The sequence below is a fragment of the Arabidopsis lyrata genome, assembly GCF_000004255.2.
Source record: "Arabidopsis lyrata subsp. lyrata unplaced genomic scaffold ARALYscaffold_1, whole genome shotgun sequence".
NCBI lineage: Eukaryota > Viridiplantae > Streptophyta > Magnoliopsida > Brassicales > Brassicaceae > Arabidopsis > Arabidopsis lyrata.
In genome coordinates this window covers 31,112,271-31,182,551 of record NW_003302555.1, presented here as the reverse complement: position 1 = coordinate 31,182,551, position 70,281 = coordinate 31,112,271, and the positions used below count along the sequence as shown (strand labels likewise).

At 37.0% G+C, this 70,281-nt stretch overlaps 8 protein-coding genes, 3 long non-coding RNA genes and 1 pseudogene across 12 annotated transcripts; 5 read left to right on the top strand and 7 right to left on the bottom strand.

Annotated features, from left to right (window-relative positions):
* Positions 1–15,454: 15,454 nt before the first annotated feature.
* LOC110224488 lies at positions 15,455–17,017 on the bottom strand. Its single transcript, XM_021010584.1, has 3 exons — positions 16,402–17,017; positions 15,622–16,323; positions 15,455–15,531 (listed from the first exon to the last, which is right to left on the bottom strand). Exons 1-3 carry the CDS (start codon positions 17,015–17,017, stop codon positions 15,455–15,457), a joined length of 1,395 nt encoding a protein of 464 aa, XP_020866243.1.
* Positions 17,018–28,986: 11,969 nt separating this feature from the next.
* LOC110224539 lies at positions 28,987–30,455 on the bottom strand. Its single transcript, XM_021010703.1, has 2 exons — positions 30,184–30,455; positions 28,987–29,902 (listed from the first exon to the last, which is right to left on the bottom strand). The coding sequence occupies exons 1-2, from the start codon at positions 30,422–30,424 to the stop codon at positions 29,103–29,105; spliced, it is 1,041 nt and encodes a 346-aa protein (XP_020866362.1). The 5' UTR covers positions 30,425–30,455; the 3' UTR covers positions 28,987–29,102.
* A 4,586-nt stretch (positions 30,456–35,041) lies between these two features.
* LOC110225140 lies at positions 35,042–37,145 on the bottom strand (annotated as a pseudogene).
* A 2,213-nt stretch (positions 37,146–39,358) lies between these two features.
* Positions 39,359–39,948, top strand: LOC9327978. Its single transcript, XR_002329026.1, has 2 exons — positions 39,359–39,590; positions 39,719–39,948. It is a non-coding gene; the product is annotated as an uncharacterized LOC9327978 (long non-coding RNA).
* Positions 39,949–40,181: 233 nt separating this feature from the next.
* Positions 40,182–41,815, bottom strand: LOC9330670 (NADPH-dependent aldehyde reductase 1, chloroplastic). Its single transcript, XM_021010720.1, is given in 5 exon segments — positions 40,182–40,433; positions 40,534–40,892; positions 40,971–41,347; positions 41,547–41,617; positions 41,620–41,815. Coding segments are annotated over 5 exon segments (1,011 nt in total). The 5' UTR covers positions 41,801–41,815; the 3' UTR covers positions 40,182–40,410.
* Positions 41,816–42,130: 315 nt separating this feature from the next.
* Positions 42,131–43,326, top strand: LOC9327977 (uncharacterized GPI-anchored protein At5g19250). Its single transcript, XM_002894562.2, has 2 exons — positions 42,131–42,408; positions 42,693–43,326. Exons 1-2 carry the CDS (start codon positions 42,321–42,323, stop codon positions 43,205–43,207), a joined length of 603 nt encoding a protein of 200 aa, XP_002894608.1. The 5' UTR covers positions 42,131–42,320; the 3' UTR covers positions 43,208–43,326.
* Positions 43,327–43,840: 514 nt separating this feature from the next.
* Positions 43,841–45,661, bottom strand: LOC9330669 (alpha-crystallin domain-containing protein 22.3). The gene is made up of 3 exons (XM_002891868.2): positions 45,572–45,661; positions 44,527–44,894; positions 43,841–44,242 (listed from the first exon to the last, which is right to left on the bottom strand). Exons 1-3 carry the CDS (start codon positions 45,574–45,576, stop codon positions 43,995–43,997), a joined length of 621 nt encoding a protein of 206 aa, XP_002891914.1. The 5' UTR covers positions 45,577–45,661; the 3' UTR covers positions 43,841–43,994.
* Positions 45,662–45,773: 112 nt separating this feature from the next.
* Positions 45,774–47,447, top strand: LOC9327976 (increased DNA methylation 2). Its single transcript, XM_021013826.1, has 3 exons — positions 45,774–45,863; positions 46,132–46,924; positions 47,007–47,447. The coding sequence occupies exons 2-3, from the start codon at positions 46,135–46,137 to the stop codon at positions 47,258–47,260; spliced, it is 1,044 nt and encodes a 347-aa protein (XP_020869485.1). The 5' UTR covers positions 45,774–45,863; positions 46,132–46,134; the 3' UTR covers positions 47,261–47,447.
* Positions 47,448–47,456: 9 nt separating this feature from the next.
* LOC9327975 (nuclear transcription factor Y subunit C-3) lies at positions 47,457–48,857 on the bottom strand. Of its 2 annotated transcripts, none has more exons than XM_021013828.1 (3): positions 48,713–48,857; positions 47,727–48,425; positions 47,457–47,644 (listed from the first exon to the last, which is right to left on the bottom strand). In XM_021013828.1, the coding sequence occupies exon 2, from the start codon at positions 48,394–48,396 to the stop codon at positions 47,743–47,745; it is 654 nt and encodes a 217-aa protein (XP_020869487.1). In that variant the 5' UTR covers positions 48,397–48,425; positions 48,713–48,857; the 3' UTR covers positions 47,457–47,644; positions 47,727–47,742. The 2 variants fall into 2 exon arrangements, with proteins under 2 accessions (XP_020869487.1, XP_020869486.1); XM_021013827.1 differs by having other exon boundaries at positions 47,727–48,400; positions 48,713–48,855.
* A 3,279-nt stretch (positions 48,858–52,136) lies between these two features.
* LOC9330668 (probable serine/threonine-protein kinase PBL7) lies at positions 52,137–58,998 on the bottom strand. The gene is made up of 6 exons (XM_002891866.2): positions 58,581–58,998; positions 58,168–58,463; positions 53,471–53,871; positions 53,105–53,237; positions 52,852–52,941; positions 52,137–52,436 (listed from the first exon to the last, which is right to left on the bottom strand). The coding sequence occupies exons 1-6, from the start codon at positions 58,870–58,872 to the stop codon at positions 52,266–52,268; spliced, it is 1,383 nt and encodes a 460-aa protein (XP_002891912.1). The 5' UTR covers positions 58,873–58,998; the 3' UTR covers positions 52,137–52,265.
* Positions 55,798–57,002, top strand: LOC110225135. Its single transcript, XR_002329547.1, has 2 exons — positions 55,798–56,586; positions 56,680–57,002. It is a non-coding gene; the product is annotated as an uncharacterized LOC110225135 (long non-coding RNA).
* A 5,156-nt stretch (positions 58,999–64,154) lies between the features above and the next one.
* Positions 64,155–65,365, top strand: LOC110225367. The gene is made up of 3 exons (XR_002329729.1): positions 64,155–65,006; positions 65,119–65,211; positions 65,307–65,365. It is a non-coding gene; the product is annotated as an uncharacterized LOC110225367 (long non-coding RNA).
* Positions 65,366–70,281: the final 4,916 nt, after the last annotated feature.

Sequence of the window (70,281 nt, the reverse complement as noted above, 5' to 3'; positions counted from 1 at the left end):
GCTCCATCACATCTTGGGACGATTGCAAGAAGGCCTTCTTAACAAAGTTCTTCTCAAATTCAAGAACTGCAAGGCTTAGGAATGAAATCTCCAGTTTTACCCAAAAGCAGTCTGAATCCATTTGTGAAGCCTGGGAGAGATTCAAAGGCTACACTATACAATGTCCACACCATGGTTTCAAGAAGGCTTATCTACTAAGCACACTCTACAGGGGAGTTTTGCCCAAGATCAGAATGTTGCTGGACACTGCTTCTAATGGGAATTTCTTGAATAAGGATGTTGAAGAAGGCTGGGAATTAATTGAGAACTTAGCTCAATCCGATGGTAATTATAACGAGGATTTTGATCGCTCCAACAGAGGTATTGGAGAATCGGATGCAAAGCATAGTAAAGAGATGAAAGCTCTTAATGAGAAACTGGATAGGCTTATCCTTGGCCAGCAGAAGAATGTGCACTTTCTACTTGATGACGAGCAGTATCAAGTCCAAGATGGGGAGGGGAACCAGTTAGAAGAGGTCAGCTACATCAACAATCAAGGCGGCTACAAAGGGTATAACAACTTCAAGACTAACAACCCCAACCTTTCTTACCGCAGCACCAACGTTGCTAATCCACAGGATCAAGTGTATCCTCCACAACAACAGCAGGGTCAGAATAAACCTTTTGTTCCCTACAACCAAGGTTTTGCTCCCAAGCAACAATTTTAGGGGAACTACCAGCAGCAACCACCACCTGGGTTTGCACCTCAGCAACACCAAGGTCCTGCTGCTCCTGATTCTGACATGAAGCAAATACTACAACAGCTTCTCCAAGGACAAGCATCTGGCTCCATGGAGATTGCTAAGAAGATATCTGAATTACACAATAAGCTGGACTGTAGCTACAATGACTTAAATGTCAAAGTGGAGGCACTGAATTCCAAAGTCCGATACTTGGAAGGACAATCTGCATCCACTTCTGCTCCAAAACCTATAGGTCAACTTCCAGGCAAAGCAATTCAGAATCCAAAAGACTATGCTCAAGCTCATGCTATCACCTTGCGCAGTGGTAAAGAACTTCCAACCAGAGAGGGACCTAAGCCAGCCACTGAGGACAGTGCAGACCAAGCTGGGGAGGATTTCAATCTCAATGAAGATCAAGCTGACAAGCCAACAGAAGTACTCGACCCTCCACTCGACCATGTTACTCGATCACCAATTCCAGTAACATCACCTGCTGTTCTAAAACCAGTTGCTGCTAAGAACAAGGAGAAGGTTTTTGTTCCTCCTCCTTACAAACCCCCACTTCCATTTCCTGGTCGTCACAAGAAAGTGTTGGCAGATAAGTACAGAGCTATGTTTGCCAAGAACATCAGAGAAGTTGAATTGAGGATACCTCTTGTTGATGCTCTCGCGCTTATTCCGGATTTCCACAAGTTTCTGAAAGACCTGATCATGGAAAGAATTCAAGAAGTGCAAGGAATGGTAGTATTGAGTCATGAATGCAGTGCTATTATACAGAAGAAGATCATTCCAAAGAAGCTTGGTGATCCTGGCTCATTCACTCTACCGTGTTCATTAGGTCCTTTATCATTCAACAGATGCCTCTGCGATCTAGGCGCATCAGTGAGCCTCATGCCTCTCTCAGTTGCGAAAAGACTTGGTTTCAGCAAATACAAAGCTTGCAATATCTCTCTGATTCTAGCAGACAGATCCATCAGAATACTTCATGGCCTGCGTGAAGACTTACCAATCAAGATCGGAGTCGTAGAGATACCTACTGATTTTGTAGTGCTTGAAATGGATGAAGAACCAAAGGACCCTCTGATTCTGGGAAGACCTTTCTTGGCGACTGCTGGAGCTATCATTGATGTCAAGAAGGGGAAGATCGATCTGAACCTTGGTAAAGACCTTAAAATGACCTTTGATATAAAGGATGCAATGAAGAAGCCAACTATAGAAGGGCAACTCTTTTGGATTTAAGAAATGGATCAGTTAGCTAATGAGTTACTAGAGGAACTAGCAGAAGAAGATCACCTTAAGAGTGCTTTGACCAAGAATGGTGAAGAAGGGTTTCTGCATTTAGAAACTTTGGGTTACCAGAAGCTGTTGGACTCACACAAAGCAGTAGAAGAGTCAGAATCCTTTGAGGAATTGAATGGGTCAGCAACAGAGGTAATGGCAGTGAATGACGAGGACTCAACTCAGGCTCAACCTACCCACTCGAGGACTTACTCGACTGAACACTCGACCACTACAGTTGACATCCCTGCGGAGCTGATCATTCCAACATCAGACGACTGGTCTGAACTCAAGGCACCAAAAGTTGAACTTAAGCCGCTTCCCAAAGGACTCAGGTATGCATTTCTAGGTAACAACTCTACATATCCTGTCATTGTGAATGATGCATTAACTGATGAACAAGTGCATCTTCTGTTAACTGAACTGAAAAAGTATAGAAGAGCCATTGGTTATTCACTTGATGATATAAAGGGCATTTCACCTAGTTTATGCACACATCGCATTCATCTTGAAAATGAATCTTATTCGAGCATTGAACCCCAAAGAAGGTTGAATCCTAATTTAAAAGAAGTTATAAAGAAGGAGATACTTAAACTATTGGAAGCAGGTGTAATTTACCCTATTTCCGATAGCACTTGGGTATCTCCAGTTCATTGTGTTCCAAAGAAAGGAGGTATGACTGTAGTAAAAAATGATAAAGATGAGCTCATACCCACTAGAACTATAACTGGACATAGAATGTGCATTGACTATAGGAAGTTGAATTCTGCATCTAGGAAAGATCATTTTCCACTTCCATTCATTGATCAAATGCTAGAAAGGTTAGCTAATCACCCATACTACTGCTTTCTTGATGGTTATAGTGGTTTCTTTCAATACCAATTCACCCTAATGATCAAGAGAAAACTACATTCACATGTCCATATGGAACCTTTGCATATAAAAGAATGCCTTTTGGTCTCTGTAATGCACCAGCTACATTTCAGCGGTGCATGACTTCTATCTTCTCGGATTTAATTGAGGAGATGGTTGAGGTATTCATGGATGACTTTTCCGTGTATGGCTCCTCCTTCTCCTCTTGTTTGTCAAACTTGTGCAGGGTACTTTCTAGGTGTGAAGAGACGAACTTGGTACTCAACTGGGAAAAATGCCATTTCATGGTCAAAGAAGGCATTGTATTGGGGCACAATATTTCAGAGAAGGGTATAGAGGTTGACAGAGCAAAGATTGAGGTTATGGTGCAACTGCAACCACCAAGGAGTGTCAAAGATGTGAGAAGTTTTCTGGGACATGCTGGGTTTTATAGAAGGTTTATCAAGGATTTCTCCAAGCTGGCAAGACCAATGACAAGGCTGCTGTGTAAGAAAACAGAGTTTGATTTTGATGAGGAATGCCTGAAAGCTTTTCAACTCATCAAGGAAGCTCTGATTTCAGCTCCAATAGTCCAAGCTCCAAACTGGGACTATCCATTCGAAATCATGTGTGACGCTTCAGATTACGCTGTAGGAGCAGTCTTGGGACAAAAGATTGACAAGAAGCTCCATGTCATCTATTACGCAAGTAGAACAATGGATGATGCTCAGGTGAAGTATGCCACGACAGAGAAGGAGTTATTGGCAGTTGTTTTTGCGTTTGAAAAGTTCAGAAGCTACTTGGTGGGTTCTAAAGTCATAGTCTACACAGATCATGCAGCCTTGAGACACATTTATGCAAAGAAGGACACCAAGCCAAGACTATTGAGATGGATACTACTTCTGCAAGAGTTTGACATGGAAATAGTAGACAAGAAGGGTATAGAGAACGGTGTAGCTGATCACTTATCAAGGATGAGGATCGATGATGAAGTCCCTATTGATGATTCGATGCCAGAGGAGCAACTCATGGTTACAGAATTCTTTGGAAAGAATTACAGTGGGAATGAGTTTCACCAACTGAATGCTGTTGAAGGAAAATCTCCATGGTATGCTGATCATGTCAATTACTTGGCCTGCGGAGTAGAGCCTCCCAACCTGACCAGTTATGAAAAGAAGAAGTTTTTCAGAGATATCAACCACTACTACTGGGATGAGCCATATCTTTACACTCTCTGTAAAGACAAAATTTACAGAAGATGTATCTCAGAGGAGGAAGTGGAAGACATCTTGCTTCACTGTCATGGTTCAACATATGGTGGTCACTTTGCGACTTTTAAGACAGTATCTAAGGTACTGCAAGCAGGCTTCTGGTGGCCAACCATGTTCAAAGACGCCCAGCAGTTCATATCAAGATGTGACTCATGCCAAAGGAAGGGAAACATCAGCAGAAGAAATGAAATGCCACAAAATCCTATACTAGAGGTAGAAATCTTTGACGTCTGGGGAATCGACTTTATGGGGCCGTTCCCTTCTTCCTATGGGAACAAATACATCTTGGTAGCAGTAGACTACGTGTCCAAGTGGGTTGAGGCCATTGCAAGTCCGACAAATGACTCAAGGGTGGTTCTGAAGATGTTTAAAACCATAATTTTCCCTAGATTTGGTATACCAAGGGTCGTCATCAGTGATGGAGGTACACACTTCATCAACAAAGTCTTTGAGAACTTATTGAAGAAACACGGAGTGAAGCATAAGGTAGCCACTCCTTACTGTGGGGACTACAAGGAAAGACTGGTCTGCAAAGCTAGATGATGCACTATGGGCTTACAGGACAGCATTCAAAACCCCTATTCTGCAAAGCTAGATGATGCACTATGGGCTTACAGGACAGCATTCAAAACCCCTATTGGTACAACTCCCTTCAACCTTCTCTATCCTGAACTTTGACATCAAAACCGCTGAGGAGAAGCGGTTGATCCAACTAAATGATCTCAATGAGATTCGCTTAGAAGCTTATGAGAGCTCTAAAATCTACAAAGAAAGGACTAAGCTTTTCCATGATAAGAAGATCATCACCAAGGACTTCCAAGTTGGTGATCAGGTGCTGCTATTCAATTCTCGCCTGAAACTCTTTCCAGGAAAGCTCAAGTCTAGATGGTCTGGTCCCTTCTGTGTTACTGAAGTTCGCCCTTATGGAGCAGTCACTCTAGCTGGTAAGAGTGGAGATTTCACAGTGAATGGCCAAAGACTCAAGAAATACTTAGCAGATCAAATCCTTCCAGAGGTGACCTCAGTTCATCTCCAGGAACCTCTTGATGCTTAAGGGAGTAAGGAAGTCAAGCTAATGACTTAAAACAAGCTCACTTGGGAGGAAGTCCCATGTCTATCCATGTATATATTTTTACTTTCCTTGTTATTTTTAATGCATTTTGGTAGTGCTTTCAGGAGTAAGTATCAACAGCTGAGTGAAGTGGATTCTGGCTCAGTGTGCAACAGAACACTCGACCACATCCTGCAAAGAGCAAGTGTAGCTGTGCGATCGAGTATGAAATGGGTCTCAGTTTCAAGATTTTTGAAGTTTCAACATGTCACTCTATCACGCGAGGCCACATGCTGATGAAGAGTTGCAGTCGAGTATGATGTGATTTTTGATCCAAATTTTTCAAAATCAAGATCATACTCGACCAACAGAAGCCATATGGTAATGAGATGACATGGTCGAGTCTCAAGAAGGAGAAGGAGCAGAAGCCCAACAATAAGACTCATCAATGGCCTAGCTGTACACACAAGCAAGCATTGATGAGAACATCAACTCCTTCTTCAGTTGAGGTAACAACTCCACTTCCCCATTGTTTATACCATCTCATGTTTTCTTTCTTTATTTGTTTGTCCTGGGTACTCTCTTCCAAATTTGGTCACACAGAGGACTGTGTAATTTAAGTTTGGGGGAGGGCTCAGGAAGTATCTGATGTGTTTGCTTTGTTCTTGTTTTCAAATTTTTCTTGCATTGTGCATATTGTCTGCATTCATTTATGTCATTGAAAAAAAAAACCCTAAAAATTTGAAAAATTTCTGAAAATGATTTCACAAAAATAGAGTGTTCATGTAGTTGCATTTTCATTTTAAGATTGAGTCTAGAAGGTTTCATATAGGATTGTTGCATTTGCATAGGGGATGATGATGAGATAACCTTGTAAGCATGCTCATTTACTGAATGAATTCAATGCCCTCGTTATTAGTTGTTTAATGCTTGTGATAGAACTTGAATTAAGACTGCACCATATTTGGAATTCACAACTTGACTCTCTTGTTTTAATTGAAGCATGCTTGATGTGATTCTTTTCCCTATCTATTAGAACCTGAACTTGACTTATAATTATCATGTCTTTGCGTTGTTGTTGAACTTGTGGCTACCAATACACATACTTGGATTTTCTTTCACCTTCTACCACTCTTGCTAATCCAAGTAGCTGATTCCCATCATTGGAACAGTTTCCCCCATCCTGAACCTAACTTTTCTTTCAAGCCCTGAATAAATTTGTGTGTGTGTGAGGCCTATTTCCGGATTGAGCTTGGTAGAAAGTGTTAGGTATGAACCGACAAGAATGGTATCCCATGTAGTTCTAGTCCACGCTTTTTGGGCTAGATAGGACTAGGTGGGAGTTTTACTTTGGGTTTGGGAATGTGTTTGGAATAAAAATGAGAAAGAAAGACAAGTGTTATTATTCTTAGGAGATGGAAGTGAAACAGAAAAGAATATCATGTTAGTCTAGTAAAGGAATTGGGAAGCTTGAAAATAAAAGAAGTTAGGCTCTGTGCAAAGTAAAAAGAAAGGCAAAAGCCTAGAGTTGTCTTAAGTCATGAGATGAGAAGAAGAGCCTTAGTTGTTAAAGAAAGTCTCAATCCGCTAGAAAGTCTAAAAGAAAACCTCTCCTTAGAACAAAAACCAAAAACAAAGAATGGGTTGATCCAAGAGATTATTGAAACATGCCTTGAGTGCAAAAGGGTAGAATTAGGATCATTTCTGGGGTTTAGAGATAGGACCATCTATGGAGTTTGATATACTTATGGTTATTTGGGTAGATGGGGTCTGTTCTTGTATGCGTAGGTTGGTTCTAACCTTTAGTATTCTACTAAAGCTCTGTCCATTCATGAGAGTTCCCTGTTACTGTGAAAAAGTCCGAAACCATTTACAGAGGAACCATCTTTGTTTCTCAGCCTTGTCCTTTAAACCAAATGAGTTCTTCAACAATGTTTTGCTTGATTCATGGTTTGAGCTTAATCAATGTTAAAGGGAATTGATGATCTGAAGGTGTGTGTAGATTGGAACAAATGTTAGGTTGTCTTGTGATGAATATGGCTAAAGTTTTTAAGTAGAGTTTGGTCTCTAAGCATTCCACAATTACTAACTTGGACATTGAGTTCATTTGCTTTGTTTGCATGCTTTGGTTCTGAGTCCCCGCTTTCAAACCTCTCCTCCAGCTTGTTCTTAATTGTTTGCTTGAGGGCAAGCAAAGACTAAGTTTGGGGGAGTTGATATGTCTATATTTTACTTGTTTTGAGCATCCATTTAGCATCACTTTATCATCATTTCGTCATTGTTTCATACCATTCTTCATCATTTGTCATCACTTTGCATGATTAGGATAGTTTTGCATGCATGTTGCATATTTGAGTTGTTTTCAGGTGATTTGGAGCTGTTGGTGAGCAAATTGGAAGAAGTGGACCAGAACCCATCAGTATGCTCGACCACGAGGTCGAGCACCATCATCATGACCTTCCAAATGCACTCGACCACGACCAAGTCGAGCACCAAGTCGAGCACCAAGTCGATCACCAACTCGAGCACCAAGTCGATCACCAAGTCGAGTACCCTCTCCTTCACCAAGTAGACCACGACTCCAGATCACGACTCGAGCACGTAGTCGAGTATCCTCCACCAACTTACTCGACCAAGCACTCGACTGCACGCTTCAGAGGCTTCTCAGATCCCAACTCAACCAGACACTGAGCATAAGGAAGAGAAGAAGATGAAGCGGGACTCGAGTGCATACTCGACCTAGTCACTCGATCGCATCACGACCAGATCAAGAAACCGCAAAGGAGCCAGCTTTGCTCGACCTCTTCACTCGATTGCACGAAGCCGAATGTCTCCGTAAACCGCCTTAATACTTTGTCGTCTTGTGATTTAGGGTTTCCTAGTATTTGCTATAAATAGGTTGTTTCTCATAATTTTCAGACTAAGTTTTATTCTGTCTAAGTTTTATTTTGGAGAACAATTAGTGCTTTCTTCATATTTGTAATCCAGATTTCTCTTAATCTGTTGAGTATTTGCTTTTAATTTCTTCTACAAAGTTGGTCATCTTGTTGAGATCTTGCTAATATGAAGTTTTTATGTATTTCTGGGTTTGTGTTCTTGGTTATGAATTTTGAGTAGTGATTAGGGTTCTTGAGGATGGGTTAGAGTAGTTTAGAATCCTTGATCTGCTAGGTGGTTGAATTTGATTGGTAGATCCCTTCTGGATTAGTTGTTCTTAATGCTGATTGCTTTCTGATCAACTGGAATCTGAGCCCAGACATTTCCGCACCCAAAAGGTGTTCGATGAAATGTCTGAACCACTAATTCCAGAGATTCGTGGCTCTGTACCAAGGTATTGGTTACAGGGAGCGTTTTGGCTTAGACTTGATGTTTCGTAATGCCTGTTAGGTTAGCTCTTGTCAATGGTGATTGAGTCTGGGACTAGCTTTGCTTGAGGATCTCTGTTGCGGTAGCACTTTGATTTGGCTATTGAACTTGTTGTCTAGGGATAGTTTGTTGAGCATGTTAACCACCTGTTAGATTAAGGAGACTTCACTACTCAATCACCCCATCCTCGGGAATTTCTCTTCCAATTGATTTTTTTGCTTACATCGCTTTTGAGTGCTTGATCTTGTCACTTGTTGCTTAGTTTTATCATTTCTAGCCTGTTTCATTTGAAGTACTCGACCACACCCAGTAGTTTGGTAACAAACTGTGTAGTCGAGTACCCAGTTTACAGTTTCTGTTAAGTTACTCGACCTGATACTCGACCACACCCAGTGCTTCGCATCAAGCTGTGTTGGTCGAGTATATTGCCTGTTATTGTTAGAATTTCTGTTATCTGAATGAACACTAGAGCTGTTGACAACATCAAAACCTGTTATTGCTTGGCTTGACTCTGTGATATCTGATTACATCTTGATTGCTAGCATCACACCCATTTGGATTGACACCTTAAATACTGCAATGACATGATAGTGATTTAAGGATAATTGATCTTAGTTAAAATCTTACTACCAATATGCCTGGCATCGACAAAAGTATCATTACCCATGACTTAAATGACGATCTCAGTTTTAAACCAATAAAGCAAAAAAGAAGAAAACTGGATCCTGACCGAGCTCAAGCGGTCAATGACGAAGTTGATAAGCTTTTGAAAATTGGTTCGATTAGAGAAGTAAAATACTCGGACTGGTTAGCAAACCCCGTGGTAGTCAAAAAGAAAAATGGAAAGTGGAGCTTATGTGTCGATTTCACTGACATTAACAAAGCGTGTCCAAAAGACAGTTTTTCTCTCCCTCATATCGATCGGCTCGTAGAATCAACAGCCGGAAACGAACTATTGACATTCATGGATTCATTTTCTAGGTATAATCAGATCATGATGAATCCCGAAGATGAAGAGAAAACATCTTTCATAACAGATAGAGGAATCTACTGTTATAAAGTTATGACATTCGGTCTAAAAAATGCCAGGGCAACATACCAACGTCTAGTTAACAAAATATTTTCAAAACATTTGGGCAAAACGATGGAAGTTTATATCGATGATATGCTCGTAAAATCTCTTAAGAAATCTGAGCACATCACACATCTTGAGCAATGTTTCAAAATTCTGAATGAATTCGGAATGAAATTAAATCCAGCTAAATGTTCTTTTGGTGTACCTTCTGGAGAATTCCTAGGTTACATAGTTACAGAAAGAGGAATAGAAGCAAATCCTAGTCAGATTAACGCTTTCCTCACAATGCCTTCACCAAAAAACATTAAAGAGGTCCAGCGATTGACGGGCAGAATTGCTGCGTTGAATCGTTTCATATCGAAGTCTACCGATAAATGTCTCTCTTTTTATCAGATTTTACAAGGGAACAAAAAATTTCGGTGGGATGATCAATGCGAAGCAGCTTTCGATCAACTAAAAACTTATTTGACACCGCCGGTTCTCTCAAAACCTGAGTCAGATGAGAAACTTTATCTTTACATCTCGGTTTCTAATCATTCTGTAAGTGGGGTTTTAGTTCGAGAGGATCCAGGTGATCAGAAGCCGATTTTCTACTTAAGTAAATCTCTTACCAGTCCAGAAACAAGATATACCATGATAGAAAAATTAGCTTTAGCAGTAGTCATATCTGCTAGAAAGCTCAGACCTTATTTCCAATCTCATCCGATTGAAGTTCTGACTTCCCATCCGCTTCGCTCAATTCTTCATGGACCAAGTCAGTCCGGTAGATTAGCGAAATGGGCAATCGAACTCAGTGAGTACGATATGAACTCAGTGAGTACGATATAGAATACAAAAGTCGAACTAGCGCAAAGGCACAAGTTCTGGCTGATTTTCTGACCGAACTGCCACCGGATGACGAAATCCTTATTGAAACAAACTCTACATGGAAATTACATGTAGATGGGTCTTCTTCTAAACAAGGGTCCAGAATCGGTATTAGGCTCGAAACTCCGACAAAGAAAATAATCGAACAATCATTTCGATTAATGTTTCCAGCTTCGAACAATGAAGCAGAATACGAAGCTCTCTTAGCAGGACTTCAGCTTGCTCTTGCAATTGGAGCAGAAAAAATAATAACTTATTGTGATTCTCAGCTAGTTGTAAACCAGTTCGCTGGAGAATACGAAGCTAAGGCTCCTAGAATGGAAGCCTATCTTTCGGCTGTCAAAAATTAGCCGGAAAATTCAAAGAGTTCGAATTAGTTCGAATACCTCAAGGAGAAAATACTTCGGCAGATGCTTTAGCTGCCCTAGCCTCTACCTCGGATCCTGAGCTCAAACGAGTTATCCCTGTTGAATGTCTTTCTTCACGAAGTATTTCGGTTGAAGAAACAGAAAACGATAACATTTTGGAGGCCGAGCATATAGAAACTCCAAAATTAAGTTTCGGAAATGAAAATAGTTCGTTTGTCGTCACCAGATCACGAGTAAAATCTCAGGATGATGAACTTACTTCACCACTGGAACTTCCTAAAAGAAAGCCAAGAAGAATGTTGAAGGATCAAGAGGTTCCCGCTAAAGAACTGTCTCGAACTGAACAGACACCTCCTGGTGATGAAGAAGTTCGGGAAACAATCGAAGATCCTGATATTCCTTCCGAACCCGAACCAAGGAAGTTTATACTCAAGGATAATACTTCCGCTAATGATTGGGGGGCTGACTGGAGGGTACCCATCAAAATTTTCATTCTTAGTGGAGAACTACCATCGAACAAATGGCAAGCTCGCAAATTAGAAATTATCAGCGCTAAGTATTGTATAATTAAAGAGTCGTTGTACAAGCGAGGCGTCAGTGATCCTTATCTTTTATGTATTTTCGGACCCGAGGTGGAAATAGTAACAAGCGAGGCCCACAAAGGGCTTTGTGGTAGTCATTCTTCGGGACGAGCAATGGCTTTCAAAATCAAACGGTTAGGATATTTCTGGCCAACTATGATTTCTGATTGCATCGAGTACGCCAAACGGTGTAAAAAGTGTCAGATGCACGCTCCTCTTATTCACCAGCCATCTGAAATTTTATCATCCATATCCGCTCCATACCCTTTCATGAGGTGGTCAATGGATATAGTTGGTCCGATGCATCGCTCAACGCGAGGCGTCCAATACTTATTAGTTCTAACGGACTATTTTTCCAAATGGATCGAAGCAGAAGCCTACGTAAATATACAAGATTCTGTGGTAAAAACATTCTTGTGGAAACACATTATTTGTCGCCATGGAGTTCCTTACGAAATAGTAACGGACAACGGTCCTCAATTCATTTCAAATGAATTTGAAGATTTTTGTTCTGCTTGGGGAATAAAACTTAGCTATTCAACGCCAAGGTATCCTCAAGGAAATGGGCAAGCGGAAGCTTCCAATAAAACCATTCCCAGCAATCTTAAAAAGCGTTTGAATGCTCGGAAAGGTGGTTGGTATGACGAGCTGCAACCTGTGTTGTGGGCATATCGAACAACCCCGAGACGAGCAACGGGAGAAATTCCATTCTCATTAGTATATGGGATGGAAGCTGTAGTCCCAGCCGAACTGAATGTTCCTGGTTTACGCCGGAGCGAAGCTCCTCTTAACGAAGAACTAAATTCTAAATTATTAGAAGACGTTCTTGATACAATCGATGAAAAGCGAGATCAATCCCTTATTCGACTTCAAAAATATCAGCAATTGACCGCTCGGTACTATAACTCAAAGTTGAAAAACAGACCTTTAAATGTAGGAAACTTTGTTTTAAGACGAGTGTTCGATAACACAAAAGAAGAAGGAGCTGGAAAACTCGGTATTAACTGGGAAGGTCCTTATCAAATCACAGAAAAAATCCGAAATGGTGTTTACCGTTTACAAGACCTTGATGGAAACCCCGTTCAAAGGCCTTGGAACATCATCAACTTGAAAAAGTTCTATTACTAAAGCAAACACAATCGAACTACGATTTGGCTTGATCCTATTTTGGCTACGTAGGCAGCTCGCTAAACACGAGTCCAGCTATAACATAAAAATAAAAATATTATTCCAATCATGGAGTCTTGTTTTTATAAATTTAATATTCGAGCATAAATATAAAAATACATTGCGAACGATGTATAAATAAATATTTCTAGATAAGCTAGAACCAAATCTAAAAGGGTCTTGAGTTACGGAATAACTTTACTCCTTGACCTGCGAGGTCAACGATGCTCATAACACAACCTGGCATGTTTCCGTACTCCAATCAGAAGGATGGGCTTCGAGGCGATGAAGCTCTCGAGCAATATCGAGGCGACGCTTCTCTAGTTCCATGATCCTTTGCCTAATCTATTTTTTTCTCATTTTCGAGCTCGTCGTGCCGTATGATAAGCTGAAGAAAATGAAACGCTTCGTTTAGCAATAATAAAAAGAGTTAAATAACACATTTGGAACCTGAATACTGGTTCCCCACCCCAATGGGCGTGACTCTTCTGGTTCGCCGTTGGCTTTCGTTTTACAAGATCGATGTCTGACGTTTCCGGAAGATCATCGTTTATCTTTTTAATAGAGTCGAAGGGATTCTCTGAGAATTTACCTTCCTCAAACATTTTGATAGAATTATTGTTGATTAAATTCAATAATGATTTACATCTGCTTTATATTCGAAATATACTCAATCACATATAAGAGGGTTAATTGACGATTTTCCAAATCTAAAATTACTACTTTCGTGGAAAATGTAATCGAGTTAATTACTAATTATATTCCCTAGATAAACGCATTAAATAAGATTTGAGTAAATCGGCAAATTTAAGGCGAAAAGGGAAATATAATTAATGTTACAGGGCCTCTAGCCCAATAGTATGTTACATAGTAATAATAAAAAAAAAAATCAAGGGACTTGTTCGATCAGAAGTCTTCGCCCGATAACGATTCTAGCGAGGTGGACGATCCCGAACAGCTTTATGAAGAAAGTCCCTCGTCGGAAGATAAATCTAGGGGACCGGAAGGATGATCAATAGTTTTCTCCTCTGGTCCTTCGTTTTCTTCAGTTCTTAACATCGGAAATCTCCAAAATTCTGAAGAACATGAAGCAAAAGAGGATCTGTCGCCGGTTGCCAACGATAGATAAAAAAATTTATCCAGCATACGAAGGAATCTTCGGAGGCAAGTAGGAATAATGGCCACAATGTCTAAACCGTTCCTCTCCCATTCATGCGGTTCAGATTCTAGGCGAAGGAGCTCTCTTTCTATCCTCTTTATTCGCTCATCAAGAGCACGACGCCTTCTTCCGATTCATTTTCTCGTATCACATAAAGCTTTGTGTCTCCCGACGACCTGTTTGAACAAACATTTTGTTAACTGGTCGTAGAAGAGTTTACAGTTTCTCGAAAAAACTAAAAATCAGAAAGGGAACCTTTTCCAGGAAGTCATAACATTGGACCCTTTCTTTCTCCGTTCGGAAATGGAAAAACGTGGGGTGAATAACTCCCTTGGGAGAAAATCCGTCCTCGGATTCAAATAGTGGATCCCTGCTTGAGGTTGTTACTCTTGAGCTGGATCTGAAAGAGTATAGCGGCATAGTCTCGTTTTTCTTACAAAAAACTACGAGTTTCTAAGAATTCTTTTAAAGAAAAGTGTTCGGACTCTTTAAAGGAATAATAAATAATGGACCTACTAAAGCAGATTTCGGGTCCAATTAAAACATGGCCCAACACTTTCGGAGCCATTTTTTAGGCCATGATCGAAACCATTGCCTGGTCATTCTTATGACAAAATTCTCATGAATTGTAAAAACCTTATCCCTCGATAAAAAGCCTAAGCTGAGCTCTATCCTCGCACCCGAGAGACCGAGTAAAAATACTTGTTAAAATTTTTTCTTTAAAAAAGGCAAGTGAGCCTGATCAGCTCATCTCTCACAATTCATAAAACCTCTTTGGTGTTCAATCACACTAATCAAAAACAAAACATTTCCGTCAAACGGATTAATCCCCATGGATACAACAAAACAATTCTTTAAGAGCGTTCCTCTGCCTCAAGAGAACCCTCGTGTGGCCGAGAACCTTCGCCTACCTCGAATTGAGAGGGGGAATCTCCAAATACCAAAGAAATTGTTTCAAATCGAGAGTATGACGGGAAGCCGAGGATAGCTCGGATTCAACCACAGCGAGTTCGGCAGCAACTTCGCTCCTCTCGCTCTCGAACGAAACTCTTCTAGTCTCTAGTTCCTTAATCAGGTCTAGATTGCTCTTTAGTTCGGCTCGATCGGTTAGAAGTTTAGTCCAGACCTCTTCGTCCTTGATGAACTTCGTAACAGATTGAATAAGTTGCCTACCGAATCCCCTCATCTCTTCTCGAGCGTTATGTTTGGCTTCAGCGATATCGCGAGCCCTGTTCCTAGTTAAAAGCTTGATCTCTTGATTCGCCTCTTCGAACAAAGCCGTAGTCTCTTCTAGCTCAGCCTCCAAACGAAGAGCATTAGACCTCGCAGAATCTCTTTTAGCATTCGAAATTCTGATGCGTTGCTCGTTAGCTACTAGAGTTTTCTTCATGTTCTCAAAAGATGACTCGAGTGCTTTTGCCCGCTAAAGTTGCTCAGACTAGGTGACTAATCTAAGTTCATCAACCTCCTTCTTAGCCTTTGCGGTCTCTCTCTTCGCTTGGTGAAGAAGGTTCTCATAATGGAAGATCATTCCATTAGTCTCCATAAACGCTTTCGGATTAAAAAAAAAAAACAACAACGTGTCATTAAGACAAAAAGTTTTTTACCTAAGAAAGAGGGATTGCCATAATCTAAAAGATCCGAACCAAGGATAGGTAGCAGACTCGATTAGCGAACATCTGACGGATTTCCGGCCTCTAAACCGAAAAAGGAGGAAGGGACACCCCTTCCCTGGTTTGGAAACTTCGGAAGATGTCGCCAATCTCTTCTCCACCTATGAAGCAGAGGAGAATAGCAGATTGATAAAATAAGCTACAATCCGTAACAAGTCTTGCTAATGCTCGCTTTCTAAGTAAAAACTTACCTGAAATCGAAGCGGGTAAAGGATTTTGAGTCCTAACACTCAGTCCTTGAGATAGGGGAGCCTCCGGTCTCGGCTCATCGATTTCCTCTGGAATTACTCTGTCTCCCGGAAGAGGGAGCTCAGAGTCTAAAGGTTCTGAAGAGGGAAAAACAGAATGCAGAGGGCTAGGGACTCGTGGCGGAGAACTTAATCTCACGGTTTTGAGTCTCTCGTTTGATAGAGTATCAGAATCTGAAGCCTTCCTCTTTGTACAAGGAGAGGAAGTTACTTCTCCCTCTTGCTCTTGTTCGGAAGGGCAAATTGCGGTGGCGACTGGAGGGTCATTAAGAATCTCGGCTCCATGAACATCCACCGCAATTGACAGGGCCGCTTCTAATGATCCATCATCAACCAAGAGGGTCTTCCTGTGGAAGTTACTAACCTTGGAGATTGCGGCTATCCGCTTCTTTCTCCCTATTTCGGATAACTGATCCTTAAGAGCCTTGGTTTCGGCTTGCATTTTTCTTTTATCTCGAGCATTCAGGCTCGAGACGTCTTTCTCTTCGGGAGGAGGATCGAGGGGGTGAGTCTGACCGTCTTTGATGGCGAGCCCCGTTTTATGAATGCGTTGAAGGGTGAAAGATTTCCAATTTGTTTCACCCTCAGAAACAATTCGAAAGAAAGACAAGAAGTCAACAGTTGGGAGGGGGATCGTCTGGTTCCCTGAAACAAAGTGCTGAGTTAAGAATTCTATCTCTTTTACACAATACAGTGGAAAGTAATAAAGGTTGGATTTCTAACCAAGTTTAGCCGACCAATTGGCGAGAAGAAGACCGGAAAGGCCTTGAACGGAATGGGGATTGACTCGGAAAAAGAACCAGTATTTCCTCCAAGACCCGTCATTCGAGGGCATTTCGTCGATCAGGTTACGGTCAAGAATAGGGTTCATAGAAAAAATACCCGCTGCTGCGGATTCACGGGCTCGAAATAGCCCTAAGAGTTCGCTAGTGGTGAGGAAAAACCCTGCTTCTGCCCAAACAGTCAGGGTGCTCAGAACGTATCGAAGAAAGTTGGGAGCCATTTGGGGAAAGGCAATCCCTAGGTGGAGGAGGTACAATAGAAGAACTTCCGGTATGGGAAAAAACAAACCGCAACCTTTGAAATAGACTTCGTACGCACAACAGTAACCCTCTCGCACCACTTCCGGAGACTCGTTGGGTCTAGGAAGAGAGAATTCAATTTCCTGAGGGATGTTACAAAGGCGGCGAAGAGCGCCAAGGGAAGCAGGGGTCGACTGAGACCTGAAATGCGGACCAAATTTGTCTCCTCTTTGGGTGAAGACTTCGTCCCCTCTGGGAACAGGGATTCCTTGACTGTCATCTTCGTTGTCCGAAACATAGACGGCTGGGGAAGACATTTTTTTACTAAGAGATTTCGCTTTTTCTGGTTTGGTAAAAGTTTTTAGGGGTAAATGTACGCTGCTGTAAAAGCCGTCGTTCCATTTAACCTTATTTAGCAGAAAACCGCCTCGAGAATATTGGGAAGTGGGATAGTTTTCCCCGCAGTATTAATATAAAATTAGAAAATTAATGATGACGGTTGTCAGGGATATCAAATCATTTGATTATCCGAGATCGGCGTAATAACGTAAAACATGGAATAATTCCAGAATGTTAAAGATCTTGAGTCATTAATTACTGTTTACTTAAGTCTTCCAAGCCGAGCACATAGCTCGCAAGACTTGGGGGGCTAAATGTTGGGGTCGGATCCCACACATTTTTGGTAGGATCCAGTTGGATCTGTCCACGTCATTATTACATAATAATCCTCTTGGAATTAAAGATATTTTGTTATGAGAATCGAGCTTAATCTGTCGGGAGTTCGATTCAGTTTACTAAAAGAGTTCGATCTTTACCAGTACGGAGTTCTCTCTTGTTCAACATACAGTTCGCATAGAGAAAGGCCAAAGCGAGGAGAATATTGTTCGAGGCTCGCGGCAGCGTCAAGACGCGGGAGTTCGGAGTCAACAAGAAAGAGTTCGGAAGATCCACGCGAAGCCCAAGATAGTTCAAATTCAAGCCGTTTCGGTCAAAATGTAACTTACATGATTAATGCTGATCAACGCGATTATAAGCAGTAAATGACGGCATTGATCATGTTTTCTCTATAAAAACAACCTCAAACGCATGTGTTTGAGAAGGACGAATCTCATTACTGATTACTTCTAAACAATACAATACTTCTTTCTCTCTTTACTATTTTCGCAAGGCATTTTGCACTTCATCTTTCTTCAAATTTCTTTACTCGTTTTCTTGGTTGTTTTCCTTTTCAAATTCTCATATTTATTTCCTGATTTAACAAGAGTTTTTCTCCACAAAAATACTTAAAGATAATCGAGTGTGAATCCTACATCCACACATACCTTTATCCTCCGACGCCGGATAGCTTGTTGACGTTGGATTCGTTCAGCTCAATGTTCTTGGGGATAGACTTTGGTGTTTCTGATGCGCCTTCGGAAGGTAATGCCTCGCGCGAATCTGACTGTGTTGTGTTTATGCTGACAAAATATGGGATTCCTAGGCAAGCGCTGGCTTACAACATGGTGTCGCCCGATGTCGAATTTGCTACGCCACCTAGTCCGCCAACCCTGAACTTTGTTGAAATCTCGTCGGATAGTGAGTTATCTAATGCGGATGAGTTGGGTAGTGGGGTGCCATTTTCCAAAAGTGTGAAAACCGAGATGTCGAGGATGTCTATTTCGCCAAGGAGATTTGCTAGTAGGACTTGGTATGATGGGTATGATGGAGCTACTAGTTAGATGCTCCATATGAGTTCTGAGGATGAAGAAGTTGACGAAGACGTGGGTGAAGAAGTGTCGGATCTGATGTTTGAGTGTGCCCCGGGTACTCAGCCACCAGTTGATGAGCCGGGAGTGTTGTTTCCTCCGGATGAGTCGATTCGTGAGCCGGTGACTTTGGAATCTAGTTCCATAGCTACGATGATTGAGAACATGATTGTTGTGGGTACCCTTGGTATTGAGCCAATCCGACCACCCGAAGGTATACCCATTTGGAATGAAAAGATAAGGAGATCCGCGAATAGAACCGTTGTGACTGAGATAGAGCGTGAGGATGGACGTAGGTCCGAACCTTATAGTGTAATGTCGTTTTGCTTCACTTGCGGCCAAGATGGTCATTACCCGAGAGCTTGTCCTTATGTTTGTCACTATCATCCTTATGCTCGCCCGTACGTGATCTGTTATGAGTGTGGAGGTGAAGGTTATTACGCGACCGTGTGTCCAAGGAAGCGTCCAGAGAATCCCGGTCCGTCAAGCCCAAGCCCGAGTACGTTCGCGTAGAAGAAGAAAAACCTTAGTATTAACTAGGATTACCCTAAACCTTCAAACCGTTAGGTTCCAGCGAGGTAAGTAAGGGTTCTAACTCAGTGTATGATTCCTTGTTGCATTTCATTCTAGCATTGCATTTTAGGATTGTACTATATTGGTTTGTAATCTCTTCGGCGAAAAGTGTGAGAGCAAGTGTGTAGTGGTTATAAATCCGAAATTGTAAGAAAATTTGAATGGGTATGTGTAAACCCACCGTTGTAAGAAAAAATGTATGATATGAATGTAAGATATGTTTATGGATTGAACAAAGTCTTATCGTTGGATAACTTTGTGTGTTGTGTTGTGTTGTGTTGTGATGAGGAATAATGTGGTGATGAGATGCGGAAAAGTATTGTGATGTGTGAATGAATATGGAAGTATAAAAGAGAAATTTTGTGTTGTGATGTTTATTTTATCGAGTCAAAAATAAGAGTCGCCCTTCTACCTTAGGATAAACCAAGTTGTTCCAACGTGGGATTTAAGTAGATGGGAATGTTAGGACTAACCTTGTTTGGTGATGTAGATGTCGTCGCGACATACTAGGCTTCGGGGTGGACGACCGTGGAGATTTTCGTCGAGTGCTAGACCAAGTAACAATCTGTACGGGAATAATGATGGTAGTTCTGAAGATTCTGTGATTCCATCGGATTATGTGAGGCGAATGTTGGAGGGGTCTCAATCGGAATCTTCCATGGCTATGAGTCCTTCAGTGACCTCGATTGAATCCATTCCTACGAGGGAGATGGAAGGATCGGACAGTTCCGTCGAGACTGACCCGCGGGAAGATCTTGATGAGTTTGAGGATGACGATGTCGAGACTAGTGCAGAGTCTGACGAAGTCGTGCCTTTGGTTGCTTTGGGCGGAAGTTTCGAGAATGTTCTGATCACTGACTTTGTTGTACTTTCCGACGATTCTGATGGTGATTCTTCGGAAGAGTCTAAAGAGCAGATGGCGATTGGTTTTCTCTTTGGAGATAGTGAGATTGATGAGCCTATGTGGGAAGTCCCAGATGGAGTTCTGTATGAGTTTAACTCGGATGATTCGTGGTAGCCAGGAGTTCACGCAAATCCGTACCTTTATCCTCCAACGCCGGATAGCTTGTTGACGTTAGATTCGTTCAGCTCAATGTCCTTGGGGACAGACTTTGGTGTTTCTGATGCGCCTTCAGAAGGTAATGCATCGCGCGATTCTGATTGTGTTGTGGTTATACCGACATAATATAGGATTACTAGGCAAGCGCTGGCTTACAACATGGTGTCGCCCGATGTCGAATTTGCTACGCCACCTAGTCCGCCAACCCTAAACTTTGCTGAAATCTCGTCGGATAGTGAGTTATCTGATGCGGATGAGTTGGGTAGTGGGGTGCCATTTTCGAAAAGTGTGAAAACCGAGATATCGAGGATGTCTATTTCGCCAAAGAGATTTGCGAGTAGGACTTGGTATGATGGGTATGATGGAGCTACTAGTGAGATGTTCCATATTAGTTCTGAAGATGAAGAAGTTGACGAAGAAGTGGATGAAGAAGTGCCGGATCCGACGTTTGAGTGTGACACCTTACCGGATACTCTGCCACTTGTTGAAGAGCCGGGAGTGTTGTTTCCTCCGGATGAGTCGATTCGTGAGCCGGTGACTTTGGGATCTAGTTCCATGGCTACGATATTTGAGAACATGATTGCTGCGGGTACCCTTGGTATTGAGCCGATCCGACCACCTGAAGGTATACCAGTTTGGAATGAAAGGATAAGAAAATCCGTGGATAGCACCGTTGTGACTGAGATAGAGCGTGAGGATGGACGTAGGTCCGAACCTTATAGTGTGACGCCGTTTTGGTTCACTTGCGGCCAAGATGGTCATTACCCCAAAGCTTGTCTTTATGTTCGTCACTATCATCCTTATGCTCGCCCGTACGTGATCTGTTATGAGTGTGGAGGTGAAGGTCATTATGCAACCGTGTGTCCAATAAAGCGTCCAGAGAACCCCGGTCCGTCAAGCCCAAGCCCGAGTACGTCCGCGAAGAGGAAGAAATACCTTAGTATTAACTAGGATTACCCTAAACCTTCGAACCGTTAGCTTCCGGCGAGGTAAGTAAGGGTTCTAACTCAGTGTATGATTTTGTGTTGCATTTCATTCTAGCATTGCATTTTAGGATTGTACTATATTGGTTTGTAATCTCTTCGACGAAAAGTATGGGAGCAAGTGTGTAGTGGTTATAAATTCGCAATTATAAGAAAGTTTGAATGGGTATGTGTAAACCCACCATTGTAAGAAAGAATGTATGATATGAATGTAAGATATGTTTATGGATTGAACAAAGTCTTATCACTGGATAACTTTGTGTGTTGTGTTGTGTTATGTTGTGAAGAGGAAAAATGTGGTGATGAGATGCTGAAAAGTATTGTGATGTGTGAATGTACATGGAAGTACAAAAGAGAAATTTTGTGTTGTGATGTTTATTTTATGGAGTTAAAAATAAGAGTCGCACTTCTACCTTAGGATAAACCAAGTTGTTCCAACGTGGGAATTTTAGGACTAACCTTATTTTGGTGATGCAGAATTCGTCGCGACATACTAGGCTTTGGAGTACACGACCGTGGGGATTTTCGTCGAGTGCTGGACCAAGTAACAATCTTTACGGGAATAATGACGGTAGTTCTGACGATTATGTGATTCTGTCGGAACATGTGAGGTAAATGTTGGAGGGGTCTCAATCGAAGTATTTCATGGCTACGAGTCCTCCAGTGTTCTCGATTGAATCCATTCTTACGAGGGAGATGGAAAGATTGGACAGTTTCGTCGAGACTGACCCGTCAGAAGATCTTGATGAGTTTGAGGATGACGATGTCGAGACTAGTGCGGAGTCTGATGAAGTCTTGCCTTTGGTTGCTTTGGGAGGAAATTTTGGGAATGTTTCAATCACTGACTTTGTTGTGCTTTCCAACGATTTTGATGGTGATTCTTCGGTAGAGTCTGAAGAGCAGATGGCGACTGGTTTTCTCTTTGGAGATAGTGAGATTGATTAGCCTATTTGGGAAGGCCCAGATGGAGTTCTGTATGAGTTTAACTCTGATGATTCGTGGCAGCCAGGAGTTCACCCGAATCCGTACCATTATCCTCCGACGCCGGATAGCTTGTTGCTGTTGGATTCATTCAGCTCAATGTCCTTGGGGACAGACTTTGGTGTTTCTGATGCGCCTTCAGAAGGTAATGCCTCGTACGATTGTGACTGTGTTGTGTTTATGCCGGCAGAATATGGGATTCCTAGGCATGCGCTGGCTTACAACATGGTGTTACCCGATGTCAAATTTGCTACGCCACCTAGTCCGCCAACTCTGAACTTTGTTGAGATCTCGTCGGATAGTGAGTTATCCGATGCGGATGAGTTGGGTAATGGGGAACCATTTTCCAACTGTGTTAAGAGCGAGATGCCGAGGATGTCTATTTTGCCAAGGAGATTTGCGAGTAGGACTTGGTATGATGGGTATGATGGAGCTACTAGTGAAATGTTCCATATGAGTTCTGAGGATGAAGGAGTTGACGAAGAAGTGGATGAAGAAGTGCCGGATCCGACGTTTGAGTGTGAGACCTTACCAGATACTCTGCCACCTGTTGAGGAGCCGAGAGTGTTGTTTCCTATAGATGAGTCAATTCGTGAGCCGATGACTTTGGGATCTAGTTTCATGGCTACGATGATTGAGAACATGATTGATGTGGGTAGCCATATTATTGAGTCGATCCGACCACCAGAAGGTATGCCCGTTTGGAATGAAAGGATAAGGAGATCCACGGATAGAACCATTGTGACTGAGATGGAGCGTGAGGATGAACGTAGGTCCGAACCTTATAGTATGACGCCGTTTTGCTTCACTTGCGGCCAAGATGGTCATTACCCGGGACCTTGTCCTTATGTTTGTCACTATCATCCTTATGCTCGCCCGTACGTGATCTGTTATGAGTGTAGAGGTGAAGGTCATTATGCCACCGTGTGTCCAAAGAAGCGTCCAGAGAATCCCGGTCTATCAAGCCCAAGCCCGATTACATCCTCGAAGAAGAAGAAAAACCTTAGTATTAACTAGGATTACCCTAAACCTTCAAATCGTTGAGTTCGGACGAGGTAAGTAAGGGTTTTAAGTCATTGTATGATTCTGTGTTGCATTTCATTCTAGCATTGTATTTTAGGATTGTACTATATCGGTTTGTAATCTCTTCGGCGAAAAGTATGGGAGCAAGTGTGTAGTGATTATAAATCCGCAATTGTAAGATAGTTTGAATGGGTATGTGTAAACCCACCGTTGTAAGAAAGAATGTATGATATGAATGTAAGATATGTTTATGGATTGAACAAAGTCCTATTGTTAGATAACTTTGTGTGTTGTGTTGTGTTGTATTGTGTTGTGTTGTAAAGAGGAAAAATGTGGTGATGAGATGCGGAAAAGTATTGTGATGTGTGAATGTACATGGAAGTACAAAAGAGAAATTTTGTGTTGTGATGTTTATTTAATCATCTATGAAAAAATGATGTGTGTGGTTAAGAAAACTTTCAAAAATGTGGAAAGTGTTTGAAAGAATTTAAATTTATCTATGTGGGATAACTAAATTGGTATTGTGATGTTTAAGTAGTGGCGAAATTCTTGAGATTAAATGATCAAGTATGAAATCGTGTAAGGAAAAGGAGAGGAACCGGATCAAGTGAAGGATTGTGGGTTTACCTTAATGCGTTGTTTTGTGTTCAACTCGAGAAATGTTGATCTTAGAGAATGAGTATAGATCCAAGTGTTAAATCTGCGAGAGATTTAAACTTGAGTTTGTGATTGATCATGAGGTTAGGATCGGTACACGGAGATAAAAATGATGGGCATTGGAGTTGAAGATTCATCCAAGGAAGAGAGAAGAAAAAGCCTTGTATGATTTTCGAAATTCACCAGATAAAGAGTTAAGAGTGTTTGAGAAATTCGTTTGATTATAGAATTTGAGTTCCATGAATCATTTTGGAGATAATCAGTAAGGATTAGAGAGGATCCAAAACCGAAAACTTTGGGAAAAAGGGTAGAACTCCGATTTGATTAAGCTGAAAAGTTTAAAGGATTGGAGTAGAAAAGGAACTCAATGTTGAAGAGTTGAAAGGAGAAAGCTTTTACTGAAGTTAGGAACGTTGACGATTTCTCTGATTGGGAATTCGAGACGAATTCCAATGAGAGGGGGTGAATGTAGTAACCCGTATTTTGACATAAGAACGGTCGGGACGGACGGACGTGAAGTCGCGGTCCAGACTAAAATTTTGAGGTTATGAAAAAGAGTTCGGCTTTTGTTAGTAATGATCAGAAGCATGAAAGGGAACTTAAACATCAAGGAAAAATAATATCTATCAAGAAAAAATTGTTTCGGTATGAGAAAAGCTTGTCGTGGATCGACCGGTGAGCGGTACACTGTGTTCGATAATTTTAGAAATTTAAAGGAGGTCATAATAAGTCGGGGGAAGATATTATGATCGTTAAAGGTTGTACAGAATGTTGAGTAAAATTATTTACTTGACAAAAATAGTTTTCGGTCGCGATCGGGTGTTGTTGAAGGATCGGACCAAGGGTAATCCGTGTCGTATTGAGCGAACGGAGTTAAGAAAATTCATCGGATGGAAGAGGTGAATTTTTGGAGGCCAAATCTCGAGAAAGATTTTTGGAGACAACATCCCCTGATTTTAGGGATTTGTTTTATGTGTAGTCGTCGTCGGAAAAGAATTGCCGCCATTTGTCGTAAGCGATGCGACATGGGTAGAGGCTCTCCGCCAATCAGAGAAAACGATTTGACGAGAGTATGGTTGTTCCGCCATTTGTCGTAAGCGATGCGACATAGGTAGAGGCTTTCCGCCAATCGGAGGAAACGATTTGACGAGAGTATGGTTGTTCTGCCATTTGTCGTAAGCGATGCGACATGGGTAGAAGCTCTCCACCAATCAAAGAAAACGATTTGACGAGAGTATGGTTGTTCCGCCATTTGTCGTAAGTGATGCGACATGGATAGAGGCTCTCCGCCAATCGGAGGAAACGATTTGACGAGAGTATGGTTGTTCCGCCATTTGTCGTAAGTGATGCGACATGGGTAGAGGCTCTCCGCCAATCGGAGGAAACGATTTGACGGGAGTATGGATGTTCCGCCATTTGTCGTAAGCGACGTGACAAGGGTTGAAGCTCACCGCCAATCAGGAGAACCGATTTGACGAGGGTATAACGCCGTCGCCATTTGTCACGAGCAATGTGATGAGGGTTGGAGCGCTCCGCCATGTATCGCCGGAGGCGCGACATGTGTCTGCCATGCGCTAACCTTCCTCCCCTATAAATACCGTGGCTTCAAGGCTTGAGGCATTCACTCCAAAACGAAGAGAGTTCTTGAGAGAGCTCTCTGAAGCTTTCCGGAGAAGTGCTGCCTGACCGCTGAGAAGCCGACGGAGGGAGGATGAGGACGAGTTTCCGGAGAGTGCACCAGTCTCCGTGAGCAAGTCCGTGGACGAGTTCCGGGAGAAGAAGAAGTTTCCGAGAACCATTCCGAAGTTGAAGATTTTTGATCTAGTCGAGAGCCGCTGAGACATCACATGACATCACACATTTCCTTTCGTTAATCACAGTGAGTTCCGAAGCGTGTTTGGTGGCACATGATTTTCTTTACTTGCTTGATTGTTTGTTGATTGTTTGATTGGTTGTTGTTGATTATTGTTGTTATCTTGGTCGATAATCGTAGAACTAATGCGGATTTATAGTTCATCTTCTTCAAATCATTGGCCGTCTTCTTTCTCCACTAAGAAAGTGATTAATGTTCATCCACTCACCTTCTTCAAATCTCTATAGAATCTGATTTTTTTTTAGATCTAGCAGTTATTTTTGATTTGTAATTTTGTTTGTTAATTTGATTGTAGGTATGATTGTGAATGAAAGGAAGAGAGAGTGTCCCAGAGAAAACGGAGAAGAATGTGAATGATCGGTTTCATGTTTTCTTATACTATTCTCTCTGCCTTTGCATCAGATTATCTTTCTTTGATAAAAAATAACTCTGCAATTTATCTATCTTTTTCTAATTCGAATTTATTTTGCAGATTTCCATAGCACACAAAAATAAAATAATAATATATTTTAAAATTAAACTATAGTTGTAGCCCTGCATAGCATGGACCAAAATACTAGTGTATCTGATAAATACATTACTATTTTTATAAAAATGTTTTCATTAAATTGCTTTCTGTAAGTATGATAACTAACACTATTTTATATAATTAATTTGTTTTGATAATATGTTTGGTACACAAAATATAACAAAATATTTACCTATTCACATGGTCAATTCTGGGCTGAGCAAGATGAAGTTTGGACATAGGGATCCCATAATTTTGTGGTCCATCACATGTATTAATTAATTAATATGCCTCAAAACGTTTTTTCAACGCAAAATAAGTCCCTAATTTGTTTAAGTTTTGATATTTGCTTTCATCTTTCTAAAATGATCCTTTTTTCCTTCTTTTTTTTGCTGTAAAAAATAAAGAACTAAAACATTATTAGCAAGGGTCAATTTGGTGTATAACCATAATTGATAATGAAATGAAGAATATAGCACCTTATTCAAAAAAATTAACAAAGTAACATAAAAGGTTGGTGAAATGACGAAATTGGTGTAAGGAGAAAGAAACGCCAAAAAAGAGAAAGATAAAGGGATGATGAGCTGGCATAATAGAAGTTATCTCATTGGTTATTTTTTCTCCTTTTTTATTTGTTTTATTCTCATTCATCACTACTAATTTTGTTTATTGAATTAATCTACCATATTTACTTCGTTATGTCTAACAAATACTAAAAAAAAAACACAGATTTTTTTCTTTGTTGAACATGATTTGGATTTTAAAAATCGGAGACGAATTTTTTAAAGAGGTGAATAGACATATATATGATAGAATAGTATACTATATACTATTTACTGTAAAAATAGTGGTGGTGGCTGTAACGGTGGTGGTAGTGATGGTTGTGGTTGTGACGGTGATGATAGTGGTACACAATATCGAGTTAAATACACGACAAGAAAAAAACGCTATACCCTAAAGGATACAATATAGGAAACCCAAACTACTGACCTAAACGCACAACTAATATAAAACATATACATTAAAATATACACTACTAGGATATGACCCGCGGCACACCGCGGGTTAATTATTTAATTTTTTATTTTTATAAATTGATGAATTTATTGTGTATAATATTTTTTGTTGTATACCGCGGGTCACATGCGTTGTATCTAAAATAAAAAATTTTAAGTTGTATTTGTTTTGTTTAGTGTTTAAGATTGTATAATTGTATTTTGATTTGTTATTTATAGGATTTCACCTGTGGTATATTGTCTCGTATTAATATTGACCCAAACCCGTCCAACCATATAATCTAAAATGAAATTAAACATCATTTTGTTATTTTTTTTAATAACACTTTTATTTAAATGTCATATAATTCGAGTTAATTTGAAAGTTGTTTTCAAATAGTTTCCATGTATATTTTTATATTAGTGTGTGTTTTTGGACCAACCCGTAAAAACAATTTATAATTGTATCTTAAATACTAATTAGGATTTCACTCGTGATATACTGTCCCATTTTAGATAATTGTAAAAATTAAAGAAAGATCCGAATGACTCAATTTCGGGTCTGAATAAAATAACGACATGATTAAATGCTCAATTTGTTCTTAAAAATGTTAATATAGATTACACACATATTTTTATTCATCGATTGAGTAATATATGTCCTTTTTAAAAATTTGAATTGTAACATATGCAGAAAAAAAAAAAACTAAAATTTACTAACTATTTATATATTTTATAATAATTTAAAATAATATAAATATAAGATCAAATAAAAGTGAAATAAGAATCATATATTTATGTTTAAATTAGGTAGAGAGGTTTTAGGAAATTAGTGCAAATTTGTTATATTAGCATTAAATCATCATATTTGATTTCTTTATCTATAAAAATCGTGGAGAATATACCATAAATAAAGCGTTTAAATATAGTAATTAGTTGAGAAAGTATATATATTTTAGATTTTATTAATTATTTTCGTTTTTTAATTTTGCCAAAATTTAAGGAAAGATCCGATTGAAGATTTCCGGGTCAAAATTAAACAAATTTGACCCGATTTGGGTATCCCAAAAACTGCTGCAAAAATGTATAGTAGATAAGAACTCAAACGACCAAATTAAACGTATACTGACGAATATGCTATAACCTAACATATACTACTTAGGAAATTCAACCTGCCGAGTTAAATATACACAAAATAAGGCGATTTATTCTAAGAAATACAATATAAGCAAACTAACAAAATGTTGAAACTCTTAATAAGAATGAGAGGTTCACGTGAGTAATAGTAATTTTCTCAAAACCCAAAACATACGTATATAAATAGTTAAAATAAATTTGAAACTTGAAAGTGATGAATTCTTTTTTCTAAAAGAAAATAGAACGTTTGTTTGCTTTATATAGTAAAAAACTTTATCATTTTACTTATATATTTGTTTCGAGTTAAATTAGTTTGTTTCAAAAATATTCAAAACATAGTATAAACAGAAAAAAATCTATGCTTTTTAAGTGAAATTACAAAATTTTAAAAAAATCATATGAAGAAACCTGAAGTAAATATAAAATAAGTGGGGAAGAAAAGTAAAAGAAGAGAATAAGAGAGAGATTGAGAAATCATAGAAGAAATAGGAAGACGACCAAAAAAAAAGATGCGTGAATTCTAAAAAGGGTAAAAACCGTCATTAATACATATAATACAAGGAATATCATACATACATATAATATAAGTAGTTTTTTTGCCTCCAATTTCCCTATTAGGAATTTTGTTTATTTTGTATATATTATGATGGTTATGTGACACCTATAAAATTAAGAGATGAACTATTTCTAATATAAATTTGATTGAATACAGTGAAATAATTTGTTTAAATTAGGTTATGCACCTAGTAAATTTGTGTACAAACCTCCAAATGCCTCCATTAATTCATACATATTTTGATCTATTATTATCGTTTTTGTATTAAGTTTTTAATACAATTTTATTTTGAATAAATAATAAAATTTTCTTTATTTTCTGCAAAAGATTCCAACACCACTGCTCGATCCACCGGTGCAATCAACAGTGTTTTGATTCAGCAACAATGGCTCTATCTTGTCCAAACTTCTTGAGCCATCCGAGTAAACACAAGCATTACAACTTGTTTCAAGAAGTGACCCCGTTCGGTATTTATCTTCTCCACCAACAACCGGCATAGCCACGCCAGGTTTCGCCGGATTCTTGAAATCTTCTCTATACGTTCTTCCTAAAACACCCTCCACGTTCGAGGACAACTTCAAGAACCGGAACTGAACCTCAAGATGAGCAAAACAGTCATTCTCCGGTCTCCCGTATTTATGGATTATGTCGTCTTCTTTTGTTACCGGAACCACATTGACCCAAATCTCAGCAATGTCTTGTAACGTGACCAATACGGAGTTTATGTCTGAAGTTCTCTCGATTTTTATATACTCTCCTGAAGGACTCCACACTGATGAATCTCCTTTTGGTAAAGAGATCTCTTTTCCCTCGTAGGAAAGACTTAGATGGTCGACTTGGTGATCCCATTTCGCGGCTTTTGTAGCCTCGAGTGAGAAGGTTTTGCTCTTGGGGCCAAAGATTAGACCCAAGGATTGGATCCACGTAAAGTCTCTTGCCCTACCAGAAGGTCTAAGACCAATGAAACGTGCATTGACTTGGAAGTCAACGTCGGAGACGAGTGCAAAATGCTCATCACGTTTGCCGTGAAAGTAGAACACGATGCCGTCTCCGCCGATGAAACGTGGGTCTAAGCATGCTGATCCTTTGCCGTTGCAATTAGGCTTCCTATCTGTTACATAAAATGATAATTATATTCAGTAAGTCATCTTTAATATTAAGAAAATTTCATTAAGAGTTTCGTTTTTGGTATTTTTTCACATATAAAAATAATAATGTAAAGATATATCATATATTTTATATGTAAGTTTGCCTCCCCAATTAATAAGCTAAAATAATATGAATAAAACTGAAATTTAATTTAAAAAATGTCTTCTAGATCTAACAATATAAAATGATATTTTTGTAAAATAGAAATAAAATTTTAAAACAGAAAGAGTAATGGTACTTTACTTCGGCAAGTGGCTTTGCAAATAGGGTTAAAGCAATCGATGACACAAGCCTTGGTGCTGCCATTGGGAGGGGAAAACGAAGGGCATTGCTTGGGGCAAGTTTGCTTCTTAAGGAAACATGGACTCTTCCTTTGGACACATGTCTTTGTTTCCGAGGCTGCTTCTAGTTGTGCAATGAACGTAAACGCATAGATCAGCACCACCAATCCAATGTAAAACATATTTTTTAGATCTCCCTTCATTGTTTTTTTTTACTTCTCTTGGGAAATGAATTATTGAATCCTCATATGACCTCTTTTTATAGGAAGCATGCATACTTGGCAAGTTGGAATTTTCTTGAATACTTTTAATAATTCCGTTGTAAGTACTATGTACACACCGACACAAACATACGCACGTTACTTTCTTCTAAACGAAATCTTAATATGTTTTATTGTAAAGTCAATTCTCTAAGATATGTTTATTGTTTCATTCCGACATTACTTTTTTCGAAAAAGGTTTAAGAAAAAAAGTAATGCGGCATTACCACATCGAGTTTTTCGGGGTTATTTTCAATATTTAATTTCCTAGTTGGATTGAATTAATGTATTTCATATGGTAAAGTTCTTGTCTATAGCATACATACGAATTAGTTTGGTGTGCCTTTAGGTCCCTTCCACGACATGACTAGGATGAAGTCAAAGCATATGAAAATCAGAACCTAAGTTTTGTGTTTCATGAATAAAAGACATTCTACAAAAGTCAATGGTTTAACTAGAAGAAATTCTTATCATAAGATCCATCTAAAATTATACATTTTTTTTATAAAGAAAATTAGACATTTTATTATTTTTAATACTCTGTACTAATATTAACATTTCATGTTGATTTTGTGAGTATTTAGAGATAGAAAAATCTTATCGCATTGAGAATATTGATCAATCCTTTAACAAATGTATTTTCTTACTAGGTTTCATTGTATTGTACTTCTTTTATCTGTTAATACGTGTTATTGACTCGGCGTCATTGGGTAAGGTACTTCGCAACTATGCACATGTTCGTGTACATGCGCAATCGCGGATCTAGGGTCAAATATATTTGTTTACTATTAAAGTGGAACTTCGCCAAATCTAATTTAATCACTAATTCACTATTGTTTTGTTTGTTATTCCCCCTGAATTCTTCTTAAGATTATCATCATTTATTCGTAGTCTTTATCAAAAAAAAATCATTTATTCGTAGTCTACATTGTGGGGTAACTAACAAGAAGAAGCCAGAGTTTCAAATTAAAAAGCAAACTCCAAATTGATATTTTCAAAAGAAATGTAGTAAATACTCTAACGTATTATTAACAAACCATGATATTTTGTTTCATTTATCAGATGAATTTTATTTTCGTACAACGAATTCATAATTTGAAGATAAAGTAGGGGCACGTATATATGTTATAATTCCACTAACATATGAGTCCGTGTTAGTTTAAAATGGCATGTGCCATTCTTTTTGACTATGTATTAAAGTTGCTATAGACGTTTGGCAATCGTTTGACTTACCACCGTTCATAAGAAATACGTGTATTTTTTTTTTTTTTTTTTTTTTGGGGCAAAACTTTACGTGTATTTAATTATCGAAAATGGATGGAGTGCGGAAACTATATATAACAAGTCTGACGTACAAAATTTCCCTATTTTTGATTTGTATATATATTAATTTGATTCCTCTTAATTAGATAATTAGGTTAATCACCAAATTATGGATTAATAGTCAATCAATACAGAGAAAAGAAGCATGCAAATAAGTTTTGGTTTTAGTCCACCCACTAAAAAGTAAAACAACTACTCGGCTTTTATTTTTCACTGGACTATTCGATTAGTCAAAACCAAAAAAATTCAGTATTATATTTATTTATAGAAAATAAATGCATGCAATTAATTAAGTATTGGTTTTGATCCAAACGTTACAAAGACCAATTACTCAGTTCTTATCTTTCAATGTGTTATTGAGACAACTAATTAGTCAATACAAGATTACATGTTACAACATTCAGTTAAATTAGAAACTAGAAACAAAATTGTTTATGAACTTACAATGAAAAAAAAAACAAAAATCAGCCCCAAAAAATCACAATTTTGTAACGTGCATGTGGTTCTAACATCCCACACCAAATTACATGTATTTAGACTACGACAATACCAATAAATTCTTTAAAATATACTCCCTCTGTTCCCTTAAATTTGATGTTTTGAGTTTTGCACATAAATTAAGAAAAAATAATTTTTATATTATTTAATTATTTGAGCCAAAGGGCTAGGATCTATTCCTAAAAAATGAGGTCTGTTATGACTATAGATACAATAGTTATAAAAATCACAAAGAAAATATGATAAGACCAGTTCAACTAAATCAACAAACTATGGTTCATAACCCACAAACGATCCTCTTAATGTTAATGGGCTGACTAAACATAAAAGCCCAATAACCTTTCTACTCCAACATTACGATCAAGTCATTTCTTCTTCTTCCCTTGATTGCTCTTCGACTCTGTCTTCTTCATCTTTTCAATCCAAACTCCTTCTTCACCTCTCTTACTAATTTAGTTATTAATCGATTATTTGATTCCAACAATTCCAACAAAATTGCATTGTTATTTTTGATGAAAAGAAAGACAAACTGATGCAAAGGCAGATGTTAAGTGAATAGTGTAAGAAAATACATGAAACCGATCATTCACGTTCTTCCCCGTTTTCTCTGGGACATCTTCTTTTCGTTTCATTCACAATCATACCTGCAATCAAATTAACAAAAGGAAATCACAAATCAAAAATTACTGCTAGATCTTAAAAAATCAGATTCTGCAGTGATTTGAAGATTGTGAGTGGATGAACATGAATCACCTTCTTGTGGCAAAAGAAGACGGCCAAAACGGTGGAAGGTTGGATTGAACAAACGGTGATGATGAAACATGAATGGTTGAAGGTGGTTGTGGAAGAACTGCAAATTTTTTTTTTTGCAGATTCAATGGTCGTTGAGGAAGATGCGTGGAGGAACGATTGTGATAATTGATTGTGATATATATAGTGGTGATTTGTAGAAGAACAGTTGAAAAAAGTGATGAAAGTGGGAAGTTCATATGAAGATCGTGGAAAGCAAAAAAACTCAGATCGTGGATTTTTTTTTAAGTAAAATAAAAATATCGATAAAGAAATATTAAAAACTAAAACAATTGTATTTAAAAATTGAAATGACACGTGTCGCAACTACAATTGCCGACTGACTTCTGTTTTTATATAATAAAGGATTTCACTATATTAATCAAAAACCCACGCGTGTAACATTGTCTATAGTAATAAATAATCAATTAAATTCACGTTTATTTGGACCAATTATCTCGCTCATTAGCATAAATTTTTGAACAAAGACAAAATAAAATTAGAATAGATGAATATGGAAAAGTAAATGCAGCAAATACATTAATTTACATTTTGCTGAGAAGTGAGATAGAATCATCGACCACAAAAAGAAAAGAAAAAAAGTTTTACAAAACTATCAATACATACGTTCATATGCTTTTTAGCTTATCTTTTGATTTTTATTTGCGTTTTCAAGTCAAAAACAGTTTAACTCACTAATCTTTGATTTTCAACCCGATTTACGTAATGCGGATCTAATAGGAATAAAATGGGTCATGAGTCATTGAATATTATATATGGACTTAATTAGGTTTAGCTCATAAAATTATGGTTAATGTACCCTAGATATTATATATATATATAGCCGTTAAAGAGCAAAATAACACATAATAACAGAATAACACAATATTTCTAATATCGTTTTGTGTAATTCTGACATGATGTCAGAGCTCTAGTTTACAATTTCTAGGGTTTTAATTTAGCTTCCGCAAAGATGAAAAAAAAAACGTTTGTGTTCTTCGATTCTGTTCGTCGCTAGGGTTCCTGGGTTTTAGCTTTTTGATATTTTAGAAGTCCTTTGGTTCAAGTTGAAGAGATCTTCGTTGGTGAGAGAAGGGCGAAGATTAGGGTTTTTTGTGTTTTGGGAGAGTGTTTTTTTTTTAGATCTGGTTCAAGGTGGTAAATCTTGGTGTTTTAAGGTTTTGGTTTAGCATGGACTTGTTCGTTTTTCCTTTTTGTTAAGTCAAACAACTCTTTACAGCAAAACAGATCTTGTTCAAGGTAGTAAATCTTGGTGGTAAATCTTGGTGTTTTAAGGTTTTGGCTTAGACCGTTGTTTCCGATGCAGGGTTTTGATGGTGTGTTTCGCCAACTCGCTGTTCTTGGCAAAGGTTGGTGTTTCAGCAAGTTCGGTGTTCTTCATGTACACACTTCCAACTTCAGGGGGGGAAGACATCCAGTCGTTATCGGGCTCAACTACTTGTTGGGCTCAGATGTTCGTGTTCGTCTTCGTGGTTGGCAAAGGAAGGTTTGGGCTTCGCAAACAGATTGCTGCTCCGTTCGTTTGGTTCGTTTAAGAGTACTTGAGAGGTCTATGTTTCTGGTGTTTCCACAACTCGTCGTGAGTTTGTGATGTTTGTTTGGTTCTACAAAGTTTCGACTTTGAAACAGCAAGCTGATGTTGAAGACACAGGAGTCTGCGACGTGCTCACGAAGCGAGTAGCTGACGTGGCGCGTTCTTGGTGTAGTTGTTGATTCGAAGATTCACTAAATATTCTCTGAATCAACATATGGAGAGGATAAACTTGAGGAGCATGTTTATTCCTTTTATGTATATTCTCGAAGATCTGCTAGGATTTTCTTCATTCTACTCGTGGAAGGCCATCGGTCTTTTATTATTATTTTTTTTTCTACTTTAAATTTCCATTAAAAACCAAAAAATGCAAATACAAGGCGCAAAAGCCGAAAAAGAGCACGCATGCCCAAACATATAAGGCAAAAGCCGAAAAAGGCTCGTAGGCCCAAACATACAAGGCAAAAGCCGAGAGAAGGCACGCAGGGCCAAGGAAAGGAGAAACAGCATACAAGGAAGCCATAGGCCAGCCAGGAAAGAAGAAAGAACACTCACCCTTAGTTGTAGAGTCTGAACCAAGATGATAGCAAGGTGTTTCCAGGGGTGGCACTCCTCTGGCTCCTAGACAAGGGATCAAGCCTGGCAAGAAGAATCAGCTTGATCTCTTTAATGGTAACACTAGGAGGAGTGAAGATAGAGGTATGAATCTGGAGATTACGCTCCTTCCAGATGAGGTAAATCGAGACCTGGAAGATTAACTTCATGATCAAAGCAATATCCGGGTCCCGAGAAATAGACTTGATCCAAAGAAGACAAGCCATGAAGGGGGTAGGCGGAAAGAGATTTGCCCTCGTAGTAAAATGGCTCCAGACCGCCTGACTGAACCCACACTCGAAAAACAAATGGTCCCTAGATTCAAGGGAAGAATTGCAAAGGACACAAGTAGGAGAGATATATATCCCCCAGCTAATCAGCCTATCTCTAGTATGTAACCTCTTCCAAGAAATGAAAGCATGCTTTGGAATATGAAAGCATGCTTTGGAATATGATCTTTAAACCACACTGACTTGTGCCAAGAGACAGGAACACCATCGGGATTAAGCGCAGTCCAAGTCTTAGCCGTTGAAAAAATGTTTGATGGTGCATGATGATCCGGCTTCCACAGATAAAGATCATCATGCAAACAATCAACCATATTCTCAGCATCAGGAAAGGAGTCTTTAAGTAAGGAGATAATGGGGTTTCTGCTACTACTAGAGGAGATCCACCAATCCCTTCCCCTAATAGCATCTCTGACCATGGAAGACAAAGGCAGACCCACCACCTGCGGTCCAATAGAGCCAGTAAGGACAATGAGGGGACCCAAACCAGTCTAGTTGTCATGCCAAAAGCTTGCGGTTTGTCCAGAACCAATCTCACAAACCACAAAAGGGCGAGCCAAAGCTCTCAACTTGCATAGCTTCTTCCAGTTCCAGCTTCCGGAGTGGATTTAGAGTCCAGAAATTGCGATGTCCAATCAATAAAAGTCTAACCCAAGAAACCCAAAGTGAGCCAGCCTTAGAGAATAACATCCAAATAAGTTTCAGGGCCATCACATTGTTCCAAGAAGCCAACCTCTTTAGACCCAAACCGCCACACTCTTTTGATTGGCAAACCACATCCCAAGCAATCTTAGCTCCCCTATTGGTCATCACTTTGACTATTGCTCCCCTATTGGTCATCACAAGGCCATCGGTCTTGTGGTCAACACTTTGATTATTGCGCGGTTAGTCATCAAAGAAGCTGTAAAATACGCTTCAAAGAAGACATCATATGTGTTGTCATCAAAGATTTGTTTGTTTCCCTCAGCAAGTTGGGTGTTTTTGATATATACACTCCAACTTGAGGGGGTAATATGGTACGGCATCAGAGCTGCAGAAGAAGCTCAGACCGTTGTTAAAGTTATCAGAGCTGCAGAAGATGCTCAGACCGTTGTTGAAGTTATCAGAGCTGCAGAAGGCGCTCAGAGTGTTGTTAAGGTCAGAGCTGTGGGACGCTCAGACCGTTGTTTAGGTCAGCAGAACTACGGAATGTGTTCAGACCATTGTTAAAGTCGTCAAAGAGCTGCGGAAGGCGCTCAGACTGTTGTTCAGGTTGTCAGAGCTGCATAAAGCCGCTCAAAGTGTTGTGAAATCAAAGTGATGTGGAAGGCATTCAAAGATTTGTGAAGATCAAGGAGCTGCGGAATGCGCTGCTGAAAAGACATGAGGATCAAAACAGTTAAAGGCGCTTCAAATTCAATTTTTATTTCTTTTCTTGGTAAGTTGAGTGTTTTTGATAAACCACTCTAATTTGAGGGGGTAATAAAAATAAGATGGGTCATGGACCATTGACTATTATATATGGGCTTAATTAGGTTTAACTCATAAGATTAGGGTTAATGTACCCTACATATCTATATATACATTTTTGGAACACTTTTAGCAAATAAATTCTGGGGTTGGGCAGTATTTACAAAGAATGTCATTGGCATTAATTATTTAATTTCGAAAATTTAAATCAAAGATATTAATTACCAAAAAAATCTTAACATAATATCTTAACCATAACTAATCATTTCTATAATATCTTAAAGATATTAATTAATTTTGACAAAATCAATTTTTTTAAGTAATTCATTTTTTTAATATATTTATTTTAATGTACATTAATTAAATTATGGTTACTATTCGTTATTTTACAAACTCATTTTGCTATATTACTTATTATAAACCAAACTCATTTTGGCTATAAATAATTTGTTTACTTATAAATTAGATTAACTCCAAAAAAACATTATTACCAAATATATAAATATTATTTATGTCTATGGAATAATATGTTATTTTAGATTATTATTATTTCATAAGGTTTCAAATATTATGAATATTTTAACTTTATTAGAATTTTAAATATTATAAATATTTAAATTTTATAAAACTTTTAAAGTATCTATAATATTTCAATTCTATAAAAAAGTTTATATATTAATAACATTTGAACTCTATAAAAATTATAAATATATATACTATAGAGACAATTTAAAAGCAAACTTTTAAATTTACTCGAATTATATGTCTTCTAAATAAAATTATTATTAAAAGAAAAAATAACATGATGTTTAATTTCACGGGATGGGATTATATGGTGTGACGGGTTTGTGTCGATATTAATACGGAACGATATACTACGAGTGAAATCTTAGAATTAACAACCAAAATACAATTATGAAGTTTGGGTCGATATTAAAACTTTTATAAATTTCAAATATTATAAATATTTAAACTTTATAAGAATTTATAAGAAGTTTAAACATTGTAAATATTTTAAGATGATAAAACGTTTAAAGTATTTATAATATTAAAATTTTATAAAAAGTTAAAAATATTAATGATATTTGAACTCTATAACAATTATATATATATATATATTATGGGAGCCATTTAAAGCAAACTTTTAAATTGACTCAAATTATATATGTCTTTTAAATTAAAATATTATAAAAAACAATAACAAAATAATGTTTAATTTCATGGGACAGGGTTATATGGTAAGACGGGTTTGAATCAATATTAATACGAGGCGGTACTACGAGTGAAATCGTAGAATTAACTATCAAAATATAATAAATGCTAAACAAAATAAACAATATTAACAAAATAAATTCAACTTAAAATTTCAATTTTTAGTTATCAAAAATCGACCCGTGGGTTTAATACGGGGTAATATATATAATAAGTACATTTAAATCAAACAAAACAATAGATAATTTTCAAAAAATTTATAGCCCCGCAGTACACCGCGGGTTAAACTCTAGTTATATATATATATATAGCCGCTAAAGAAAATAATAAAATAATAACACATAATAACAGAATAACATTTCTAATATCCTTTTGTGTAATTCCGGATCTTTCCATCATTTGTGTAATTCTGACAGGATCTTTCCATCAAAATTTTAGGAAGAGAAAAGAGAGTCGATGTAATGTTTTAACATTTTCCGAATCTCATATAAATAATCAAGGGAGCAAACGTTTACTTTCTCAGGAAGACAAACATTATTTTATTGTGGGTGATAGAAGAATCTAAATTGTTTCCAAAATGACGAGATAGTTTTAAATGATGTATGATATATAAATGATACTTCTTTGAAAAAAAAAGAACATTTGATGTACGATATTACTCTTTTGAACGCTGACAAGTGTAATTTTGAAAATCAAATAAATGTAACATTTAATTCATTGTGTTGTCACCATACTAGATATTTGGAGTCTCTAACTACGCTTTGCTTAGAGCAACCCCAATGATGTTTCTAATGGGATTCTTAGCCTAAAAACTTTAGAAAAAAGCCAAAAATTAAATCAAAACTCAAAATAAAGCTAAGGAACATACCTTAATTAAGAGGTGTTAAGAGGCGCTGACGTGTCTTCCTCTTCCCGTCTCTCCCTCTGCATTGTTTTCTGTGATGGCGAAATTGGATGCGATTTTCACTGGTCTTTGTTCTCACCACAACATATAATTTAATTGCTTAGCTTCTGTTCTCACTGGTCTTTGTTCGATTGAATCAATCGAAGTTTCGGAAGTGGTGATGGTAATTGGAGCAGCAGCCCGTGTAGACATCGGCAGTTGTCGAAAGCTTGTATCGTCACATACCTCCCTCCTCGACATCGGCAGACATCGGCAGTTTCGGAAGTAAGTGCTCCATGAGAATGTTTGAATGAGTGTGGCATAGTTGTTATTGATTCTTGGAATTTGCATTTGGGTTAAAGAACATTAGTCTATCGATGATTATAGGTTCATGAGATTTATCCCTGTGTCTGTGAAGATATTCCAGCCTAAAAAACATCTGCTGTAAGCATTGAGCAGAAGAAGAAGTTTCAAAGAAAGGTTTTGCTGCTTTCCAAGTTTCAACATGAAAACAATGTGCAGGTAATATGGAGCCTTTGATGTTTGATTGTTTTCATATGTTAGCCTTATCCTGTAGTTCGTCATTCGTAGTCTCCTAATGTATTGTTAGTAGTTGAGATCCAAAGTTGATGAGATCCTTTTGATTACAGTTCATTGGGGCGTGCATAGAACCAAAGTTGATGATAATAACTGAACTCATAGAAGGCAATACTCTTCAGAAGTTTATGCTGAGTACTCAGTCCAGACTTTTGTTTTAGTTTGGTTCTGTTTTTTATGATCCTTGTTCTACGTATCTTTGATTGAGTTTGCATTCAGTTTCAAACTTGAATATGAGTTGCAGGTTTTGTATTTTAGTTTGAGTTGCAAGTTTTGTATTTTAGTTTGAATCGTGTATACTTTATCTTCTCTATCTTTGTTTTCAAACAATCAAAACTCAAACACCAAACACTAAATTTTATTTTTAATTTTGTTTTTCTTAAGGATCTCTTAAGGATCCATACCATTGGATATGAATATTTTTAAGAGTCCCTAAACAAATCCTTAACTTTATATTTGTCAAAAATTATAATATAAAATTCCTAAGGATCCTAAACCATTGGGGTTGCTCTTATATATTGGAGGGTTCTACATTATATAGAGGAAACAGGTCCAAAGTAGTGTCGATGTGGAAATACTTTATTTCAACATATTTTTGCTACTTCATAGTTCAGACTAGAAAAGGTACGGACTTGACACATTACCAACATATACATAACTTAACAAAAAGCCCCTAAACCCACAACGACATCACACCATATTTAAGACCCTAGACGTTTTAAGACGGGCCTTGTCCACTCAACGGTTACGCATTCACCACAGCTCCTCCTTCACAAACAAAAACACCAAAAAAAAAAAAAAGTTGAAACCAAGTTCGCCATTTGCCTCACCATCATACCTAAATATATAAATATGTGTCTGGAGTTACCATTGGGGTGAAGAACTTGACCAGTAAAGTAGGAAGAGCAATGGTTACAAGCCAAGAAAACATACGAAGGCGCCACTTCAATCGGCTGCCCCGCACGTTTCATCGGAACCTCAGACCCGAAATTCTTGATTTTCTCCTCATTGAACGAGGCTGGGATAAGTGGTGTCCATATCGGACCAGGAGCCACACCATTGACTCGGATTCCTTTCTCCGCAAGCTGAAGTGCAAGCCCTCGAGTAAACGCCACAATCGCTCCTTTTGTAGCTGTATAGTCGAGAAGCGAAGCGTTTCCCTTGTAGGCATTCACTGATGTGGTGTTGATAATGCTGCTTCCTTCCTTCATATGCTTCAACGCATGCCTAACAATTAAAAAAATATCAATTACCATCACACGTGTGTGTGACTTTATGCAAAACAATAACTCACACACGTGCTACCTTGTGAGGAAAAAGTAAGAGAAGATGTTTGTACGGAAGACTCGCTCAAGTCTAGGCTCATCAATCTCCTCGACAGAGCTGCTTTCATACTGCTCTGCTGCGTTATTGATCAAGACATCGATGCGACCAAACGCGTTAACGACCTCATCAACAACCCTCTTGCAGTTCTCATCAAATCCTAAATCCGTTGGAATCGCAATGGGCTCTTTAGCGTCCGAGGTTTTTACCTTTTTCAACATTTGTAGCGTCTCATGTGCATCTTTTTCCTCTTGCCCCTTAACGTAAGTGAAAGCCACCGTAGCCCCTTCGAGTGCAAAACAGTATCCCACGGCTCGACCAATCCCCGAGTCTCCACCAGTTATCAACGCCACTTTTCCCTGATTGCACATTCATTTGTTATATAAAAAATCATCTAGCTAAACTACTGAATATATATCAAGATCAAACATGTATCAACGTATCAAATATATAGTGATATGCATATAATAACTCGAAAAATGAACATGGCAGTAAAGATTTGCGAATATGTAATATTTAGTTTGACCTCATCAAACTATAGGTTATAAAAATATTTACACGAAGCTTGTTGGAGGGTTGGTAATCTGAGCTAGAGAATTGTGGAGTTTTTTCCATGACATGTTCTTTGCAGGTTGTCCATGTTGTTTTTGTTTCTCAGTCGCCATCGCTCTTACGCACACAAGCTGCGATAATCTTCTCTTTTCAGGTAGAGTTTTCTTGGTTTTGTTTGGAATTTGAGAAAACGAAAACGTAAAGTTTGATGATAAGACTCTTGACGAAGTGAACACTCGGCACAGCACATTCATGGCCATATATACGACATGCTACATGGAAGTAGCAATATATCTCAACATAGGATTTGACATGTGGCAGGTTGAGGAACATTACGTGGCCGGAGGAGGACACACGTGTTGGTGAATGGGGCCAGATTTGTGGTGATCCGTGTGACATGGACAAAAACAGTGTCTCCTTCACACACTAACAAATTTCTTCGTTAGGAAGATTTATTATCTCGACTATACTTGGATAATTGTACCTTTAGTTATATATTTTTGTGAAATCGACTTTGTTCTTGTGCATGCATGACACGTGACGAGGATGTTCATTAATACACGTCGTCTTTTGGCAAAACGAAACCTCCTCTCTGCCAAGTGTTTGTCACTTTTCCAAAATTCTTATCAAGAAAAAGCTAATTCTAGACCTTTAAGATACTATAAACAAATAGAGTACAGGACTAACAAAATTACATTCTCTTTGCCTTAGCCTGATCTCTTACTTCTGCTTTTATTACCAGAGAAATAAGAATAAGAAAATCAAATTGTGTGAAGAGAAATGGTCTTGATTACGAAGATGTCTCTCTCTTTCTACATCATTCATCTTCTCATTTTCTCCTTGATTCCCACTTGTGTTATCTGCAACCGTAAGCCCTCTTAACCTCTCTCTCTTAGTGTTATTACATTATGTTTTTTGTATAAACTCGTACTTCAAATAAATATTCACATACGTAATGCGTGTTTGGAGATTAAAAGATGATGTTTTGTAAAGAAATAAATGTTATTTAACATTTATTCGGGTCGTTACTAATTAGTTTTAAGCTTATTATATTGGAGTTTACAATTTCATCCCCATGCATGTTCATTTAAATCGTATTGATAGAACTTTTCTCATTAATAGATCATTTTTGTTGTGTTTGAAATGTTGTAGAGGCGGAGGATAATCTTCTTCAAGGTCTAAACAGCTACCGAACTGCTCAAAGAGTTCCTCCTTTTGCAAAGAACGAAAAGGCTGATTGTGTGGCGGATGAGATCGCCGACAAGTTGGAAGATCAGCCATGCACAAACCATACCACAGCCAGCACGGTTACTCCTGGCTCGGTCCCTCCACGGTTAACAAACTACCAAGACATTCTCTCTGAGTGCAAAATTGATCCGAACACTACTCGTGATGCGTTGATCTTACCGGTCTGTATCCCTAACCGGATCCCTACTTTGGCTTTAACTAATTACACCCAAACTGGTTATGCTCGGTATCTAAATGATTCGAGGTATGTCGGGGCCGGTGTTGGATCGGAGAAAGAATGGATGGTGGTTGTGTTGACAACAAGCACTCCAGGTGGAAGCTTTACTGCTGGTGTTGCTGCTGGTGAGGCGACGTCTGTGAGAGTGATGGCTGGTTTAGGGCTAATGGGGTTGTTGTTTAGTTGCCTTGTGCTCTTCTGAGCTAGTGATTGTTGTGTTTTGTGTGAAGACTCTTGTATCTTTTATGCTTTGTTTTTAACGGATATATTGTCAAAAGAAAAAGAAAAAAAAACCCATCGTAATTAGCAAATTAAAAAGTATCTAACAAAAGTTAGTGTGGGTCGTAGACGAAGTTGTTCATTAAAAAAAAAAAAAGTGATTATGGTTTGGGGAGTGAATTTAAGTTTTAAGTTATACTTTACTATGTTTCAATTCTCTAGGGATATGAAACTGTGTTCAACTGTTCATAATCGAATTTGAATAGTTACGAGATGTCTATGAATATATACATAATCAAATACATTTTTAATACAAGAGAAAATTCTTTTGAAGTTGATTTCTTGATCATACGGTACAACCTTTTGGTGTAAAGCATGTGATGTAATTGGGCTTCTGTGAATGGGCTTCGTTTATGCATTTATATAAACTTTTAGTTAAATTGTCGAGACATTCTTACTTTCATTGCTTTGTTAATCTGTTTTGTGAACTAAATGTTGTTTCTTTACTTGTTAACTTTCACTTCAAACTCCAACTATTTTGTCCGCAAGGCAACTAATCTGGTACAACCATACGAGCCTTAAGTTTTCTCCACTTTTTTTTAACAAGGAATAGTAATTATTAAGTATCAAATACTTAAGCTTTTACAAAGCAACATAAACTAATCAACAATCTTTCTGATGGCAATGTAGCTTACAACCAAAAAAAAATCCTACATAAGCTGCATTGATTCTAGCTTACTTTTAAAACTCAACAAATCCATATCCATTGTTCAATCTTCGTAGTACAGCTTCTTCACTACGCCCTCAAGTACACCATCTGACCCAAAATTACCGTTGAATTCTTCATTGCTCACAGGACCCGGAAGCTGAAAGTTGATGGTGAAGTGGCCTGGTGGGCATAAGTTCTGTGTTAGCATTTTGAAGATCTGATTGTGTTTGCAAACTGTCTGTTCCCCCGTCGTTGTTGCTCCCTTTATTAGAATCCTTCCGTCTGGTTCTATTTCGCAGCTGAAGTCCTCTGCATGTTTAACATGTCAGCTTCAGTAGAATACAAGTAAAAGCACAAAGTTTGAAGCATCTCTCATAAACGCATATAAGCCGTGTTCAAAGAAAATAATCGAGTAAACATGATTATAATACCCTGGAACTTCTCAAATCTATGTATTCTTTAGCTCCGTGAAAATAATCTTTGCTCTGAATGAACTAATATCTTTAACAACGTTTGAACTAGCATTCTAGAAACAATAATTTAGCATGTCAACTAGAAACTTCACAAAGATTTGGAAAGGTGTTAAGACTTACTCTCATCCCTTGACACGCCAGGCAATGAAACACGAAAGTAGTATGAGTCTTCACATTCAGCAATATCAACCAAACCAATCGTTGGTCCAATCTTCCCCATGGCTGCACTTCCCGTGAGGGCAACTCCGGTTTTCGTTTGACTGATAAGGTTAGAAAACTCTGAACTTGATTCAGAAGGCAGAAATATCATCGCTGGCCCTCCTACTTTCTCTACATTCTCATTCATCCTACCACTCGACATAGATGCATGAGTTACTGGACCGATGTAAGGCAAACTGTTCAACGGAGTCACTTCAAGAATTTGTGGGTTCCTTGTGTTATCCGAAAAACTCATGTTCTCTCTCATCCCATTTTGACCACTTGAAGACCTGAAGCACAACAATTCCTTTTTATCATACACTTGACTCAGATTCCGCTATATAACATAGTCACTCACCAAACTACAACAATTCTTTTAAAACAGCAGCAGCTATAATTGACTAAAAAGGCTTAATCTTGAAACATTATAAGGCTATAGAACCAAACTAAGAGGTAGCTAGATTCTAGAATCAGTAAGAGAGCAATGGTTAAGATCCAATAAGCAAGTTAAGTCTTGGGATCTATAACCACTATCCCAATGCTTGCGAATATTCATAAAAATGAAACCTTTTTATTCTTTCATGACCACAAATTAGACCAACGAAGAGGCAACATTCATCAATTTGTCCTGTTTTCAGTTATCGAAAAAGTCTACACAACAATGTTGTAAACTTTTGTAAACGAGGGTTTATCCAAGAAATGAAGATTATACCCAGAAAATCATACTTTCTTAGACTAAAGTTTAAGTTTTGAATCTGAATATAAGTTTGGCACACAAGTATTTCATCAAAGTTTAAGACTTTTAGCCAAAAAATAACCTAATTTCAATCAGTGAAAATGGACAAAACCCATAAAGAAATTTGAAATCTTTCACAGAATCAACCCAAAATACACACATTTGGGTTATATAAGAGGAAGAGCAGAAACAAAAATGAAGAACTTTTTAAAGAAAATTTAATTATTTTACCTCATCGGAGATATCTCAGAAGTCGCCGGCAAAAAATCTCCGAGAAGCTTTTGTTGTTTTTTTTTGTTTTTTTTTCTCTTTAATTTTCTTTAAGAAGAACCAAAAAAGGGGAGTGATCAGGTGTTGTGTACACTTTTGTACAAGCGGCACGTGATCCAATCATCGTCGTTTAGATAAAATTCCCCATTTTACCCTTTTCTTGCAATGTCTCTAGCGTTTTCTTAAGTCGCTTTCTGTTTCTCTGATGAGAGACAACGAAATTCACTAAGTAGAACCCTAAATTACACTTCTGGTTAGTAACAATTTGATCTCAATTTTAGCTTATTTATTTACAAATTCTGTTTCTATAGTCTCAATTTCTATAATCTCCTAACAAAGTAACGTTTTTTCCAATGATTGTTTCACCCATTTCGATACCAAATGTGTCCAATTTTGATCCAATTTCGTTATAATTTCTTGTTGCATGTTCAAGATTATCAATTTTTTTATATTAAAGGTTCAATCTTTTTGAATAAACACTCATAAAGAATCAACCTTTTGATTTTGTTTTGTGTTTTTAGGATATGAGTGATACAATGCCTGAGAACTCTCAAGAACAAGAAGAGAATGTGTTAATTTCATTAGACATTGAAGAAGACAAGTTGTTTCTCTTTCATTTCATCATAGGAACTTACTTTGGACCAGATTTAAGAAAGCATCATCGTCCCAAGCAATCAGCATTTCAGATTCAAGCTTCAAAGAATGTCGTGGTAGATGAGTTAAGTGGCTCACTCATGAAGAGAGCTGAGCTAGAACGTGTGTATTATCACATTCTCAGAAATGTTGATCCGTCTCTAATCATGAAGTCGAAAAAGTTACGTGAATACTTCAATGGGAAACGCAATGTTTCGAATAGGGATTACCCTTTTTTCGCGGATCTTTTTCCGCGAAAACTGCACCCTGAAACCCATGTTAGCCATAAGTTTAAGTTTATCAGGAGTATTGTGTTCATTAATGATCCAGATACTTCTTGTATGAGAGAAGAATGTGTTGCGCGGTTTAAGCGGCTTACGGGATTGGATAGCTTTGCTTTGAGCCTTAGTGTTGATATAACTGAAGCTAATGGTGTTGCAGTTAGTGAGGTTAAGGATGAGATTGATGAGGGCGTGGAACCGTGTTTAGAAGTGCCTATTACATGTGCTGGTAATGATAATGCGGGTACTTGTACTAACGGTGAAGAAAGTGATGTTGGTGCAAAACCTGAGGCGATATCTGAAGCTCAGGGTGGACTAATGGTGGGACTGATGGACATTGGTGAATGCGATGATGCTTATCTATTCCGTGTATCGCTTCCCGGTGTGAACAGAGATGAAAGTGAGTGACTTTTTGCTTCATCTTTAAAATATCTCATTCCACTAAACCAGTTTCTTGATCTGATGTGTGTGAGATATTGCAGGAGATTTTAGCTGTGAAGTAGAAGACAATGGGAAGGTACTAGTTAGAGGAGTCACTACAACAGGCGGGAAGCGAGTTCAACGGTATTCTCAGGTGTTTGAAATGCAAACGCGGAATCTCTGCCCGCCCGGTCACTTTTCTGTCTCGTTTCGCCTCCCGGGTCCTGTCCATCCGCAGGAGTTTTCTGGCAACTTTGGAGAGGATGGGATTCTTGAAGGAATCGTAATGAAAAACTTGCAGAAACAAACTGTGTAATCAAAGTAGTTATAGGAATCGGCGGTTTTTGGTTTTGGTTATAGGTAGCAAAAGTACTAGTAAACTCAAGCTAAGCTGAACCAAATCATTTGCTAATGACTCGTTTTACGATAACTATCTAGCTTTGAACTTTAAGCGATGATCCAGCCTTTTGTAAGTTCAATTCTAAGTTTGTAGTTTCTGATTATATCATGAATTTATGAAATCGTTAAACTGAATGAAAACAGATTTAACAAAATAAACCAAACTGAATAACAATAGATATATCCATGGATCATAAAACATAACTTATTCAACTACTCCAAACTTTTATGTCTGACAGTTTTCTATTAACATTCTTCTTCTTGAGTAGACCCACCGGGAATATGTTTGAATTAGAAGACTCTGCGGAGAACAAACAACAAGAATGTAATCAACTTTGGTGTCCATGAAACTTAAAAGGAACAAAGTTAAAACAAGAACTCACAGTTTATTAGGCAAAGCTAATTCTCAGGATCCTGTTGCTCAGGTCCTTGTTGTTGCCACATTGGTTGACCCATATACGGGTTAGGCGGATATGCACCGGGGTTACCCATAACCATTCCCGGATTCCCAATTGGAGCTGTTCCAGGAGGCAAGTATCCATACGGATAACCTGCAGCTGTAGCAGCTTCAGCACTAACACCACCCAAGACTTCATCACGAAGATCCTCCCGCGGAACAATATCCACAAGGAAATCAAAGATATCAGTTCTAGTCACAGCAGCCGCGATATCATTCTTCTGCAACGTCCTCCTCTTGTTCTCCTCAGTGTGGTTCCAAGACCTTAACGTTAGCTCCAAAATGAACATCTCACAAGCCCTAGCAAACACAACAGGCGCCTCGGCGGAGATCATACGCACATCTTCATCAGCTTTCATGATCTTCTTGATTCTCGCCAATGGAAGGCTATGGTTCTTGAAATCAGTGGTTTTCTCAATCTCTTTGAATTGAGTCTCCCAGAATGATTGAAGCTGTTGAGTTAGCTGCTGCTGTTGTTGCTGGTGGATCTGGTGGTAAGCTGGATGGTCCGAACCGGTTGGTGCAGTGGTCATGGCGTTGGTTTGGTATGGGTTTGAACCATAGTTCATAGCTGATGATTGTCCTTGTTGATCCATTTCACTAACAAATATTTCAAAGTTTAATTCTAACATAAAGAGACACACTAATGAATTATATGTTCCATAAGAAAAAACACAAAACCAATAAACAGAACCTAAAAACATCAACGATAATCAGACACAATCAAAACAATGCAAAATAGTGAATTTCACAAAATAAAAAAAACAAACAGCTAATTACATCAAAACAAGAGAAACGATCATATATTAAACTGTTTCAAGCCCTCGATTACAAATAAATTGAAGAAAAAAGCTTTGATTTTGGAAAAAAAAACCCAGAAAATTGTTGGATAATTTGAGAGAAATAGGTTACCTTTAAGATTGACGGAAGAATCTGGAGAGATTGAGAAGAAGAGTGAGATTTTTGATGGAATTGGGGGAGGAGAGAATTTAAGATCTGGAAAATCTGGGTTTTATCGCCTTCGATGGGATATATTTTTATAGGGTTTTTCTTTAACCTTCTTTAAGAAATTTAATGAGGAATTTAGGAGACAGGTGGCGTTTGTAGAAGAAGAAGGGTTTTTTAAAAGGTAATGATTACTTTCTATTTTCGAATCTATTCTATAATTGACAAAAAAAAAAAAAAAATCTATTCTATAAAAAAAATATATATATTTTAGCTTACGTCACTTTATATTTTTTTTAATTATCACTGGGTCACAAGGCCGAGGCCCATAACAAATCAGCCTAGTAGTCCGTTTCCGTTTTACTCTTCGGAAACACGAAAAACGTCACGGAAACACGTTTCCTAAAAATCTATGTTTGGAAACACGATAGCAACGTTTCCATGACAAATTCTTTTTATTGACTTTAAAAATTTGATAAATAAAAGTTAAAAATATTAAGATTTATAATACATATAACTAATTTTGGAAGACTCTGAATTTTAAAATCTTTTTATCGACAAACTAGATTTGGAGGCATCTGTATATGATATATGATGAAACTTATAAAAATGAGAATGAAAATGTTGGTCTAAATTAAATATTTTTGAACTTGAATCTTTTAATTTTTATCTTTTAAAATTTTAGTTAACCTATTTATATTGATGTTTTGGACTTGTATTGTTTAATTAAACTATCTTTTTTATAGTTTTATGTTAATGTTATATATATATACATATATTATATATATGTATGTGTATATGTTTCCAAAACGTTTCCAATCCCTAATTTTAGAAAAAAAAATCGTTTCCTGTTTCCGAAACGTTTCGCTTCCACGTTTCCGTTTCTGTTTCCATGCAACATAGAATCACACAGAATAATCATGCCTTCTACAATATGAAAATTTTGTATAAAACCTTAACTCGATAAATTAGATAATTATATAGAAAAAGAACATGTTATACATGTGTATATGGTGGTAGTCACCTTCGTCCATTAGTTGACCAAAAGTTAATTAATGCTATACACCAAAAATTCTGGGGTTCGAGTCCCAAATATTGTGATTTATTAACAAATTTATAGATTAATAGAGGTAAGTGTGCAGGATATCTTCAACGATATATAATATAGTTGTTCGCCAAGATTCTAGGTAGAGAGGAAAGTGTCGTCAAATCGTGGATCATTGAAGGTGTCCATCAAGAGCATGAGGAAGAAAGTGTCGTCTGTCGTGGATCTAATAAATATCAGAAGGAATTGTCAGTTGTAAAATCGTTTATGTAACAACAGTTCTCATAATTTGTAATTAATAATAAATCCAGACGTTAAAAAAAACGTATATATAATTTGTGTTTTAATAGTTACATGAGAAAACATATATATAACCGTCTAAATTAATTGATTGAAACTCAATTTTGTCTAACTAACTCAAAAACCATCCTTTTTTGTTGTTTTTCTTAATCAAGCTCGGTAACCAGCTTATCATTTCTTAAATGTACCATTTTTGCTATGAGATGCTTTTTTTTTAGTCTACACATTATTAGATTTAAATTAAGATGATATCATACGGCGAGGACACTATTACAATTATATGTGTTTGGTTATTGAGGGAGTCTATGAACAAGGGCATTGAGTTTGTTTTTTAAGGCGACACAATATTCAAGTGATGCCATTGAAAAGCTTCCAATCTGTGGAATTATCGTGGTCTTTTAGTTATTCTTTCTAGAGTGTCATATGCGAAAAAAATTCAATATCGTTTATCACTTCATTTAATACAGTGAGCTTTTATTGCTTTCTAACGATGGACTAAATTTCAGATTTTATCTTTTGTTTTCATATTTTTGATTTTTTTGCCATTTGAACAAATTCCATAGGTTATACAATATAATCTGTAAAATCTAAACATTTTCAATTATAAATGAATATTTACATTCTTAGTAACAAAGAAAAACAATTATGTGTTTGGTTAACATACTAAGTTTAATTATAAGTTAACTTCTTGGAATGTAATTGTTTTTGGTTAGTAAGTGAATATGTATTTTTAGCTATACAATGGATAAATGTTTAATAGTAGCAAGTTACTAATGGTAGTTTGAACATAAAAGTTTCATATAACCACGCACTTATCTTTAGATTGATTTTATATATATAGTGTTAGCTAGGCAAAGGCACAACGAATGAAACTTTACTTCTTTTGACTTGTCTCTTTTCTTGTGAATCTGTAGGTAGGAATCTTGCTTTATTTCAAATATGTTATCGCTTTAAAATGTTATCTTAGAAGTAAAGGTTCTTAAGTCAAAAGAATGTATTATAGACTATAGTGTTAGGCAAAGGCATTAAGTCTTGATAAGAGAAAAGTACAAGTGTAGGGGAGAAATAGTAAGTCATTTAGAGGAAGGGGAAGATTTAGGCCAAGTAGAGGATATCAGCTCTACCTCTTGCTAAGTAATTATAACAACTATGTTTCTTGTTCTTCTTCTTTATGATCGTTGCAACACTCGACAGAGAGGGATGTGAGACTTGTAATCGATAATGAGAGAGAAATATTTTTTTAGATAAAGAAGTTCGAGACTAAGTGACGAACAATCCAATGGATTCTGGAAGAACTTCCAGAGAGAAATGAACTCATATATATCTCTGTGTTGTCTTTCTTGCTTTTGATACACAATCCGCGATTCAGTTCACGAGATCTTCATGTGTGTAATTCGTAGGGTAAGGTTAATCAAGTTTTCAATCCTTATAAATTGGTATCCTAGCTCTTGGTTTATTGGAGTAAATTCCTAGATTGTTGAGTCATGTCTTTGTAAGAAAAAAAATCAACACGAGGAAGTTTGCTTATCAAGGCGATTACACACTAGAGAAAAAAGATCACCGCGCATCTAAAAATTCATGGACTTCTCGATGCATTGAAGGATGAAGAACAAGAGGTCCCAAAAGAAGTATTAAAGGCTGAAGAATCATTAAAAGGGGTTAAAGAAGTCTTGTGAATCTTTGGGTACGAATCGATCATGCTATATCTCAAAAGGAAAGGAAAGCTAAATATATCTACCATATTTCTAAGTGTAGGTGATCATGTATTGCGAAAGATTATCAAAGAAAAAACTTGCTGGTCTTAGAATGGACTTAGAATGAGTGACTTCTCGGCAACTACACAAGGGCCGGCTCAATTTTTTTTTGGACCTTGTGCCCAATTATTTTGTTTTCTGAAAACTTAAGGTCTTATTTGCAAAGATTTAAAATTTAGGACCTTTATTTGCAAGAATATCAAAAATTTAGGATCTTAAAGCTTCACAAAAAGTGACAAAAAAATGTAGACCCAGTGCTCTAGCACTGTCAGCACTGCCTCTAAGCCGGGCCTAACGCAACACTAATATATATTAATTTAACAAAGATAAATGGATTCATTTATCTATACAAATATACAATAACAACGAGAGCGCAACTTATAAGAGAGAAATTAAATTACACACATTAAACAAAAGAGTGTCATGGCATAATATCATCAAATGATAAGCTTTCTCTACGGCTAGGAAACCGAGAAGATTCAGTACTTTTGTTGAAAGCTTTAACAAGGGGAATGAGCGAGTGAACAACATCCGTCATCAACGGTCTGTAACTTGCTTCTGGTTGCACACACACTGCTGCTATGGCTGCTACCTGTTTCATAAAATTTGTATCACAACTCTTGTCCACAAAGATATAGATATACAAATTTATTTTCGATAGCGTTTTTACTGTCACCCAAACATTAGTAGTTCAATGGTTTTATTTTTATAAATATTGTGTTGAATCAATCAACTTTTAGTCTAGCGGGTGAGAAGTCACATTCACTACGCTTTCAAGGTAACCACATTAAACGCTTTAACTAGCAAGAGAATAAGTAATTTGCATGTTATTAAAAATCTGAGTTTCAATCACCATGTTATTAAAAAGGCCTACTAGATTGGAATTTGAATACAAATTTAAGCTTTGAAAGATGACTCATTTTGTCAAAAACCAATTAACCAGCTACAAGTTTTGTCATACAGAAATGTACTAAAGGAACTCAAGAGAGAAAGTGGAGAAACCAAACCTGAATAAGATCTTTTTGTGAGTATTGACCTTTCATGGTTGGATCAACCATTTCACTAATTTTCTCTCTGTTGGTTAGCCTCGGAAGAGCCTGAAAATATATATCACATTTTTACAATTAATTACAAGCTATATAGATAGTTCTAAGCAAGTGTAGACAAGTCTACACATGGTCTCGTGTGGATATCCATGAGACAATATTGAGTAGTTCAAATTTATAATATGCTATTGAAAATAAATTACGGTATACCTACCCAAGAGACAAGGACATCTTGTCCCCGCGGACGCCTTGAATCGATCGGTGTACGACCCGTTAAGAGTTGTAGTAACACAATACCATAACTATAAACATCTGATTTTGTAGTAAGCTTTCCCGTAGAGGCGTACCTATCTCAAGACAAAAATCTTATATGGTTATGTTATGGCTCTTAAGAGAAATTGAGTGACCATAATCGATCTTTTTGATTCACAAGTGACACACTATGGATAGAAATCAACCACGATCATATTCCATATTTGTTGGTGACATATAGCATGATGTTATATTGGTTACCAATTTTATTTCTAACCCCATACACCTAATGGATCAAAATGTGACAACAATGTGAATTGTTACTTACTCTGGAGCAAGATATCCTGTGGTACCGAGCACCCTTGTTGAAATCTCCCCGTTTAGTTTATCGGATCCAGTTTTCGCCAATCCGAAATCTGAAACTTTAGCTCGATTATTTTGATCCAACAAAATGTTGGTACACTTGAAGTTCCGGTGGATCACAGTAGAGACTGTATTTTCGTGTAGAAACTCTAGAGCTCGGGCGCAATCAAGGGCAATCCTAAGCCGGGTTCCCCAATCTAATGGTTGAGATTGATCCTTTAGATTCTTACAACTATGATCATGAAGATGATGTTCCAGTGTACCATTAGGCATATATTCAAATATCAGAATCCTATGGGTTTGATCTGCACAATATCCAAGTAATTCCACCAAATATGGGCATTGTAATCGACTAAGAAGATCAACCTGCGCATTAATGATTATATTAGCTTATGTAATTATAAACTTAATGGTATTGCAACAAATGATGATAATGATTAATGATGTTGTGAAAATACATAATATTAATGGGTTGACATTTAATTAATAGTTACTACTAATTAAGAAACAAATCCACTTGATTACGTATTGACTATTGGACAAAATATATTGAATGTTTTGGTACTTTCTTTTTCTCTACTAAATATATCGAAGCACGGACCAAAATATATATCCAACTAGATCATGACCGCACATACGTGCGGGGTTTCATATTTTAATAAAAATTCTAAAAATTTTTAATTTAATATAGATTATTTTGTTGTTTTTATGATATATTAGATCTCGATCCACACGTACGTGCATGAATATTTTTATAGAAATTGTTATATAGATTTTAAAAATATAAAATATTTTGTTGTGTTGGTGAACTTCGTAAATAGATATTATAAAGTTAGAGTAATGAACGAAATTCAATTGCGTTAGTGCATAATTCTATTTTAAGATCCGGACCTACACGTACGTGCGAAATTATATTTAGGATAAAATTAAGATATAAGTTAGTTGCAAAAGTTAAGTGATGTTACGTTTTTATTTTCTAAACTAATCAAAATATTTCTAACAGTTTGATTACAGGTGTGAAATAGGATATGAATTCGGTTTTAGTTTCGGTTATTTCATGTATATTAGCTAGACGTAACTATTTTGGAACGGGAAATCTACCCCATCCTGTATTATTTGTCATAAATTCTTCGTCCCATAACCCGTCTCGTATACGTAAAATAAAATATTACGGTCCCGTATCCATCATAAATAGAATATGTATATGTTATGTGTGTAAACAATTTTTTTTTTGTACGGCAAACAAATTTATTTTATATAGTGCTCATAACTCGAACTCATACCAGTTGGGTATTTAGTTTGATTTTTATTATGTTTCCCTCCTATCCCGTCTCGTAATTCCTATTCTCATTTCATTCTATTAAAATCATGTTCTAAATTCTTGTTTGCTTACCTTTAAATACCATACAATATATATTGTGAGTTTTGCGGATTAATATGTATGTTGTTAAAGTTACAAATATATTTTAAAAAATTTATTAATGTTTCTTTCCTTAGCTAAATTTTGCATATTCTTCTTTTCATTGTTTAATCATAATTAATTTAATTTTTGGACAAAATAAAAATTTGAGATACATCTGTGAAAAGGATCTGCTATTGTTGCATAATTTGTTTTGAATGCAAATACATAATTAGTTTACATTATTTCGAAAACTGTGTGAAGAAGGTAAATCCGGTTGAGAAGATCCGGTTGAGAAGGAAAAAAATAAAACACAAAATATTTCAAAATTAATATGTACAATGTATTGTTTAGATATTTCCGAAACTTGTTCTAAACGAAGACCATAATGATAATTACTTTAAATTTATTATTATTTGAGTTTAGTTCATAGTAAATATAAATATTTGTTAATATCTAATATCGTCTTTTAGAATTGTGAAATAAAATTTCATTTTATAGTTCAAAATTTGTGAAAATATTATAACAAAACTAAATCTTAAAATATTTTTATTTAATTTTTTAATAAATTTTCAAATTCAATCTTAAAATCCTCCATTGATAAAATTTTTTCAAACGATCATGTTTTTGATTTTGAATTAAAATGTTATATTTTTAGATAAAATCTTAGTTGGATATAAAATTTTAGTTTTTCAATTCTCATTGGTTAACAATTTTTTAGAAAATAATTTTAAATTTTCGTCCATAATTATTAAGAGAGAGAAAGTTAGTTTAATTTTTGGAAACTAATAATTATTTAAAAGAATTTTACTATAATTTATTTAAATATATAATTTTTTGATTAATATTATACCATTAATGAATTTATTTTAAAACACTAAAAGCTAATGGCATCTTATGTAATATTTTACTCTTCATAAGGTTATTTTATATCTAGTGATTCCCAATTAATAGTATAGATGATTAGATTTTTATAAATCCCAGCACATGGATGCCAAAAAAAACAAAAAAAAATCCCAGCACATTCTGAAAGGGGCATGTCAATTAGAGGAATCTTCAATTTTTTTTTCTATTGTCAAGATATGCATTGTAGAAATCCAAGAAAGGATAACTGTATTTTGAGCTAACATTTTAAGATATATATTCTTCAAAACACAAACTACTCCATCGTATAATAATTTTTATTTTTACAAAAAAAATCCTCCAAATGAATTTTATTATCAACTTATAAAAACTATAATTAGTTCAAATCTAAGAAGTAGAATTTAATCTATAATATAATGAGAAATATCAATGGATATGCATAGACGAATGCATAATTGAGTCTCGTAAAGTTGCACTGTTCTCTCGCTTCTGTTCACTTTTTAAAGACGCATGTACCCCTATATTATGATATTAGAAACTTCGTAGATTATAGGTTGAAATTATGTCAGACGGCAGGAGGAGATATTGTGTAGATATTGTTTTGGGAGTTGTGTTTATATTTTTTTTTTTTGCGAGAAACGAACAGTCGTGTTCTTTGCTTTCTATATGAAGAGACAGAGTCGGCGTTTTGGGACTGTAGAAAAAAGGAAACGACACCACAAAATTTTCTCTCTCTTATTTTCTTTATCTCCTTCTGATTCTCGAGCAAGTGTTTATTTCTCAGATCTGGGTTTTTATTGATCTCGATTTGTCTTCTGGTAATCAATTTGCCATTTTTTTCGTTTGATTTGTGTTTCAACGACATGTTTTGCGTTATCTAACTAGGGTTTATGCAATTTTTTCCTTAACAGATGAGGCCGATTCTGTTTTCTCCGCGTCTGATAGCTTTTGGTGAAGAACCTCGCGGCGAGAGGGTTAATGTTTATTAGAAGATGAAAACGGTGTGTGGTATCATCAATGTCCTCGACGATGATGAACGGCAGTACATATCTCGGTCTTCTCTCGGTCGCCTGTTGGAGTTTCTGAACAAACCAGCCTGATTATTTAATATCTGTCTTATTTTAGTTAGCAGCTAGTCGTATTATCGACTAACAATGTTATCAATCGAAACTTGTTGTTTGGTGTTGGATGATTATTTTCAAATTTCAAGGTGAAAACATTATCGTAATTATCAGATAACGTATTATCGGGATACTATTGTTATCAAAACAGAAATGTTGTTTTGATTAATGTTTTAAAAGTCGCAAGTAAAAATTTGTCTCATTATAGTTAATAGATAGCCGAATTATCGCCTAACATTGTTATCAATACATGGAGACATTGTTGTCTTGGGTTTGATGAATAGTTATAATTTTTGAGGTAATAACATGGTCATAGTTAGCCACTAACGTCTTATTGGGGTACTACTGTTAGCAAAACGTGAATGTTGTTTGTATGAATGTTTTTAAAAGCTGTTTTAAGTTAATATATGTCTTATTTTAGTTAGCAGCTAGTCGTATTATCGACTAACAGTGTTATCAATCGAAACTTGTTGTTCGGTGTTTGATGATTATTTACAAATTTCGTTTGATGTTTGGTGTTTGATGATTTTGTTTTAGGGCTATGTTTTACCGTATCTTTATATTACCAATGTCGGCAGAGATATATTTTCAAAGATATCGTTAGCATTTAATGCTGTCGTACCTATGTTATACGCAGTTAACAAGTTTTCTGTTTTGTAGGGGTGTTTTCGCCTTAAATGCTATCAGGGAAGAGAGAGGTTTAATTATGTGATCTTTATGTATAGATACTTAATTTTTGGATCGTCTGCGCATAGATATTTAACTAACCCATATATAATATTCATATGTATCTTCAAGACAAATTTACGTCCACATTAGAGTTTCTAAATTTTAAGAGTACACATGTACTTTTCGTCACAGTGACTCAATTTATCATAACTTAATAAACTAAAACCATGGTGGTGGCTAATTATATTGTAGACTAAACCTACATATTTTTTTGCAAACTGAACATAAACTTGAAAAAAAAATCATTTGAAGGAGGTTTTGTGTAAAAAACTTTTTACTAAAATATCATAAGTGATAATATTTATAACTGTAGAGGAGAGGTATGCGTGAACCGGTGTCTCGTGAGTCACCTACATGGAGTAACTATAATACGTTTCAAAGTTTCAAAATTTACAATGCAACGGTACTTTATTCAAAATTTTAATATAGTTATTCTTTATAAGACTAGTATATTATATTCATGTGTTAATAACATGGAAACAATAAATAAGCACAACAAGAGTAGATAAGAAAAAAAAATGGACAATAAATGAAGTGGGCACGACTAACCTCAAGCCTAAAGGACCGTTCTTCATGCTTTTGGTTACTAGCATTATCATTAAGCATATGAAGCTTTTTAATGGCCGCAACAGTTCCATCCCTTAGTACTCCTTTGTACACATCTCCATATCCACCGCTTCCGATTTTCTTGCCCTCGCTGAAATTATTAGTTGCAATCTCTAATTCCTTGTATGTGTACACTTCTACTCCTTCTGCTCGGCTTCTTCTACAACTTTTTGTTTGTTGAGGCAGTTGTCTGAACGATGTTGGGTTTCTTGAGTATAGACAATCTCTCTTGATGTCATCTAACAAGTAAATTAGAGTTCAAATAAGAAATTGGGCGTTGGATGTGCAAGTGATTCGATACTAGTATAAAGGTATGAGAATCTCCACTCATTGCTGATTGGTTTTAATTGTCATACCAGGGCTAGAGGTGTAGCTGTAGTTGGTGGAAGTTCCACCATTGTTCATGTTGTTGAAGCTTTCTTTGCAAGATAATTCTTGTGCTTTGTCTCTTGCGGATTTAAGTCGATGAAGTAAAAGGATTATTAAGAGAATTGCAAAGATTATGAAGATGGAGATGATGGAGATTCCGATGATGATCATGGCATTTATCGAAATTAGGCCATGCGAGTTCCGCTCGTGGATACTCCGGGATGATGGATGATGGTGGCTATGGCTTTTGTTTTGCATTTTTACAATGGTGTTGTTCATTTTTGTGAGAGAGGAGGGGAGGGAGAGAGGAGAGTGTAGGTTTGGAAACAAATTGAAGTATATGGCAGCTATGTATAGAGTGAAATAAATGTTAGAAGAGGTCAGAAAAAAAAAACGAGAGAATGGAACTAACTAAAAAAAGAGAACAATGGAATATGGTAAAAAAAAAAAAAAAAAAAAAACCATTCAGAAAATACGTACATGGGCTTGTCATATCATTTTTGGAAAATTAAAATTATAAATTTAGACAAATAAAACCCAACAAAGGGTGTGTAAATTTTAAAATTACAATTAGTTGAAGTGTGTTAGGAAAAGTTTCAATAACAAACCATCTATTCGAGGACGATAAAATTTTACTTATCTATAATGAAACGGCAAAAGTAAAAATCTACATACGTCTGATGAAAAAGATCAAAACGTACCCAAACCAAACTAAATAAAACAAGGGTAAACTGGAGCTGAATTATTTGCAATTTGGTATATTAACTTTTAGTGCACCGGAATTTTGTGAAGGTGCATAAGGAAAATGACATTTCTTAAAGATAATACAAAAGAAAAGACGAATTACAAAAGCACCAACACGAGCAGTTTGTTTTCCTCCCGAGAGATAGATAAGTCTTATTTATGGCCATACACATAATGTGAAGAGAAATTCCTTTTTGGATTTTTTGGTTTTTTTTTTCTTTTTTCTTTTTTTTCTTTTCTTCTAACAACATCATGTGTAGATGATCAATTGACTATATCTGTTCTCTAGTCTTTTACTCTTTTTACAAATTTTGTTCTCAAAACAAATTCTGAACTACTTATTATTTTCTCTTTTATTTCGGACTCATATTTTCATTTCATTTCCCATGTTAAATTTAGATGTTAAAGTAGTTGAAAACCAAAGAATATTCATTTCTCACTTTTTTTATTGTTCACAATTTTTGAAAAACATTTCTCACATTTTCTATTATTGTATTTTTATAACTTTTAGTTTGACAGTGTAATCATACAGTGCATATATATATGTATACATAAAAATGGTTAGATATCAAAACCACAACGATTATTGGATATTCAAGTTTCTACTAGTTTTTTTTTTCCTGCTCAAGAAGTTATATATTATTTAACACATTTCTAATTTTGTATGATCATCTGCAAAAATTGTTAATAAAAAATCCCCTTTGTTTTCTTTCTTAGCATTGTGTCTTTAATATTTGTCTGTCTTTTGCTAAATTTGAAGTATTGAATAGCTATGGTCACGACGGAAAATATGAATTTGTCTATTTGCATAGGTTGCCTGCCGCTACATACATGAAGTAATTATTAAGCAAAGACACGAGAACCGGGCTTTCTAAGACTCGAGTTAAAGCGATATACATGTCTTTCAAAGAGGTAGGAGACTAGGAGAGGTGACCACTCATAACTCCGAAACCTTTCTTTGGCACCGTAGAGGTCCCTCGTAGTTTTAGTACTTGGGGAAACCTAATGGTTCATTATCCTCTCTAAGTTTATATCTCTTTTAATTTGGCGATATTCACGTGTGGTTGGTTGGTTAATTTGTTGTCTTTAAATGGTATAAAAATCACCCCATGTGTTTCGAATTAGATGATTGTACGTAAAACAAAATGCATACATTTTTGTGCAGAAATCTTATGTTTACTCGTTTTTGTTTAGAGAGTAATAAAAACAAAGTTTAGATGCCAAATAAGAGAAGATAGTAGTTTAACATTCCAAATTTCCAATGATTGTAGTTCAAGGTCACATGGTCCATATAAGTTCACATGTTCCTTCTACTCACAAGTCAACGTCTTGTGTGTTCAAACTCACATGTCTTAAACCTAAAACCGTTTCACTCTATGAGAAGGTATACTAGCAGGTTTTCAACTAAAATAAATTTAATGTTTCAAGAAAAAATAATTAGCCTAATTCATGTCGGGACAATTTGCCATTTAGGCAAAAAAAATTACATTAATAATTAATATGCTCATATTTATTTTTCGACTTAATTTAATATTTAATAATTTTTACTTTTTTGACTGAAATATTATTTAGTTGACAGAATTCACAATTTACACATATTTAAAATCTGTTGAAAACAAAAATACATAATTGGTCAGGAACATGCATGATGATGAGGGTTTATAGTGAAAACATGTAGACTATTAACTTTCTGGCAAAGTAAATGAGGTCAATATGTTTAGCAACTTCCAACATTTGATATTACACATAAATATATGTGTTAAGTAACACTGAGTAAGTTAAACCCATTATACACTAAATCGATCTCTTAACATGAAAATCAAACCTAGACCTCTAAAGAAGAAGAGGAAACATGTTACAAAAATTTAAGTTTCGCATTGCTGGCATTTCCTACCATTGAATAACTTGGTCAGATCACTTGGAAGAGTTATAGATGATCTTTTGCAGAATTTATTGACAGAGTAATAACAGAGTTATGGAAAAACGAAAGAAGATGTTTGACAGACCTACGTCTACATGGGTAAAGATACAACAGTTAAATCGTTTTTCTTAATTTAAACCGGTTAATGTATATCTGACCATAGAAAATGGTATAACAAAAATAGGGGATTAAGTTTTAAGATCAGCAAAATAGATAGCAACATTTTTCGTTACACCAATAAATCATCTTGATCACTCCACTCCTTCTCGGAAAGTAAAAGTGCTCTTCTCAAAACTGATCATTTTCTTTGCTAAATCATCCACAACGATCCTTGCCAGCTGCAAATAACCATCACATTTATCAATAATCGTGAAACCTTCATTAAGCGTAAATGGTGATACAAAGCAAGCTTAAATACTAAGAGAGATAACCAACTATACAAGATATATAACCAAAAATAACCGAACTACATTCAACATTAAACCGGAGAGATATAATCTCTATTAACATTGGATCCATATATTGCATCAGAAACTCACTTATCGGATTGGTGCTACTGAGAGAAAGAGAGTTAACTCTTATTCAGGATATATATATATATATATATATATAACAATAATTAAAATGTCACAACTGCAATCAAAACCAACTAGAGCTTAACGTAGGAAAAGGAGTAAAGAACCAGACTTCAACAAATATTTCTCAATGATTGGTCTCTAAGCTGAGGAACTAGTAGTAATTGAATTAATGGAGGACAGAAAAAATGAATAGGTATGGCTCTCATTGTGTAAAAAGCATCATAAGATTAATAATGAGAATTGTGTAATTACCTGGAGCTGGTCAAAACGAAAAAAAAAAACATAGTGGCAATCATGTCATGTGATTCTTCAAGCATGTTCATTATCTGTGGGTAAAATTCCTTCTGCTCTGGAAGAGAATAGAAAATCAAGTTCTTTATGCCACGGGCCTGAAATCCCAGATGCCGACATTGATGAGAATATTAATTGAATCATAGAATCTAAACAAAGAAATAAAATAAAAAAAAACTTTGTATCGCCAAAAGAAGTATGTTCTCTCACTGTAAAGCATGATCTTTTCGGCCCCTTCAAAAAAACATTGTCGTGCACTCGTGCTTTGGATTTCGTCTCTTTACTTGTATATCTGAAAAAACGAGAGTCATTATTAACTACCATCCGATGAAACAAATCTATATAACACAATGAAACGATAACTTCAAAGAGGGATAAAATGGTCTCACTCGTCAAGAATACAAAAGGAGGCATTCTGCGACATCAAAAACTTTTAATTGAAACGTGAAGTACTCGAAGTAAGAATTGATAAATATGAAACAAAGACAAAAGAGATAAGATGTTTAGAACTTTTACGTTTTACGCAAGATGAGATTATATATGCCTGACAACACATCCTGAAGAACACCTTTGTTTTCAAACTAACACTTCATCTGCATTGATTCAACTAACAAGTTAAATCACAATGGTATAGTCTCTGGCCTAGCCATCCCCATCAATCATCTAATACCGTCATAACACTAGAAGCGAAAATATACTAGCAATGCGTGTCATATATAGTTCAAAAAGAAAAAACAGATGCCCATGCCCACCTTTTCTTTATAGTTCAAGCAATTGTGATTGAATAGAGAATTCATCTTTGAAATGAAATATTTTCCGGGTTAGTACCGAGTTTGGAAACTTAGCCATAATCAAGGGTTATGGAAATACAGCAAAAACGAACACGAAATGGCATTTCGCCATAAATGAAAACATAAAGGCAATGAGTAAAAACCACACTTACGGTTAAATAAGAACTTAAAATTTTTGACTGACGATAGAACCGTGCATGTCCATCCAGATACCTAAACAAAAGACGGATTTTACTGAGAAAATTTGCATAGTTGGGAAGTGGGACACATACATCGTATTAGAGAGAAAAACTTGAAGTTAAAAGCTAGAAATACATACCATGGCCGGATTCGCATGCATTGGCACCATGTTGTTTTGATGGCAATCTATTTAATTGTTTTACGACTGTAACAACAGGCAACCAATTCTGAATAGACAATACGCTGCATGATCGATAATCAAAACCTCGATGGAGGACGGATAATCAATATCCCGTTCTTTGTTTTCTTAGACTTCATCAATGCCTCAACTAACCCGACTAGGGAAGAAATAATCATGTTCGAGGAATAGAAATCATCATCATAAATATATCATCATAGGATACCAACAAGAGCCCTTGAAAACTTGACCCTTTTACGAATGCTTGCGAGAGAATAAACCGAATCTTGCACATTTAGAAGTTTCCGGTTGTTTAGTACACTCGAAGGTTGAAGCCACAAACTTCAAGAAGCTGGACGACATATCAAAGTCATCACTAGTTCACCTTGAATTTGAGCCAGGATCCAAAGCCTATACACTTTATAACCAAACGACATGGAAGATTGTCGTAAGTCGTGACATGGTTTTTGATGAGAACAAAAGTTGGAGCTAGAATGAAACTAGAGACGGACCAAGCAGGGATCCGAGAATGTTTCACATGAAATGGGGTGAAGTTAGATGACTTGTTCATGACTGGCAATACACTCGAAGTTATAAGTGAATTCAAGGCTAGGATGTCATCAAAGTTTGAGATGTCGATCTCGGAAGGCTCACTTATTATCTTCGGTATTGAACTGTATCAAGTTGAAGATGGGATCGAAATGAAACAAGAAGGTTATGCATGAAGGATCTTAAGAGAAGCTGGTTTAGAAACTTGCAATCCAACTCAAGTACCCATGGTGTTCGGATTGAAAGTTTCTAAAGCACAAGAAGAAGAGGAGATTGATCCTACATGTTATCGAAGGAACGTAGGGTGCTTACGGTATTTATTACTGTAGAGTAAACTGAGAATAATAGTTGCTTGTAAAAGAAACAAACACAAGAATTTGATAACCGAGTTCACGGCTAACCGCTACGTCTCGGGGAAGGACTCTTGCTTCCAAGCTTCACTATCTCAAAGAGGTTACACACACACACCACTAACTTGTGATAGTCTTGGTTTTTCAGGTTTACAACAAGAAGATACAAGGAATCAAAGACAACAAAGATGAAGAAGAAAGCTTGCTTGAGAAGCTCTTGTTCTCTCTCTCTTTCTCTAGAACACTCTTTGATGTCTTGTCTCACCTAACACCACTTTCTCATCCCACGTAGAGGGGGGATATATATAACTCAATGTGATGGGCCAATGTCACTTGTTCTTCTTTTTTTATGTCATTTTTAGTGTGTTTTTGTCCAACCCAACAACAAACTCCACCTTTTGACAAAAGACACACTTCGACGACATCAACCTGAGAAACCCAACCTCACCTCTTCTCTGTCTGTGAAGCTAAACACCACCTCCGGATCGCCACCTCCTCCGGCGATCTACTCCGGTGACTCTCCTCCTTCATCTCCGATCATCATCTCCACCAATCTCCTCCGAGCTTCCTCTTGTTCCCGTGATGGAGAGAAGATGGTGAAAATCGAAATCAATTTTAGATTCCGACCTCAGCCGTACGTTCTCCGACGGCCACCTCCGGCGAAATCAACCACAATCCTCCACTTACTTCTCGACGGCTCTTACTTTTGGCGAATCAAAGACATCACCTTCGTCACTGCCAACGAATCTGAAGCTTCTTCTCCAATGAATCTAAAGCTTCTTCTTCGTCTCTTCCGGTGAATCGGACCACCGCCGTCACCGTTCATCTCAGGTACCCTCTAATCACTCTCTTGTCTCTTCTTGTGTCACTTAGAGACTTAGAATCCTTGAAAAATTCCAGAATTTGAGAAACTTAAAGTGTCCCCTTTTGAAACCATTTCAAGTGACTGGCTCCGTTTCTCCGACATGTGCCACCGTTTCACCGAAAACTTTACTTCTTCTCCGGTGAGACCCTGCTCAATCACTTTCGACGTCCGGTAAGCTCTTCTCCACTAGTTTCTCTTGCCTTAGTCAAAAATTTTGTGATTCAGATTTTAACCGAAAGATCTAACCCGATCTACCCTGTTAACAGTTGAATCACCACAACCAACGACCATATTTGGCTGCTTGAAGACAACAACTTATGGTAACATGTCCTTTGAGCTTTTTTCTGAAAATTTCCAAAATTCTCATTCATTGTTTCAACAATGACTCCACCTGAAACTGATATCCTTTTTCAAATGCTTAATCCACTTCCTTGGATCCTTTTTTCCACCAAACACTCCACCTGGAACTAGTGACTCCTACACAGTTCCAGTATCCTACAGGTAACTCCAACTCCAACTAAAATACCTCACTCAATTCTGACACTTGAGTACTTCTCACAAAACTAACTCAATTTGGTTATCCTGTTTTGCGAGACTATTGGAGTTACCTAGAGCCGCTGCTCCACTTCAGTGGATGTTAAGAAGCTCACAGCAATGCTGGAACTTCATACCAGGTACTACTTCCCTTTGGAGAATTTTTGGTCCTTTTCTTAAGTGAGCCTTAGATACACTTGCATCTGCCTTAGAAACAATGCTTCTGATAGAGTCTATCTGCTCTAACTCACTGTCCAGTTTTGAAAAGCCCTTAACTACCACCCTAGCATTATACGTTTGCTTTTCAACAACTTCTAGTAAACCTGGTTTCAATTTAGAAAACCACTTACTCCCAACCACCTTCTCCTTTTTCCTTTGAGAATCTATGTCTTCAGCTGTAACACTCTTCCAATGCTTCCCTTTCGTGCTTTTCATCGTTTCAATTTCTGTGGCAACTAAAGCACAGGTCACAGAATTAGAATCTTCACATTTAACTTCTTCTGAACTTTTTGTTTCTTTTGATGGAGATGAATCTCTATCTTGACTTGATGAACTCTTTCTCTCAAAATCATAGGAAGTGGAACCTTGAATTAGATTCTCATTAGATGTCACCTTCTTAGACTTCCTCTTTCTTGATTTCTTTTGCCTTAGCAATACCCTCTTCATTAGTTTCAGCCCCTGTTCTAAAAATCCCCGCCTAGCCCCGATTACTCCCCGCTTAATCGCTAGGCCCACCCTCTCCGCCTCGATTAATGACTAATCCCCTAAAAAATCAGTAACCCGATTATTCTCCGTCTAATCCGATTATTTTCCGCCTAATCCGATTATTTCCCGCCTAATCTTACATACCCCGATTATTTTTTAGATTACAAGTATAAAAAAAACATTTTATTTTTGTTATTCAATCATTTGAATTGGGAGTTTGTGATGTTTTACATAACTTGTGTTCAAATTTTAATAAAAATCATAAAAATATGTTTTTACTGTAATTTTGAAAACAATATTGAATTAATATATTTTAAAAATATAAAAATAACCCTAAAACTAATCCTCGATTAATCCCCGATTTTAATCCGATTTTCCGATTAATCGCTAGGCCCATGCCGAACGCCCGACTAGCGCCTAGCGATTTTTCAAACAAGGGTTTCAGCTTGTGACACATTCACTTCACTCTTAGCAACTGTACCTTGAAGATAATAGAGCCCTTGGTGATACTTTCCTGATATCAACTTCTTCTTATCCTTGTAGAAGTGAACCATGAAATCACATCCCTCGTACTTGCAACCTGATTTTTCTAGCATCCCATAAGAAATCAGATTCCTTCCCACATCCGGGATGTATTTTACATCCTTAAGTATCACTACAGAACCATCTCGATTCTGAATTTTGATTTTCCCATTTCCTTTGATTTCTCCATGAGTGTTGTTAGCCATTAGCACTCTACCACCATTGAATTTCTTGAAGTCAAACAAGACTTCTTTATTGGATGTACTATGGAATGTACAACCAGAGTCCATAACCCATTCCTGGCATGTGCTTTGAGTGCTAACAGTTAACACTAAAGGTTGTGCAGGCTCAGCTGCGATGTTAGCCGATTCCGCTGGTTTCTTTCTTTCAGGGCATTCCCTCTTCCAGTGACCTTCCTTCCCACAAATAAAACAACTTGTGCTGTTACTTGGCCTTGACTGAAATCTGCCATTTCCATTAGAATTTCCTGTCCATGGTCTTTTATTTCCCTTATTGTTTGATCTGCCTCTAGATTCAACCAATAGTCCTTCCGAGTCGGGCTTTGACACGTTCAGCAATCCCTTTTCTTTCAACTCAATTTCCTTTGAGTATGCTGCGCTTATGACTGCGTTTAGTGTCAGGGTATCCTTTCCACTCCCATACTTGAGTGTATCGACTAGTGAATCATACTGTGGTGGTAACCCAGCCATAATTTGTAGAGCCTGGTCTTCATCACTAATGTTGATGTCTATACTTGCTAGATCTGCAACTAGCTTGAGAAAAATATCTAGATTTTCCTCAATGCTTTTGTCTTCCACCATCTTGAAGCTTGTGAACTTGTGTTTCAAGTAGATCATGTTGGGTAAGGTCTTTGTCTGGTAGTCTCTTTCCAGTGCCTTCCAAATCCCAAGTGCAGTAGTCTCCTTCATAACCTTCCTTAGAATCAGATTGCTTAAACTCATGCTGATCAGATTTTTAGCTCTTTTATCTTTCTCTGCTTTCTTAGGATCTACCCTAGGTTCACCTCCTTCCTCTTGACTCCCAGATTCTGATGGTGTAGCATCTTCAACCAAGGCTGATTCTAAGCCTAGAATCTCCAACTGACACATCATCTTATGCTTCCACAACCCAAAGTCGCCTTTGCCATCAAACTTCTCAATCTCAAATCTTGCATTTGTAGGTTCCATAGCTAACTGTCTTCCTTGCAATCAAACCTGGATTGCTTTGATACCACTTGTAGAGTAAACTAAGAATAATAGTTGCTTGTAAAAGAAACAAACACAAGAATTTGATAACCGAGTTCACGGCTAACCGCTACGTCTCGGGGAAGGACTCTTGCTTCCAAGCTTCACTATCTCAAAGAGGTTACACACACACACACCACTAACTTGTGATAGTCTTGGTTTTTCAGGTTTACAACAAGAAGATACAAGGAATCAAAGACAACAAAGATGAAGAAGAAAGCTTGCTTGAGAAGCTCTTGTTCTCTCTCTCTTTCTCTAGAACACTCTTTGATGTCTTGTCTCACCTAACACCACTTTCTCATCCCACGTAGAGGGGGGATATATACTAAGCTGCATGGAATCGGAAGCGGGTGCGCGGAAGCGGAAGCGTTTGGAAGCGTGGAATCGGATTTTTCTAAAAAAATAAGAAGCGGGTACGCGTTGGAAGCGTATATAAATAAATATATATATATATGTAAAATTCAGTAATATAGTTCTAAATAATTCAAAATATCATATTTAAATATCAAAATATCAAAATTCATATTTTAAATTATTAAGATTTAAATATAAATTCAAAATATGTTTACACAAACATCTAAATTCTACTGAAATTGAAATTTTTTTTTTTTCACAAAAGTCTGAGTTCATTAAACTGAACCAACAACAACATGAGCTAATATAAACAAAAGCCCTACAACTAACAACTATGATCTCTCAAGAATTAATTAAAGCCCAGCATGAGCCCAAAAGTAACCCTAAAGGAAAAGAAATTACAATGACTCATTGTCTCCATCCCAAACACGTGTCGTCAATTAGAACAAACTTTGAACCCAATAAAAGTTGAATCAAAAACCCTCGGATCGAGAACCTTAATGGCCGTAAAATCGAATCGAGCAAGAGAGACTTCAAGAAGAGAAGTGCGAGAGTGAAGAAGGAAGAGACCAAAAAAAAAAAACTCAGCTTAAGAAGAAGAGTAATTTTACCTTGATGAATTTTGCTTGAATCGGAAAATAGAACCAGAGAAGAGAAGAAGAATAGAGAGGTGAAGCGAAAGTACAAAGAAAGACGGAGAGTTTTCTTCTTCCCCAAAGAAAGACGGAGAGTTTTCTTCTTCCCCAATTAACCTTTAGAGAGTTTTTCACCGTTCACCACCGATTCCGGTGAAAAGAAATATCGAATTTCAATATCGTAGCCACCGTTCACGCTTCCGATCTACACCACCACGCTTCCAACTCCGAATCGTCGCTTCCACCGCGGTTCCAAACGGCACATTTAGAGAATCGCGATTCGGAGACGATTCCGAGCGATTCCAGGCGCTTCCGCTTCCGCTTCCGCTTCCGAAGCGAGAAACGCAGCTCCACCGGCGATTCCATGCTTCTTAGGATATATATAACTCAATGTGATGGGCCAATGTCACTTGTTCTTCTTTTTTTTTGTCATTTTCGTCAGGCCCATTAAAGCCCACTGATATCTTGTGTTTTTGCTCCTTTTTAAGCTTTGTTTCTCTTAGTTTTCCATCATTTTGCATTCATGTTTAGGTCCTTAGGTGCATATTTGCATTGCATTTCTTATTTTTAGGTTCTTGGAGTGAAGTATGGAGTTTTGGAGGCAAATGGAGTTGAAAGAAGTGAAGAATCAAAGAATCAAGAGGAGGATGAAAGCAATTGACCAGTAGGTCGATTGACTGGTCGATTGACTGGTCGATTGGGACCAAACCAGACACGCGGACGAGAAGGAGTCGAGGAAGCAGTCGACCAGTTGGTCGATTGCTTGGTCGATTGACTGGTCGATTGCCCGGTCGATTGATATGGATCAGAGCTACGGACAAGATTTGAATCGACCAAGTGGTCGATTGCCTGGTCGATTGCTTTTCTAAACCAGGTCAAAACCCGGTTTGTTCCGGGTTGACCCGGTTCGTTTTCCCCTTTTATATAAATACTCATAACCTAGTTTTAGAGAAGAGGGGAGGCTTGTTTTGAATTTCTCTTTTCTCCTTTGAGATTTTGTATGAATCTTAAGTATTTTTATGCAATCTAGTCTTGTTTATTTTGGGATTTCTTCTTAATTTACTTTTGTCATTAAGATCATGCAAAGAAACAACATGGATCTTTGTGTTTTCACTATGATTAGTGAGTAGTCTCTTTTGAGCCTTTGGGTTTAGTAGATTAGGGGTGTTGTTGATTGATTCAAGATGTTTAGGACTTAATCTTTATTGATCCTTACTCTCTAGGTGTTCTTAGTGCTAGATTAGTTT

Coding starts and splice junctions, on each gene's coding strand:
- LOC110224488 (XM_021010584.1), bottom strand. CDS start 17,017: ATGTCTTCCCCAGCCGTCTATGTTTCGGACAACGAAGATGACAGTCAA. Junction 16,324..16,401: donor CAATTGGTCGGCTAAACTTG/GTTAGAAATCCA, acceptor ACTTTGTTTCAG/GGAACCAGACGATCCCCCTC. Junction 15,532..15,621: donor TTTACCCGCTTCGATTTCAG/GTAAGTTTTTAC, acceptor TCTGCTTCATAG/GTGGAGAAGAGATTGGCGAC.
- LOC110224539 (XM_021010703.1), bottom strand. CDS start 30,424: ATGAAGGGAGATCTAAAAAATATGTTTTACATTGGATTGGTGGTGCTG. Junction 29,903..30,183: donor TTGCAAAGCCACTTGCCGAA/GTAAAGTACCAT, acceptor TTTATGTAACAG/ATAGGAAGCCTAATTGCAAC.
- LOC9327977 (XM_002894562.2), top strand. CDS start 42,321: ATGGTCTTGATTACGAAGATGTCTCTCTCTTTCTACATCATTCATCTT. Junction 42,409..42,692: donor CACTTGTGTTATCTGCAACC/GTAAGCCCTCTT, acceptor GAAATGTTGTAG/AGGCGGAGGATAATCTTCTT.
- LOC9330669 (XM_002891868.2), bottom strand. Junction 44,243..44,526: donor TGGCGTGTCAAGGGATGAGA/GTAAGTCTTAAC, acceptor TTAAACATGCAG/AGGACTTCAGCTGCGAAATA.
- LOC9327976 (XM_021013826.1), top strand. CDS start 46,135: ATGAGTGATACAATGCCTGAGAACTCTCAAGAACAAGAAGAGAATGTG. Junction 46,925..47,006: donor CGGTGTGAACAGAGATGAAA/GTGAGTGACTTT, acceptor GAGATATTGCAG/GAGATTTTAGCTGTGAAGTA.
- LOC9327975 (XM_021013828.1), bottom strand. CDS start 48,396: ATGGATCAACAAGGACAATCATCAGCTATGAACTATGGTTCAAACCCA.
- LOC9330668 (XM_002891866.2), bottom strand. CDS start 58,872: ATGAACAACACCATTGTAAAAATGCAAAACAAAAGCCATAGCCACCAT. Junction 58,464..58,580: donor CAGCTACACCTCTAGCCCTG/GTATGACAATTA, acceptor TTTACTTGTTAG/ATGACATCAAGAGAGATTGT. Junction 53,238..53,470: donor ACAGGATATCTTGCTCCAGA/GTAAGTAACAAT, acceptor GTCTTGAGATAG/GTACGCCTCTACGGGAAAGC.